At 42.5% G+C, this 72,089-nt stretch overlaps 1 protein-coding gene across 4 annotated transcripts; it reads left to right on the forward strand.

The window, feature by feature from the left end:
• The first annotated feature begins 1,133 nt into the window (after positions 1-1,133).
• OCRL (OCRL inositol polyphosphate-5-phosphatase) lies at positions 1,134-48,741 on the forward strand. 4 transcript variants are annotated; one of them, XM_058536690.1, is made up of 24 exons: positions 1,135-1,311; positions 1,571-1,650; positions 6,702-6,781; positions 9,425-9,463; positions 17,237-17,347; positions 17,771-17,860; positions 18,561-18,681; positions 18,770-18,931; positions 20,137-20,238; positions 20,760-20,874; positions 22,009-22,125; positions 22,230-22,417; positions 24,426-24,537; positions 26,217-26,326; positions 27,846-27,981; positions 32,068-32,178; positions 32,826-32,991; positions 33,255-33,490; positions 40,545-40,568; positions 43,302-43,418; positions 44,331-44,415; positions 45,039-45,166; positions 45,952-46,063; positions 46,269-48,741. In XM_058536690.1, exons 1-24 carry the CDS (start codon positions 1,273-1,275, stop codon positions 46,391-46,393), a joined length of 2,706 nt encoding a protein of 901 aa, XP_058392673.1. In that variant the 5' UTR covers positions 1,135-1,272; the 3' UTR covers positions 46,394-48,741. The 4 variants fall into 4 exon arrangements, with proteins under 4 accessions (XP_058392675.1, XP_058392676.1, XP_058392673.1 ...); XM_058536691.1 differs by lacking the exon at positions 40,545-40,568; XM_058536692.1 differs by lacking the exons at positions 44,331-44,415; positions 45,039-45,166; positions 45,952-46,063; positions 46,269-48,741 and adding an exon at positions 43,531-44,324 and having other exon boundaries at positions 1,134-1,311.
• The last annotated feature ends 23,348 nt before the right edge of the window (positions 48,742-72,089 follow it).

Consider the following 72,089-nt stretch of genomic DNA (forward strand, 5'->3'; position numbering starts at 1 on the left):
TTAACTTGTTTATGTTGTCTTGAATTTTAATATAGTTAAATGTATCAATCGATTCCTTTATTTTTGTGCTGTCTATTCATTTTCATTCCCTATTCCAAGTTCATAAAGATATTCTATTTACTTCTAAATGTTGTCAAGTTTTGCTTGTTACATTTGGATCTTGAATCCACCTGGAATTGAATTTTTCCTCTATGGTGTGAGGTAGGGATCTAATTTTATAATTTTCCATATGGATTATCAAGAGTCCCAGCACCATTTAGTGGATAATCCACTCTTTCCCCACTGATCTGAAATGTTGCATATGCTGCATATCAACTTTCCATATATGTGTGGGTCTGTTTTGCGGCTCTGTATTCTATTCCATTGGTCTGCCTAGCTCCATACCACACTGTCTTAATTACTATAGGTTTAAAATCAGTCTTGATAGCTAATCCATTGTAGATTCTTGAGCAAATGAAAAACACAATTGAAATGTTACTCTGGGAAGACTATTCTTATGACTTATGTCATAAATCATGTGCTTAAGTTCCACTGCCAAACTTATGTACATATTCTTATGTAAAATGGTCAAAGGGGATATCACAAAGGCTAACAAAATGATGGCGGTGTCAATGGAGAGAAAACAAGGAACCAAAAATTAATTCCAAAGAAAATATTAACAAGGTTTTTTGACTGATTGGATACAGAGAAATTAGGAGAGAGGAAGAAAGGTGACCTAGAGGGGGCGCAAAAGAAGGGTAAAGGTCTGAGATTTGAGGACTTTTCTGATTTAGCGGGTGAAAGGAAGAGGAAGGGGAGAACATCTGAGAGGTAGGATAACCAGCACGGTGCATTATAACCATAATAAGGATTTTTTGAATGGATGATGTGGGTCTTATTGGCCCAACACCTTTGAGTTCCCTCATAGGTATGACTGTGTTTTGTTTCTGTGGCAATCTTCAAAGTCCCCAGAAGAATTTTGGTGTCACAGGCAGCATTTGAAACATATTCCTTGCTGGACATGGTTGAGACGCCCCCGTTCCGTCGGGTCTCTCGCTGCAGTTCCGCAAGTTGGCCGCAGGGGGCGGAATCCGCGGCGGCCTGGAAAACTGGCGGGGGCGCGAGGCGCCGCTCTCTCTCGGGTCAGGCTCTCGGCTCCCGGCTCCCGGCTCCCGGCGCGGAGCCGTTCCTCACACGACGCGCAGCCGAGGCGGGTGGCTGTGAGGACGGGGGACGCAGAGTCGTCGGATCCGGCCGCAGTCCGCAGTCCGGCTGAGCCCGGAGGCCGCCCGGATGGAGCCGCCGCTCCCGGTCGGAGCCCAGCCCCTTGCCGTATCCGCCCGAGAGAAGGGGGAGGGGAGGCCGCGCAGGGTGGGGGGTGGGGGTCGGAGAGATTGCGGAACGCGGCGCAGGGATCGGGGGCGGTCAGGCCCAGAGGCCGAGCCGAGCGGGGGAGGGAGGCGGGCGTGGGAGGCAGTGCCTCGGGACCGGGACCGGGGCGGGCAGCGGGGCGAAAGCCTCCCTGCACACCACACCGCGCCACCCCTCCCTGGCTGAGCTTCTAGAAGAGACCCTTGACTAGCGTCCGCATACTGTCGAGGGTATGGAGATGAAGGGTCCTCTCCGGGAGCCCTGCGCTCTCACCCTAGCCCAGAGGAACGGGCAATATGAGTAAGTAACCACCTGATTCCCACAGAGGAGGGGAGCCTGCCATTACCTCGCAACCGCAAACCGCGACAAGCCACCCACCCTCCTCCCACTGAGGCCGCGCGGGCAACAGGTTCAGGCCAAGGTGTGAAGTGCAAGTGGTTTAACCACGGGTCTTTGTCCCCAACTTCCACGCTGCTAGATTTCTCCTGGCAGTGTTGCTCAGTGGAAAGACTCAATGGACGGGGAAGCAGGAAGCCTGGGTTCTTTGTTCCTGCCCCTGCAACTGACACATGTTGTGTAACCTTGGGCAAGTCAATAAAGCTTTCTGGGCCTTAGTGTCCTCATCAGTTAAATGAAAACATTAACTAACTGCCTTACCTTATAGCCTTTGGAGTTTTAACTGGGAGAATAATAAATGTGAAAGTGGTTTACAAAAAGTAAAAGTGCTATGGAAACGCTTCATTAACCTTATGTTAGTGCCTTTTCTTAACCCCATTCAACTGGTTCCTCCACTCTCCCAACCCCTTTATTCCACTTGCTTGAAGGCATATTCATTAATTCAGTAATGGTTTAGTGTAGGCTAGTAACTGCTCACTTATTGACTTGACTGTTAGAAAAAGTAATGAAATATGTAGAAATATAAACGACATTTGCCATTTTATCAGTGTGTGTTAACTTCCACTCTGCCTTGCATGCACATAGGAGCTCAGTAAATACTGTTGGCTGATGGATCAAAAGATTATTTTGATAAGCTATCACTATAGTTACTGATCTCACTCCCTTGCAACTAATGCCTCATCTTAAAAGTATCCATGGTGACCACTATATATCATAGGCCCCTATCCTTGTGTGCCCAAGCCACCTCCTTTGGTTGTTCACTGGTTTCTTGACATCAGAGTTTAAAAATTGTTGATCACTTAAATCCTGTCATCTTCCAACATTGGATTCTGCCTAAAAACAATTTTTCTCGGTTCCCGCTTTTAGTTTGTCCAGACTGAGTCTGTGTCTATGCTGTCTAATTTACACAGAAGAAATTCCCACTGGCCTATCCTGCCCTTTTCTAAGACTCTTGGTGCCTCTAACTGGATGTCAACTGATTCTGTGAAGTCGCTCTTCCCTAGGTCCTGCTTGGTCAGTTCTGTTGATGTGGGAAACTCATATTATGTTTCCCAGATTTCATCAAACCTTGAAAGACCCATTTAATATAAGTGAATTTAACAGAAAAGTGAATTGAAAAGCGGAACACCGCTGCGGCTTCCAAAGGCTAGAATGGGATAGAGAGATGGGACCCTTGGGCAAATCAGTAAACTTTTGTGCCTCAGTTTCCTCTTCTGTTAAAATCAAAATTATGAGGATTAAATAAAATAGCTACATTGTTGATATGACCATAGCTTGGGATCTGGTCCCTTGGCTCAGTATATTTGGAACTCTGTTTAGCTAATAAGGGAGTGAGCAATTGGCCTTGAGATAAATACCTCATTCTATCTGGACTCTTGTACTAGAACTTTTAAAGGGTGGTAGCTCTCCTGACTATTTGTGTCCTCCTCACAGAGAAATCAAATTCTTTTGTTCCAACTCTTTGTAAGTTATGGGAGTACAGCAACATCTAACACTTAATGGCTTGATGTGTGCCAGGTATTCTTCTCACCACTTTTCATGAGTTAGTTCATTTAACCCTCATGTGAGGGTTATTGTGAAATAGTAATATCATCGTCAACTTCCTTTTCTAGATATAGACATTGAGGCACAGAGAGGTTGTCACTTGTTCACAGTTAGGAAGTAGCGTAGCTGAGATTTGAACCCATGTAACGTATCTCAGGATTACATTGTCTGAGAAGTTTCTTTTGAAATCATCGGAGTCACCTAATACTGTCGTACCATCTATAATCCTGAAATTCTTGTCTCTTGGGTGCCTTCTCTGACTTGAGTGTCCAGAACATTTTTACTTTGGGCCTTTTTTTTTTTGTGAGGAAGATCAGCCCTGAGCTAACATCCGTCCCAATCCTCCACTGTATATGGGACGCCACCACAGCATGGCCTGACAAGTGGTGCATAGGTGTGCTCCTGGGATCCGAACCCGGGCTGCCAGCAGTGGAATGCGTGCACTTAACTGCTAAGCCACGGGTCGGGCCCTACTTTTGGCTTTTTTATCCTAGAACTTGAAGCCTATTTTAATCTTTACTTCTGTGGTTCCTGCTATCAACCATAGGAGAAATTTACTTGAGAGACCACCGTTACATTTAAAAATTGGTTTTTTGGAAACAGGGAATCAAACACTAACATTCATTTTTTTCAAGGAAAATGGATTATGATGCAACCTATTGTTTCATCTTTAACCTTCCTTGAACAAATCAAAGTATTTCCTAAGGATAATGCTGAGTCTGCATTCACAATTTGTCACTCGTTTCTGTTTGACAGCTACCAAATTCTGATTTCCATTGTTTTGCCATATACCTATTATTTTTCATCTTTCTGTTCTGAAAGGGATGATTACATTTAGGTAGAATTTGCATACTTAGTCTTAGCCCTACTCTCTTGCTACAGTTTATTTAGTGACTAAGACATAGTAGATATTCAATAAATACTTGTAGAATTGACTTAAATTCACATTTTATCTTTGTTTTGTGATGGTTTTTTTGGGGGGAAGGGTGCATTTCTTTTTTTTACTGAGATATAATTGACATATAATATTAGTTTAAGATGTACAGCATAATGATTCAATATTTGCATAGATTGCAAAATGATCACCACAGTAAGTCTGTTTAATATCTATCACCACATGTAGTTGCATTTTTTTTTCTCATGATGAGAACTTTTAAGATTTACTCGCTTAGCAACTTTCAAGTATACAATACAGTATTATTAACTATAGTCATGTTGTACGTTACATCCGCATGACTTATTTATCTTATAACTGGAAGTTTGTACCTTGTGACCTCCTTCACCCATTTTGCCCACCCCCATCCCCCACCTCTGACAACCACCAATCTGTATCTGTAAGTTTGGTTGTTTGTTTTTATATTCCACATATAAGTGAGATCATACAATATTTGTTTTTCTCTGTCTGACTTACCCCACTTAGCATAATGCCCTCAAGGTCCATCCATGTTGTCTGTTTTGTAATGGTTTTTAACAATACAATCCATTTGAAGCTTTACTACTAATGGTTAGCACCATTGTTAGTCTACATTACTTTGAGATTATACTGGTTTTGTGTTCACTTTCTTCAAAGTAAATTCTTCCTCCTTGACCCTTGCTTTATCAGCCTTTTATCTAGTTTCTGGTCTCCATCTGAGTTTATAAGACTGCTCGATTAAGGAACTTTGCAGGATGGAGGGGTCTGCCCCATATTCCTCTAGTCACCTTAAAATATAAACCCAGCAGATTAGGCAAGCTGGATCAGAGCAGAAAGACAGCATTAATACTCTTATTTCACTTAGTTCTGTCTAAGCAATTCCTTTCCCCAGGTTATCTCCTTCAAAGTTAACACATTTGAAAAAAAATTCAAAAAGCTAAAACAATAAACCACCCAAAAGACAACAAAATAGAAATCAAATGATTCAAAACAATGACATTTTTAATGTCAGAAGTTGAACTGTTGTATTTAGAAATTCGTCTCTGTTTATAGCTTGATTAACCTAGTTTGTTTATTCAACCTGTATTTTGAGCAGCTGTTAGGCAGGAGACAAAACTGAATATTATAGGGTCCTTGATTTCAAGGAGCTCAAATCTGTGAGGGAAATAAATATAACTATAATGGAGTGTGTAAGTACTCTATTAGAGGGGCAAGCAAAGAGGATGAGGCCCACTGGTTCTGCTTGGGGTGTTGGGGGAAGCTTCACAGAGGAGGTGATATTTGAGTTGGGTCTCAGGAAGTAAAAAAGAGTGTTCCTGGCAAAAAGAACCACCTGAAGAGTGCTTGATTTGGGGGAAGCTAGGAGATGTTCAGAAAGGCTATTTACCCGTAGGTTATATCTTGATTCCTGGCCACTAAGGATAAGAAGTAAATGAAAATTAATATTTCAGGAGTACATAGGAATTTAGAAGCCTCACATTTCGTACTGAGGGGCCAAGTTCTTCAGTCATGTTTACCTAATAATACCAGCATGAAGTTGGAAACCAGAGTAAAAGCACAAGGGCTATAAAGGCAATCTGGTGATATCTGCTACTTTGTTGGTCACTGGGGTTGTTTTGACCAATGCAGCTGGCTGGGAACCTCCCCTTACTCCTCCATGACTTGTATACTTGTTTGAAGAGATAGGACCATTCTTTGTTAAAAGCCAGGGAAATATAATGGGAAAGCTAATTTATGAAATTTCTAATTCGTTTATTCAACAAACTTGAGGGACTGCTATGTGCCAGGCACTGTGCTAGGTGCTAAAAATCCTGTGGTGAAAAGACAGCCATAGTCCCTGCCCTCGTGGACTTCACAACTAGCTATTAGTTCTTCGCTCTGGTATGCATGCTCTGAAGGTGTATGCACTGTTAATTCATGCTCTTAAGATTGTAAGCTGTTTTTATGTCATAGACTATTATATGTTCTTTATGCTATAGAACAGTGTGGGTATTCAGATACTGATCACTACTAATATCCTTTTTTTTTTTTTTTGTGAGGAAGATCAGCCCTGAGCTAACATCCATGCTAATCCTCCTCTTTTTGCTGAGGAAGACCCGCTCTGAGCTAACATCTATTGCCAATCCTCCTTTTTTTTTTTTCCCCAAAGCCCCAGTAGATAGTTGTATGTTGTAGTTGCACATCCTTCTAGTTGCTGTATGTGGGACACGGCCTCAGCATGGCCAGAGAAGCGGTGCGTCAGTGCATGCCCGGGATCCGAACCCGGGCCGCCAGTAGCGGAGCACGTGCACTTAACCGCCAAGCTGTGGGCCCGGCCCCTAATATCCTTTTAGACCTAGAGCAATGTCTACCTCTCATGAGGCTCAGACCCAGGGATCGAGATACAACAAGTCTAATAAATACAGACTAGATTTGTGTAAAACAATATAGCAATGTATTTTGTTAAATGTTTGGGTTTTTCAGTAGCTATTCGTTGATGCATTCTTCTGTTTCCTAGGTTAATAATCCAGTTGCACGAGAAGGAACAGCATGTTCAAGATATCATTCCTATAAATAGCCACTTTAGATGTGTTCAAGGTACTAGCTTTAATTGCTTAGCTAGTTTTATAATGTTTTTCCGTGGTCATTATTGCGTTGTGTAATACCATACATATTTTAAATTTGTCACTGCACGTAAAATGAAATGTAGTACTCTTTGCATAAAAAGATAACATTACTAACCTACCATTGAGAAGGTGATAAATGCTTTGTCTAAGAGTGCTGAAACATTATATTGAAATATATTTATATTTTTTCACAGACTTATATGTGGATTTAAATGACATTCTTGTATTTAACTGACACACTGCTCATTGTAGAGTATCAAGGTCGCTTGGATTCACACACATTCAGCACTTTCTCCCCACAGTATTTGAAATTAAAACGTTTGGCAACATGCCTTGCCAAATTATAATACCTTATATTCCATTGTGCTGATTCTCAAACGTTGACATTGGTGAATCATAAGAAAATCAACTCCGGGGAGGAAATATTTGGCTTCCTGCCCTCAAATTTGGAGACTGAGAACAGAATATCTGTTGTTTCATCTGCCACAATGAAACTCAAAAATTGGGAGGTTTGTGTAGGAGGTATTGCTTCTGTCATCTCACGTTGCTCTAGAAAGGAAATTGATTACTAGAGAACAAATGCCTTATGTTTCCAGTGGGTCCACTGGCTTCATCAGACAGATGCATTCTGTATCAGCTGTAGCTTCTTGAAAAACTTGAATCCTACCTTGCATGGATTTCTTTCTTAAACTACATTGAACTTTTTTGATCACAAAAGTTATATATGTATTTATATGTATGTATAAAAAGTTTGGAAAAAAACAGAAAAGTATAAAGAAAATAAGTAAATTCCCATCCTTCAGAGATAAACACCTAACATCTTCCTTTTTTCTACACATGTAACTTTTAGGGTGAGTGGGACTCATACTATATGTAGTGTTTTGTTCCACATGCCATCATGTTATGAGTGCTTTTCCATGCTGTTAATAGCTATATACTATTCCATTTTATGAATGGCCCATGGTGTAATTATTCTCCTGTGTTTGACATTTGGGTTATTTTTTGCTAATATAAATAGTAATGTGGTGAACATCTCTGTACAGAAATCTTATTGCACATCTCTTATTTCCTTAGGATTTATTCCTATAAATAGAAATACTAAGTAGGTATGGCTTTTTAAGACTGCATGTATTAAGAATTAAAAATATCCACAATGAATAGTATCCACATTGTATAGAATGAAGTCATAGCCATTTAGCCTGCCTTGTGTGAGAGAGACATATTGGCCAAGGCTCCTGCATGCCATAGTAAGTTGCTGTGGTCAGCTCACTTTTCATGTTATAGCACCCTTTGTTACATTCCCAGCCCTTTAAGGAGGAGAAAAGCCAAAGAACATGACTTTAGATTAGTTTTCTGTTAACTCTATACCTTTTTGTACTACTTCTAGAGTCACATTTACCCTGTTTCTCTTAGTATTATTTTTAATAAGAAATAGATGGCAGATTGTTAGATTGGAATCTAGGAAAATATGTGCATGCACACACAGTAGTTCCCTATAACAAAAGGAACAGTTACCTGCTTGAGTTTTACCTCCATTTTGTTTCCCACTCTGTGCATCTATATTGAAAAGTCTATAAATACTCAGGTTTAAAGAATTAAAGTTACTGAAGAACAGTGGTGAACATATAATACCTTTGTCTGATGCCCTGTTGTTCCTTGCTTCATCATGCTAGTAAGAGTAGTGAGACTGTTCTCTAATATTAGACAATGTAGTTCCTTACCAGTTGCTTCTGTTGTTCCTGAATAATGGAGCCAAATATACAATCCAGGCTTGTAAGAGAGCTAGAAAAGGCTGAGAATACTTCTGGCCAAGGTAGATCCAGGCTAATCCCAAGGAGTCAGTACCCAGAGTTCAACTAGCCAGGAGAGTCTGGCAGGTGCTGTCGGCCAAATCCAGGGAAGTCAGAGAGGAAGAAATAGGTTGAGTCTAGACACTAGAGGTAAGAAAGGAAGTCCAGGAGAGCTATTGAGGGAAAGAGAACTCTGAACTCAAAGACTGTGCTTTGCTCCATTTTATATGTTTTATACTTCCTTATTGGGTGTGGTAGGCCTTGGACCCACAGGTATTAATTGTAGCCCGAAGGTAAAGAACTTGAGGTATTCTCTGCTCCTATAAGGGGCAGGAGCCGAGATAATAAGATTACTGGGAAATTTTCAGAGACTAGATCTGTGTTGAGAAAGGAATTCACCTCTGGGTCTTTGGGGTCACTTCCTTGGCTTTTTATAAGAATTATCTAAATCACATGATTAGATTATATTAAATCAGTATGTTATATTTGAGGGGAATTAAACTCACCTTCAAAACTTGAATTACCATGTTGTTATATTCCATACTATTAATTTGTCATTCCTTGATTTGCTTTGAGGTGTTTCATTCAGTTACTTGTTCAGATCATTTTTCTTTTAGTTGAATTGCTCATAATCTTTAGAACCTAGTGTTATTAAAATCCTTTGTTAAAAATGCTAAACAAAAAAGCAAAAGATTTTTTAAGTGTGTTCTAAGACCTAGGAGTGGTGATTGAGAGAAGCAGTGATTTAGTTAGGCGTGTACTTCTTTTGGTTGTAATGAATGGTTTTCTCTTCCTTGATCCTGTTCTTTCTTCTTTTCCTTCAGAAGCGGAAGAAACTCTTTTGATTGATATAGCTTCAAACAGTGAGTATCTTTCTGAATGGAGTTGATTTTCATTCAACAAATATTTACTTGAATACCCACAAGTATGTTTAAGACAGCTTTTTTGACATATCTTTTATCTTACCATCTTATCCTGTATTCTCCATTTTCTTAAGGCAGCCATACAAATTAGCTTTGCTTCCCAAAAACATTTAGGCTAAGCATAAGAAAAACCAGGTGGCTGGCAAGAATCTTTAAAAAGTTGAAAATATCTGCTTTTCTAATGCTGAGCTTCTTTGAGCTACCAATATTGTTGCTGTCAGTTAATTCATTGTTGTGGAATTGGTAGGAAGGGCCAGAAAATATTTAAAGCACATGAGGTTTATGAGTGTTTTTTTTTTAACTGCTGTTATGTTTTAAGCTTTTTTTCCCCACCTGCTTTTTATTTTTGCATGTTAAATCATAATGTTTTCCTTTATTTGTTATATTTTTGAGGAGGCTACAGAGTCCCTCTTGTACCAGGGGTACCTTGCTTGTACCAGGCATACCTTTTTTTCTTAAAAAAATTTGGTCTTTTATTTAAGCATCATCCCCTCAAGGCATCCCTTTATCGGAGGGAACATGGTCTTCTTTCTTACCGTTTCTGTTCTTTCATTTTTATCTGTTTGAAGCAAATGATCATGGACTTTCTGTGCAAGCTGTTCTTTGTTTATCATCTAATTGTACTTGTTATGGGGAGGAGAAAACGGGCGCTTGAATGCTACTGTGACTATTCTGTAGTTGCTGTGGAAAAAGAGTATGTGACCACATGAATCTAATCAAAATGGTTACTTTATCTCTTGGTTGAGTCCTTGGATAAGTGGGGCTTGGCCCTTAAGCTTGGGGCTATGAGTTATGCACAATTTTGTTTAGACACAATCCCTGTTCTTAGCACCGTTAATTTGTATTGAACAGTTTAGGTGGGCTTCTTCTGGTTTGGGTTTTATTCTCTTCTTTGGTCATGGATTTTGGAAGTCTTAAGGGCTGATCCTGAAAAGCTAAGTAAACCCAGCTGCTGACTTCTACTGCAGTTATCCAAGAGAGCAAATAACTTAATATCTATGTCTTATTGTGCTTAGAAAGAAGGCAAAAACAACACTGAAAAAGCAAACTTTGAGCAAAGGCAGTTCAGCAGTGACTGACATTGCTGCTGAAATAAGATACCCAAGTGTTCTGTTCTTGGTGTGGAAATAGGTATTTGATCCAAAGCTGAAAGGTTAAGCTGAGCTGTGCCTTCTCTTTTATAAATACCTAATTTATGGCATTAGTTTTGTTGGTCTCTCCTACATAGAAATTAGCCATGTGTTGCTCTGTCCAGAGTTCAAGTTACTAGATCATAGAGGGGGAATAGTTAAGTAACCACTTGAATAAAATCCTTTGTTATTTCTGCCCATTTAATAATATTTGCACTCAAACTAGATTTTATCTTGATCCTGGGGCTTCATACATAAACCTTTAGAGTGCACAGTATGTTGCAGGAGAAGTTCCTGGGTTTGTTAGGCAGGCCTGATTTTAGTGTAAATATGTCTTTTCCCATTGTCTGGATGTTGGTATTAAACGTTTTTAAATACTTCTTTTCTGATTATAGAGGTAATATATCTTCATTATATACAATTTGGAAAATTCAGAAGTTTCAAGTATCAAATTAAAATTGTGCTCCTGCAGTCTATAGATCACCACTGCAGTTAACATTTTTATGTATCTCCTTCCAGTCTTTTATTTGTATTTTTACATAATTGGAATCCTTGTATGTCGGTTTTGTTTTTGTGTGTGTGTGTGTGAGGAAGATTAGCCCTGAGCTAACATCCAATGCCAATCCTCCTCTTTTTTTGCCGAGGAAGATTGGCCCTGGGCTAACATCTGTGCCCATCTTCCTCTACTTTATACGGGACGCCACCACAGCATGGCTTGACAAGTGGTACATCAGTGCACACCTAGGATCCAAACCTGCGAACCCCGGGCTGCCGAAGCAGAGCACACACATTTAACCACTGCGCCACTGGGCCAGCCCCCCTTGTATGTAGTTTTTATCCTGCATTTTCATTTCACATTGTATTGTGACCTTTTTCCATGTCATTTAAAATTATTTAAAAACATGATTTTTATTGACTAGTATTTCACCATAGATATGTGCTAAATTTTATTAAATTAACTCCTTTATAAAATTAAGTCAGTGTCAAGGAACATGGTATATCTCTCTACTTATTCAGGTTCTCTTGATATCTCTCAGTAACATTTTGTAGTTTCTTCATATGTATCATTTATTTGTAAGTTAAGTATTTTATGGTGGATTTTATTTGTTTGCTGCTATAGTCAGTGGAACATTTTTTTCTCTTCTGATTGCTTATTACTAGTATACAGAGCAACTATTGAGTTTTAGATATTTATCTTTTATCCAGCCACTTCACAGAAATTTATTTTTAATTTTTTTGGCTATTTTGTGTTTTTTGGTTTTGATAGACAACCTAGTCATCTGCAAATAATAATTTTGTCTCCTTTCTAGTAGCTGTAACTATTAGTTTTGCTTCATGTCTTATTACCGCAACAAGAATTTTGAGACCAATGTTAAATAATGATGATGATCCTTGGTTAGCTTCTGATTTTAGTGAGAATGCCTCAAGTGGTGCTTCACTGTTGAGGACATTATTTCCTATTGATTTGACACGGTTTTTAAAAAACCATATTAAGAAACTGCATTTATTTCAAGTTTGTGTGGTTTTCAAAATCGTGAATGTATGTTGAATTTTATCAAATGTTTTTTCAGTATTTATAGAGATGGTTATATTGTTCTTCGTTATTTGACCTCTTGATGGACTATGTTATACTAATTTCCTAATATTAAACCCTTGCTGATTTATTCATTATTCAGCACATATTTGTCGAGTGCCTTCTATTTGCCAGGCAGTGTTCTAAGTGCTGCAGAATCAGTAGAGAACAACATAGATAGAGTTGCTGCTCCTGCCTTGGTGCTTGCTTCTGTGCTGTTTCCTACTAGTGTCACATAGATGCCTGTGATCCATCAATTCATTCTATAAAAATATGAATACCTTTTATGTGCCAGGCTCTGTGCTAGGCTCTAGGGATATAGCAGAAAGCAGCGTAGTCATGGTACTTCTTGAAACTTAGTTCGGGAAACAGACTTTAAACTGATAAGGTATAGATACTAACATACTTGCAGTTTTGATAAATGCTATCAAGGGGAGATACAAAGGTTTTTTTTTTTTTTTTTTTTTAAGAGAACTGACTAAATTAGGCAGGGTGATGAGGGAAGGCCTCTTTGAAGAAGTGACGTTTAAATTGAGACAAGAGGGGTTAAGGAAGAGACAGGTGAAAATGGGGGAGAGATGAGTGTTCCAGGTAAAGGGAACCACACATGTAAAGGCCCCAACTTGGGAAGTAGCTTGGCATTTTCTTTGAAATGAAAGGAGGCCAGGGTGCCTGGAACAAGGCTTAGGCACCAATCTAGAATGGGCTAGGGCCAGATCTAGTAGGATCTTGTAAGCTATGCTAAGGAATCTGGATTTTTAGCTTTAAAAAATGGGAAGAACATGAAAGATTTTGTGCTGGGGTGTCATCATTTGCGTGGAAGCCAGTTAAGAGGCTATTTCAGTAGTTTAAGCTGGAGAGTATGGTGGCAGTAGAAATGGAGAGACGTGGACAGATTTGATAAATGTTTTTGGAGGTTAAATCAACAGAGCTTGGTTTGGGTGTAGAAGGTGAGAGGAAGAGAAATGTCAAGGATGAATCCCAGGTTTCTGACATGAATGTGGATGATGGTACTATTTGCAGAAATAAGAACATTGCAGGAGGAGTGAGTTTCCTTTGGGGGATTATGAATTCAATTTTAGCTACGTTTAGTTTGAGATTTCTTTGAGACATTTGAGTGTAGATGATAAATTGGCAGTTGAATGTATGCATCTAAAGCTCAGAAGAAAGGTCTGGGTCACTAGCACATGGATGTTGTTTGAAACCATGAGAGATGATGTGATTGCATATAGAGCTCTGCTGTCAGATACAATAGCCACTAGTTACGTGTGCCTCTTTAAATTAATTAGAAATTCAGTTCCTCAGTTGTACTAGTCACATTTCAAGTGCTCATTACACACGTGGTCATTGGTTACCATATTGGACAGCACAGTTATAGAACACACCCATCATCACAGAAAGTCCTGTTGGACAATGCTGATATAGAGTTAGAAAAAGGTTTAGGGTTGAACTCTAAGGAACTCTATTCTTTAAAGATTAGATAGAGGAGATACCTTGAAGGGCACTAAAAGTTAGTGACCAAAGAGAGAGAGACAAGCTAGATGAGTATGGTGTCATAGAATCCTTTGGAAGAGATTATTTCAGGGAGTGGCCAACTGTTGATTTCTGCTGATAGGTCTAATAAGATGACTGAAGAGTATCCATTGGATTTAGCAATATGGAGGTTATTGGTGACCTTAACAAAGCAATATCAGAGGAGTGGTGAAAACCAGAGTCATATTGGAGTGGATTAAAGAGAGAAATGGGAGATGAGCAAGTAGCAACTGTGTGTTTTTTAAAGAAACTTGACTGCAGAGGGGAATATAGAGATGGACTGGAGTCGGAGGGAAATATGGGGTCCAGGAGGTTTTTTGTGGGGATGATTTAAAACACGATTAAATGTAATACTGATGGGAAGGAGCCTATGCAAGGGAGAGGTTAAAGATATTGGGAGGAGGTATCTAGGGAATGATTGTGAGTGTGAGATTCCTAAGAGAATGAGAGGAGTTGTAATTCAAAGAGAAGGTGGCCTGTAATAGGAGTACTTGTCTTTCTTGTGTCAGAAGGGAAAGGATGAGTATAAATACAGGTAAGTTTCCATGTGATGGCTTCCATTTCCTCTGAAGTATGAGGTGAAGCAATGTGCTTGGAATGAGAGGGTTTGAGAAGAGGGGGATTCAAAGTTTGAGGATAAATGAGAAGATGTGAAATAGTTGTTCCAGATAGTAGTAGGAGACTAGCTGACTATAGAAACTTAGATTGCTTCGTATCATAGAGAGCCCAGTTGAGGTTGAGGTTAGCAATCAGTTTATAATGATGGGTGTGTATGTGTGTTTTTTTACTCCCTCTGGTTGCTCAGATATAAGTACAGAGAAGGCAGTTAGTTGGATTTTTGAGGGTTGGAAGTTAGCAAGGTAGGTGCTGTGGAAGAATAGAGTGGTTAAGGCAGTTCTGGGCTTTTACAACAGAGTGTGTTGATGGCATCTGTTTGATAAAAAGGGAAGTGAAAGCAGGAGGGAGTGAATGGATATTGAGAAAATGGAGGAATCAAGGGGCCGGAGGTTCCAATATGAACAAGTAAGCTGGAAGGAGTAATAGGTCTGAGTGGGAGATTTGAATGGGGGATTTATGAGGTGATATTGTTTCTGTGATGAAATGTTTGGGTGTAACTGAGGAAGTCCCAATAGGGACTGAGGGAGTAGGTGGCTGAGATGGAGGGGCAAGGTCATTGGATGAGGAAGTTGAAGGTGTTGCCTGGGTTTACTGTGCTAATTTTGAAGGGACCCAAAATTAAGGTAGGTTTGAGTGGAGAGGAAGGTTTGAGTGGAGAGGAAGTCTTATGAGTCAAGTATTGAATCTGGGATTCAGAAGTTTCTGAGAGGATGGTAGATGATCTCATGGAGAAGGGAAGGGAAGAAGTTGGTATAGCCCAATGGGTGACCCACAAAGGAGACAGGATTTTTCCTGAGGGAGGAGTAGAGGGAATGGTCTGGAGATGGCATTAGGACAAATAAGACCAATCTTAAATTAATAGGGCATGAGAGATTATAAACAGCCTCCACTTCAGAGGGCTGCAGGGGGAGTGCTACTCTCAGGGATCAGTCAGTTTGCAGGTGACTGATTTTCAATCTAGATGCACATTAGAATCACTTGGGGAGTATTTTAAAAACTACCAGTGCCTGGGCTTCACTTCCAGAGATTCTGTTTTATTGGCCTGGGGTGGGGCCCAAGTGTCAGTGTTTTTAAAAATGCCTTTGGTGATTCTAATGCACCCATAGTTGAGAATTACTGAGAGATGCAGGGAATGTTTACAGGAAAAGATGAGGATATAGGAGTGTTTACTGATCACAAAGAGGTCAGAGGGTTTTGGAAGGGAGAAGAGTAGAAGGTTGGGTCATAGAATAATTTGTCCTCTTTCCCATGCAACATGGTGAGAGAACATCTAGTGTTATTTTCTAAGCAGTTTCTGGAATCTTCTGCTCTAGTTAAATGGGTCAGTCTCTGTTTTATATTTGCTAAAATGTATCTTTCAAGGATTGTGGGAAAGAGAGAATATGTGTTCTTGTTTTAAGTTTCTATCAGATAGAAACTGCCCTTTTTATTTTTTTTCTGCTTTTAATATAAATTATCTGAGAAAGGGAGGACTGCTTGTGCCCTGAAGGAGTTTTTCCCTGTATCTTCAAGGCTGCTCTTGTCAGTCTTTATTCATACCCCTCTTTTTTTTCTCCTCCTTACAGTGGCACCCTCATTAATTTTCTTATCTCCAGTCCACTTGGGTGCCTTCTTTTTCATTTTTTCTCGATTTTTGTCTTTCTTCTGATCACTGAATCTATGAAGATAGAAACTTAAGGAAATGCAAAGGAAAAAAGAGCGTTCAAGTTTCAGAAGTGGAAGAAGAGGAAACTAGGATTCTCATTTCATTTTCTCACCTCTGTTATTTACAAGTGTGAAAGAGTCTGGTTCAACAGTCATTTATTAAATGCCTTCTGTCTGGGAAGTCTGACATCATTGTCACCAGTAAAGTGACCAACCATCCCACTTTGCTTGGGACTTGCCTGGTCTTAGCTTTGAAAGTCCTGAATCCTGACAGGCCCCTCAGTCCCAGACAACCCTGGGAAACCATCCAGAGTGTTGTGTTGGATAACCTGTATATGCAGCCTGCCTCTTGCTCTCAGGTAGCTTATGGTTTCCAGGGGCGTGAGAAAGCAATATATGTAATAAATCAGTTAAAATAAGAATATAAACAAGTATGTAGGTTTCCTAGATCACCATATCCAGACAGTTGATACAGATGATAACTATAAGGCATCAGAAAAAGGAAGACTATGTTATATATGAAAGAAACTAAAGTCTTAGATAACTTTGCTTCTAATTATACTGTTTTCCAATTGGCTGTACTTGAACCAGACCACTCCTGAACATAGGTTATTATATTGCTTTTGTAAGTTTATTCAAGACATACATCTTTCACTTGAGGTGATGAGGTATAGAAGCTTCTTTTCAGAATAATTCAAACCAATCCCACTATTCTTTTCTTTTCTAATTAGTTTGTAAATTCAATTGCATAGGTACAATGTGAACCTAGGAACAAGCCATCCTATTTCCTTTATTCCTTTCATGCTTCAGATGCTCTTACTATATGATCTGGATTTGAAATGGTAGGAATTTCCAGCTAGGAGGTAGGAGGAGGGTGGTTGGGGGATTGATCTTTTGCTAGAATTTGGAGTACCATGCATTGATATCTGAGAGATATATCAGAACATAGGAAATTCTGACTTCTTTAGTATGTATCATATCACTGTATTGGGATGCTCCTTCACACAGTTCATCAGCCCCTTAGATTGCCCTGTCTGCATCGCCCCTTCCACTACCACACCGAATCCCTTGATCTTGTAGACATGCTTCCTACGTTAGAGGTCTGGAATATTTGTAATCTGGACCTTCTCCTGTTAAACTGATCAGGTGAGAATATGATCCCAAGAAAACATTGTATTCCACAGCTATATGTGTATGGATTTCAATTCTTTTTAGGTGGCTGCAAAATTCGAGTTCAGGGGGAGTGGACCAGAGAGCGCCACTTTGAAATCCCTGATGAGGAACACTGTTTGAAGTTCCTCTCAGAGGTCCTTGCTGCTCAGGAAGGTAACTCAAGACTCCACAGTTTTCTTTCTATTATTTGAATGAGAGTGAAATTCTGACATGCTCGTACAGAGGCAAGCAGCCATTAGCAAAGTACCTTACCCGTTGAGCCTTGATAGCTGATTTTTTTTTCCTTCAGAAATGAACCTAGGGATAGGTTAGGGAACAAGTCTATTCAGCTTTAAGGACACTGAGCCAGTTTCCAGAATCTTCAGTGTCATGGTATGGACAGCTTACTGTAAACTGTAATCCTCCTCCTGCCCGTAAATGATCCCAGAGCTGCCTTCATTTTCTTAGTCTCTTCCTTTACATTCAAGAATGCTGCTGGCCCCTGCGTTTGAGTGCTGAGTGAATGGCTTTTGGTTATGGTAAATTCCACTCAATGGAGGGCTCCCCAGTTTCTGACCATGACCCTTATCTCTCCAGCTCAGTCACAACTTCTTGTTCCAGAGCAAAAGGACTCATCCAGCTGGTACCAGAAATTAGACACTAAGGACAAACCTTCTGTATTTTCAGGTACTGAAAAGATTCTTTTTTCCCTGGTTGCTATGATCACTGCCTAGTCAATAGATTTTATCTGGATGGATAAGATAATGTGGATTAATGTGAATGTCAGACACCTTCTTCTATGGAGTGGCTTTATCAAGTCCATGCCAACTGACTGATGTTCATTTCTGATCCTTTCTGTGGCATGTCAGCTCTTCAGGAGCCAGCTTAGCAGAGTGGTAAAAAGTGCAGGCTCCAGGGCCAGACTGCCTGGGTTTGAATCCCAGTTTTACTACTTACTAGTTATAGGACCTTGGTCAAGTTACTCAACAGCTCTGAGCTTTTGTTTCTTTTTCTATAACATGGGAACAGTTTTATTAGTACTGACTTCACGAGTCTTTGTGACAATTAACTGAGATAATGATACAATCCCTTACTATCAACCAGGCATTGTGCTAAGTCTTCAGTAAATGTTAGCTCTTATTATTCAGGTTCCAAATTAACGTAAATTAAAATTGTTCTAGTTAATATGTCAGTCTTTCAGGGACATATGTGCTTCTTTCCCCAATCTGAGTTATCACTACCCTTATGATCAAACTTTCTGTTTGGTGATGCCACTGAGCAAATAGTAATCAAATCAAAACCGCTGATCGAAGTGAAGCCCTATATATCCTGGATAAGTTGGATGTTACCTTTTTCTCCCTCTGACTCTTGGTTCTGTGTCCTTCAGGGCTTCTTGGATTTGAGGATAATTTTTCATCTATGAATTTGGACAAGAAAATAAATTCACAAAATCAGCCTATGGGGATTCATCGGGAACCCCCACCCCCGCCCCCTTCGGTGAATAGAATGTAAGTCGTATGTCAAAACATATTTCCCATGTAGGAGACTTTCCTATTTTAGGCAATTTCACTTTTGAATTTCTCATTTATTTGCTAGGCTTCCACGTGACAAAGAAGCTTCTAACAAGGAACAGCCCAAAGTGACCAACACCATGCGGAAGCTCTTTGTACCAAATACCCAATCTGGACAGCGCGAGGGTCTCATCAAACATATCCTGGCAAAGCGAGAGAAAGAGTATGTGAACATTCAGACTTTCAGGTTAGTCTCTCTTCTACCTACTGAGGTATAGCAGAAAATGGCCTTTTGATATGTAAGGCATTTGTTTAATTAGCTTAATTAAAAATCAAAGCATAATAAAAAGGAACGGTCAACTGATTCAAGCCCTTGTCTCTATGCTGGTCTATAACATACATATCCAAAACAATGCAAATGTTGTAATTTCCCTTGGATTTTCTAACTACTGATGATACCACGTCTACTAATGTTTCTGTCCACTCTTAGAGAACCAGGTCAAGCTTACATGTACTAGAGAAATATCCCCTGGCACATTGCATAAACAAGTGTGTCTATCTATATGGCCTGCTGAAGTTTTTCCTGCGAGTATTGGAAAATTAAAGGCCACCATTACTTTTCTAGATGTTAACTTACTTTGGTAGGTTAACTAAAGAAAGTTTCACTCAGTCCTCTTGATTGGGAGATCTGTCTTGGATTCTTTCCTCTATATTATATTTTTCATTTCACCTTTACTTGTTGATATCTTCTTTTCTGGATCCAGTCTGTGTGGTGGGTGCTGTGGTGTGGCGTGTATCCCAATGTGCAAAGCAGCAACGCTTTTCTTTATTTGTGAACAGCATGTACCCTTATAGTCCAAGATTCCACTCCCATCTGCTATCCCATTATGCCTCATTTATTCTAATTCAATCATAACTATATTCCAATGCTAAAACCTCCAGTTCCTCATATTCTCCGTGATGCTTATATTTGTATGTAAACAGTTAAGACAGTCATGAGTTTTCCCTTCTGCTTTCCCCCTTGATACTATATCTGCCTCAACAGAATTTCCTACACAGATGTCCTTGTAATCCTTTGGGAAGTGAGTTTTTGGATTCAACTACCGCTCCCTGTGGAGCAGTTATCCGTATTAGATGCGCTTACCTCTTTCCCATCCACAAGCTCTCCCTTCAAGTCTGAGTTTAGATGGAGTCTGACTGAAAGGAAATGTGGTGTTTTTTAAATAGAGACTTGGTTCTTTTGTGTAGGTTCACCTAGTGTAAAATTTAGAGAGAATAAGCCCACTGCCTTTGTGTTCTACGTGAAAGGTTTTTCTTATGTGTGTGGCAAAACATTTTGAGAAATTATGTTGGCTTATTTTGAACATACCCTTGTATAGAAGTGATGAGAGAACTTCTGTTGGTTCATACTTGACCTTTGTTTTCAAATTATTTTTTGGTATTATGTATTAGATTTTTTGTTGGAACTTGGAACGTGAACGGCCAGTCTCCAGATAGTGGGTTAGAACCTTGGCTGAACTGTGATCCGAACCCTCCTGATGTCTACTGCATTGGGTAAAGAACACGTCTGCAATTTCCTTTTGGCTCTATATTTGGTGTTAGTTTACATGACACTTTGCCCTCCTTTTTTCTTTAAACTATTTGGTAAAACCTACTGTAGACTATATATGAGAGTTAACTTATAGGTCAAACTTGTGCGATCAGAAAGGAACGCTATCTAAAATGGTGTAAGGAAGCATCTAGTCCTCTCGAAACCCATAGAAAACTATATTCTTCCTAGAAACTGAGACTTGAGGTCAGTTCTAACAGTGACTATTTCTATATATAAGCAAAACTCTACTGTTATCCCTTGTGGAGGTTTTTTATGTTTTACATAGCCTGTGCATATACTTGTGGAGAGTCTTGCAAAAAGAAAGCTACTTGTCTTTACTGATCACCTGGGTCAACAGAGCAGTTCTATAAAATTTCTCTCTCTCCCATTCCTTTTTTCAACTAATGTCTCAGAAAATGGGACAAGAGGTAGTCAGAGATAATTATGGGATATGTATAGATCTCACATCCTCTTGTTTTCTCAGATTCCAAGAGCTGGACTTGAGCACAGAAGCCTTTTTCTACTTTGAATCTGTGAAGGAACAAGAGTGGTCCATGGCTGTGGAGAGGGCTTTGCATGTCAAAGCCAAGTATAAGAAAGTAAGCTGCAATTATTTATCTTTTTTAGTATAAAACTAAATAGAACTCGCTAGGAGTTTTTCTGTTATCTGTAACTTGTTCCAAAAGAACGGTTTAATTGAATTCTTCCCCGTGTGTAATACTGGAATAGGGCAAACTAATCCTATATACCTGTTTCCTAGAAAAAAATTTCCCTAAGCTTTCCAATCCTATATTTTCTTTGCTCAGGTAGCTTTTAAGAGAAAAAAAGAACTTTATTGTTCTCATAACAATAATTAACTCAAAATAACTACATATAAAGTAACTGATTTGTGCAGTAAGAGTTTAAGATTAAAATTGTTCACTGAAATGGTCAGAACTGGATGTTCAAACAGAAAAGCAATTTGCAGCATGTGGATGCATCGGGTATGCTTTGGAATCAGAGCAAGAACAGAAGTGTTGTGGAATTGAAATGAGTTCTAAACTTGGTTGTAAGTCACGAGGAAAGTTGACTTTAGCAAGGTGGGCCAATTTGTTGGTCTTTAGAAGGCACATAGTAGAGGCTACCAGAAGAGTTATTTTAATTACAGGGCTACCATACTAAGCCCTTTAAAAGGAGTCATCTGTCTGAGTAGTTTTTGTCCACATCTTCTAGCAGTTGATATAAGTAATAAAACTCCTGAAGATGCTATTCCTCTCATATAGGTCCCTGACTAATGTGTTTTTCAGAAATGTTTCTAGCTCTAGTTCACAGACCTTAAAATAATAAAAGTAAAAAGGATTGCTATTTTATAAATTTTAATTTCTTAGGAAATTGGAAATAAGAAACTAGGAAGGAGAGGCAAAAGGAACAAACTGGGATAGAGGCTTTATATTTATTAATTGAGTTTTTAATGCTGCCTACTCCTGGTAGGCTAAAAAGTGATTAAAATAATGGATCTAGAGCTGAGTGTACTTGTTGTCCCTAAAGACTTTTAAGTCTCACTGGTCAGAGCCAGATTAAAGCTTCCCCAGAGAAATTTTGTTTCCTCTTTATGGAGTCCACTGGGAAATTAGAGGATTTGGATTCAGATTTGGACATTGTTATGTCTTATTGGTGGAAAATCAGTTGTGGGACGTTAGATATGTGACAAAGAGTAGTAACATGAACCTTTTCTAACTCCCTGGAACTCATAGGTTCAACTAGTCCGCCTTGTTGGGATGATGCTCCTGATATTTGCCAGAAAGGATCAGTGTCGATATATCCGTGATGTTGCTACAGAAACAGTTGGAACTGGAATCATGGGGAAAATGGTGAGTTACTTTGGAAATGAGCCTGATTATTATTTGTGTCGGCGTGAAGTTCAATTGCTAGTTGTGTCTTCGTACTAACTGTGAATAATTACTCTTGCTAACAGGGAAACAAAGGTGGGGTAGCTGTGAGATTTGTATTTCACAACACTACCTTTTGCATTGTCAATTCCCACCTGGCTGCCCATGTGGAGGACTTTGAGAGAAGGAATCAAGATTATAAGGACATCTGTGCACGAATGAGTTTCGTGGTCCCAAATCAGACCCTCCCACAGCTGAACATCATGAAACATGAGTGAGTGGTTAAGTCTCCTTTAGCCTTTGAGTAGGGGGGCTGAGAAGAGATTAAACGTGATGAGAGACTGTAGAGCTGTGAAGAGTGAGGGATTATCATTTAGGGGTTGGGGTCACGAAGAAGAGCGAGTTTTTGAGGAATAGCAGATTCACTGAGGCAGAGAAATCAGGTTTGCCATCATTGGAAAGGTTAGCTCTATTAGTGGGCATCTAAGAGTAACACTAGCTGGGGTCTGTCATTTGGAGTCAGTTTTTATTGTTTTTTACTATAAAATAGAAATATTCATTGTAATTGTAATAAAATATAAAATTAAAAGTAAAAATCTCTCATTTCTTATCCTCTACTCTCCCCAGCCAGCCCCATCTCCAAAGGAAACCATCGTTAACAATTTGGTGTGTATTCTTCTAGAGTTGTGCTGTCCACTGTGACAGCCAGTAGCCATAGGTGGCTATTGGACACTTGAAAGTAGCTAGTCCAAATTGAGATGTGCTGTAAGCATAAACTGTACACCTGGATTTCAGAGACTACTTAGTGGGGAAAAATTGTAAAATATCTCAATTTTTTAATATTGATTACATGTTGAAATGATAATAATTTGGATATGATGAGTTAAATGAAATTTATTGTTATTTTAACTTGTTTCTTTTACTTTTTAAAGGCAGCTACTAGAAAATTTAAAATTACATCTGTGATATGCATTACATTTCTTTTGAATAGTGTTGTTCTAGACTTTTCTCCATGCACATACAAGCACACACATACTCGTTATATAGGACTATATTATTCTATTTATTGTGGATCTCTTTCTAAGCCAGTATATTTATGTATAGTCACCTTATTTTAATGTCTGTGAATCATTAAGAATAGGGGTGGTGGAGATTTAAAGACACTAATGGATCAGCAGGATAATATAAAGAGAAAGGTTAGTAAAGAATGGGACATAATAAGGATATGAAGCAGAAATCAATTGAGGGATGGATTGGGTGGTAGAAAATGATTAGTTATAAAGAAATTAATACTGGTAATTAAAATTCTGAGAGGGTGATGTGATTTGGAATAAGTGGTTTGAAATGGGAATTAGTAGGAAAACAAAAGATAATTTAGGGGTAGTAGAATCAGTACAGAGTAGGGTAACTGAGGAGAGAGTAGGGAAGGGTAGTGATATCGGCCTGTTTCCATATTGTCACAACAATTAAGATCATATGGAATTCTGTTTCACGGTAGTAAAATCAAGGCCTTGACATTAATGGTCATAAAGTTGCCCTGAAATTCCTTAAATTTATTTCCCTAGGATTCCAGAAATTTCCTGTTGCATTTAAGATTGGCAAAGAGACCCATTTGCGACTTGAGATAGCTCACAGGAGAATCCATTTTGGTGTGGTGATTTCAAGGTTTCCCCTGTGGGGCTCTCAGCACACCTAGGGGCCTGTTGCTGTGATAGGGAGCCTGAGGAGCCCGTGGCATGCCAGTCTCCTTTCTGCCTGGGACTTGGACTTCAGATCTGGGGCAGGGCTAGACAGATTGGCTATAGCCGAGAGCCGTAGACATACTTTTACTGGTGGGCCCTGCTTGGGAGAGCTGTCATTCAGACCACGCAGACCTTAGTGGAGAGCCTGCAGAACGTCAGGGCTCAGAGAGGCAGAAAACGTTCAGATTCTCTTCCCCTAGAGACCTGGCAAGCAGCCAGGCAAAATTTTGAAGCTAGTCCAGCAAATAAACTCCATGCTTCTCTCCGGCTGTTAACTCCTTGTCTTCTGAATCCCATACATATACTATGTTTCCCCATCTGTGTTCTTCCTATGTGGAGTGCCTTTCCTCCCACCTATTTTGTAATCCCTATTCCCTCTCAAGTGTTGATAATACTTGCCCCCAAAGGATAGTTACCCCTTGTCAGATAGTGATAAATGAATCCTTATCAACCATCTATCCATTTTGCTTCTCTCCATTCTTCACTGATTTTTTTTTCCTGCTAATTGCTACTTTTGTTCATATATTTCCTGATCCTCAGTGTTGTCATCTGGTTGGGAGATTTGAACTATAGACTTTGCATGCCTGATGCCAATGAAGTGAAGAGTCTTATTAACAAGAATGACCTTCAGAGACTCTTGAAATTTGACCAGGTAAGTAAGTTTTCATTTTATAGATACTTTCCTAGATGGCTGATAAAATTGTTAGGTTTATGAGATAGATGCATGGGAGGTGTGTCTTACTCTAGAAATAGATGGAAAGGTCTCATTGTCTTGCGAAAACAGTGTGACTAGTGATGCAATGAATACACACAAGGTTTGTAGCACTTATATTAAGTACTTGGATGGGAGGAGGGGAGATAATGTTAGTGATAAAAGTAAACATAACATTTATTCATTAAGTCTGTATCAAGAAGAGATTTCAGAGATTTGTATAAATGAGTTGGAGAATGGGTGGGGTTAATTGGAGAACACTTCCTGGAGGAAGTGAGCCTTCAGCTATGTTGATGTGGTTTGGCAGATGAAACAGGGAAAGCTGCTCTATGATTACTTGGCAGGCTTAGCAACAGCTTGGAGGTAAAAGAGGGAGGCCCTGTGAGGGGATTGGGAAGCACAGAAGAGAAGTTTATCTGGGATAAATAGCGCAGGTTGGGATCTGATGGGAACTGATTGAGAAGTTGGGGCAAGCGGGTTTATAGATGTTAAAACCTGTGGGAAGGGGCCGGCCCCGTGGCTTAGCGGTTAAGTGTGCCTGCTCCGCTACTGGCGGCCCAGGTTCGGATCCCGGGCGCGCACCGATGCACTGCTTGTCCGGCCACACTGACGCGGCGTCCCACATACAGCAACTAGAAGGATGTGCAACTATGACGTACAGCTATCTACTGGGGCTTTGGGGAAAAAAAAAAAGGGAGGATTGGCAATAGATGTTAGCTCAGAGCCGGTCTTCCTCAGCAAAAAGAGGAGGATTAGCACGGATGTTAGCTCAGGGCTGATCTTCCTCACACACACAAAAAAACAACCTGTGGGAAAAGCATTGATTCGGTAACATTTATATAAAACTTGATGTTCAGGAACCTAGTTTTCCATAAATTTGCCTCTGAACCTGGCAAATGACTTACTTGAATTCTTACTTCAGTTTATGGATACTGACTACCAAAAGTGAATGCTTCTTATTGAGGGAAGAAAATGTTTCAACTGATTTGGGTGTCTTTAAATCTTTACGTGAACCTTTTTGACCTTCAGACATAGTCAAAATTCAGGTGTTTTGCAGTAGAATGGTCTTTGCAGTGAGCCTTTCTTGGCTGTGCCTTCCTTCACATTGAGATTGGCTGGCTAATTTCTTTGCATTTCTTCCTCTATCTTGCCTCCAAAGGGGGTATAGTTGGAATAAATTCTGAGTCTTGTGTAATTCTGGTAAAATATTAGAGTGAGGATAACTTTCAAAACGATCTGTCACTATTGACTGAATTTGGCTTTTGGAATTAGCCATTCAACATTTGTGTGCGTTTTTTTAAAATTAAAATTGTGCTAAATGGTTCCTGTCCAACTTCAGGGAACTTGTGATTATTCAGATTTCATTTTTCCATTTTACCCGACCACTATTAGCAATAAAAAATAAACGATGCACTCATAATGAGAAGCCTATCTGTGGGTGAGTTTAGATGCTATAGAAATGGCAAGATTTAATTCATAAGGTATAGAAATTTTATGTACGTACTTGGACATTTGCAAAGGCTGTGGAACTAGATACTTAGTAATGGCTGATCAACCTGATTATTACTTATATTAAGATGGTGTTACCCTGCTTATGTAGTGCTTCTTTCTATCTCTAGCTAAATATTCAGCGCACACAGAAAAAAGCTTTTGCTGACTTCATTGAAGGGGAAATCAAGTTTACCCCCACTTATAAGTATGACTCTAAAACAGACCGATGGGATTCCAGGTAAAATAATAAGAACCTCCTCATGGAATAGGTTAAGGCCTGAACTTATTTCTATTTCTCCATATTGGTGAAGGGCTAGGAATTTTTTAGGTCATGGCAGAAGCAGATATAAAAACTTAATGGCTCGGTGCGATTACAAAAGAGTTTTTAATTCACGTGTACTCAAAAGTGAGCTTATCCTAAGAAAGTTTACTTCTATGTCAGGACTGTTGAAGTTTTGTGGGCTGCCTGCAGTGCCTCATTTCTGTCACCTCAGCAAACTTGCGTAGATTTTTACCTTCCTGATCTCACCCCTATTTCCTTTTCCTTACCTATTGCCCTGTTCTGTTTTTTTCCAAACTGTTTCTCAACAATTTAACTGAGGACACCCAAAGCTGAAAATAAAGAGCCATGAAAGGTTCTTCCAGCAGAGTGGGTCTCAATCCTGAATACACATTAGAATCGCTTGGGGGACTTTTGAAAATACTGATGCCTGGGCCCGACCTCTGCAACTGCCAGAGAAAGCTGAGAACCACTGTCTAGGGGGCCCTCTGATTTCCTAATATCCCCCAGTAAAGTGCCCCTCTCAGTACGTTCCTGGTATGTATTTGTCTTCTACATACTATTTATTTCTTTGTTTCTCGTGGTTTCCTAGCTGGCTGAGCCCAGAAGCCTAAAAGAGAAAGAATCCCTGGGCATATTCAGCTTCTTTAGACTCAGAGAGCACTATGGTGGGATGGGGAGGAGTCTGTATCCCTGTGCTCTGAGGGAGCTAGTCAGCAAGTGAAAAGTGACACCTGACAGATCTTGTACACTTTGCCTTGTTTCTTCCACTCACCTGACTGGGGAGTCAACTGAAGAGCTACTGATAAGAACTTATTTGTGTCACCTTCTGGATCAGGTGTACAGGGTATTGCTTATTTTAATAGAATGATGAATAGGCTTTTTCTCTACCCTTGGTATTCTATGGGCTCTTATATGTTCAAACTTGAATACTTAGATGTTAGTTCATCCCTATTAGAAGAAGCTAGACTTATACATAAAAGTCCAGGTTTAAAGGAGAAATCTCTGCTGTTACTCATCTCCAGAGACTAAGCCCATTCTAGAAATAGAAGATTGGATTTTTTAGATTTTATTGTCTATCTGTTGTAAAGTGTCATTGCAGTTCATAAGCAAAGGAAGGGGAAGGGTTCTGGATATAATCCTGACCTGAGGATATTTTAAGAAGGTATTATATTATACCACCGGGGGAACATTGTTGAAAATGTAATCCTAATCTTAGAAGCACCATCTATTCGTTCATTAGATAACTATTCATTGAACACCTACTTTGCACCAGATCCTGTGCTAGGGACTGGGAATTCAGTGGCAAAACAAACAGTCCCTTCACAGAGTTTGCAATATAGTAGGGAAGATAATAGTTGGAGTCATTAGAGAAGAAGCATATAACAAGAGGGCCTAACCCAGGTCTGAACTAGTGTGGTAGGTATTACATTCTTGTGTGGTATGTTCTCTTTATAATTCCTTTCTTTATTTACAGTGGGAAATGTCGGGTTCCAGCCTGGTGTGACCGAATTCTTTGGAGAGGAACAAATGTTAATCAACTTCATTACCGGAGTCACATGGAACTGAAAACCAGTGACCACAAGCCTGTTAGCTCCCTCTTCCATATTGGGGTAAACACTTGTTTGTTCATTCATTTGTTTGTGTATTAAGTATCTATTCTTAGAGCATTATTTAGACTCAGAGCAGATCAGTAATTCAGTGAGCCATAAATGTTTCCATAACCAAATAATCATTTGCAGCGTTGAGAAGTTAGTGCCCTCGACCCTCCTAAATGCTGTCCATATGGCTCTTAATGCTCCAAGCCAGTTAGTGACACAGATGTTTCTCCTGCTGCATAATGGCTGGGTAGTAACCTTAGCCTCCTAAAGTCGTTATACATAAAGAAGAGTTCAAAGCTAGGTTTTAAAGGATGAGTAGCTTTTCATCAGCTAGATAGTAAGGAGGGGAAGCACCGGGAGAGAGGTTCCAGATGGAGGGGTGGGGACAGCAGGAGCAAAGGCACAGACTGGTCAGGATACAACCAACTCACCAACTCTGTGTATTATCTTAAGAGGTATATTATCAGCCCTACTATAGTGAAGTTTTCCTGTCCAGGAGCACAGGTTTTAAATTTTTCTTTAACTTTAATGTATCCTGGGCTGGATTAGTGGCCAATTATTTATTTTTTTTGTCTCTGTTGTAAGTAAAGTTTTTGTTTTCACATTGTATGTTCTAGCTGTGTGTTATTAGTGCGTAGGTTATATCTTGGGATCTCATTGGTTTAATTTATTAAAGCTAGTACATTTAGATTATTTCTTGTAGATTTTCCAGACCTGCGGTTACATAATCTGTCAGAATCTATATAGTGCAGTGCTTGATAGGATCGGCTTTATAGCTAGACTGCTTAGATTTGCATCCCAGCTCAACCGCTTTATGTGTATCCATGGAAAATTTATGTAACATCCCTATGCCTCACTTTCCTCCTCTGTAAAATGGGGATAACAATGGTACCTCCTTAAGATTAATGAGGTAAGATATGGGAAGAGCATAGCAGGGTAGATTTCTTTCCTCTATATATGTCGATTTTTTGGGTTTCTGAGATAGGTTATCACCAACATGTCTTATCCTACTCCTGTCTTAAAGGGGAATGACTTTGAGGCTTTTCCTTTATGTACAAAATTACTTCTTGGTCTTAGAAAAGATTCTAAATTTTATTGAGGCAATCGTGACTTGACTTTTGTCCATCTTGGTATTTTAAAATAATAATAATAGTAAATATTCCTCAGAAAGTAGCTAGTATGTGCCAGAGACTGTGCTAGGAAATTTACACACATCTCATTTACTCCTCACAGCAATGCTTTGAGTTAAATATTTCTCATTTAACAGATGAACAAATGGAGAACCAACGAGTTTAAATAACTTCTTTATGAGCATTCAGCTAGAAGGAGAGCTGAAATTCAAATCTTAAGTCTAACTCCCAGGCCTATAGATGCTCTTTCCACTACCCCACAATGCCTCTATAGTTCCAAAGACCTTACTGACTAGATATACCCTCAGCTACTACTTTCAGGCTACCTAATTTCTAGTTGTGTACTTGTGGGCTGCCCTGTTTTCTTCGTTTGAGTTTTCTTAAACCATTTTTAAAAAGATGTCTTTCCCCAGACAGACACTAACCTTTTTGGTTTAATCAGCTGTGTTTCAGTTTTTGTTTGTATTTCTTTTCAGAATCTTGGAATATTTGTAATACTCCATACATATTAATCCAGAGCTCCCAGCAAGATATTTAAAATTTTTCCATGATTCCTGTTTATTTTTGTGTATCTTCAATAAAGGTCTCCCTTTCTAGTTTTTAATACTTTAGAATTACACAGGAATTCAAAAGTGCTTTCTCTTTAAAATAAAAAAAATTTAAACAAAATTTACAGATAAAGCTGAAGTTCTTCAATCCCTGTTCTATTCTCCACTCCCACCTTTGCCTAAACCCCCACTCCCCAGACCAGCTATCCTTAGGAATTTATATCTTTCTGGACCAGTACTGTCTAATAAGTCTTTCTGTGATGATGGGAATGTTCTAGATCTATCCTGTCCAGTACAGTATCTACTAGCTGCAGGCAGCTGTTGATCACTTGAAGTGTGGCTGGTGCAACTGAGAGAACTGAATTTTCAATTTTGTTTAATTTGAAGTAATTTAAATGTCCATATGTGGCTACTGGCTGTTATATTGGATAGCACAGTTTTAGACCTTTGCATATGCTTTTCTGTTTACCCATACATAATATAGTATTGTTTTGTATGTTGGTGTGTAGATATCATAAATGGTCTCATACTATATGATTTGGTCTGCAACTGCTCTTTTTTTAATTCAATAGTGTGTCTTGGAGAGCTATCCATGTTATTACATAAAGATCTAGCTCATTGTATTTTTTCTTAATTCCTAATTTTGTCAATAAATTTCCTTTTCTAAAATGGGTGTATCAGGTGGTGACATTCTATGGTGTTTTTCCCCTTCATTATCCTTGTTGTGCCATTAAGGGCTATGATCATGATATCCCAGTGAGAAAAGCTTTGATTTTATTGAGTAACCACCCCATATTTTGGACTCTTGGACATGCTGTGATTAGAGGCCTTAAAAACCACATTATTTTTTTTTTACCACCATTGGCATCAATGACTTTTAACAAAGGGGCCAAATGCTCAGTGGCCAGTTAACTTCAGAAGACTTGCTGTGGGCTAGCTGAGGTTAAGCTGAGATAGGGTTCCCACCCCTGCTTTTGGTGAATGGGATCTGTTGCATTGGTTCTCACATTTTGGTGGACATAAGAATTGCCTAGAGAGCTTTAAAAAACGCAGATGCATGGACCCCATCCCTGGAGTTGTGATCGGTAGGCCAAGGCATCTGCATTTTTAAGACCTATCCGAGTTGATCCTGTTGCTTACCTCATATTTCAGAAAGGGTCTTACACTAGAGGTCCAGATATCACCTCTGGTATTAACTGTGGCAGTGAGCAACTTAGTTGATCTTTTTGTATCTCAGTATTCTCAACTATCAGGAGAAGAAGAATCCTTGGCTTTGGTAGCCTCACAGGTTGTTGTGAAAATAAGATGACATATGTAAAATACTTTTTGAAATAAAAAGTTGTAAAATTTTGTAAAAGTAGTGAAAAAGTATAAAATTCCTCTTAACCTAACACTATAGTATGAACCCTGGTGACACTAGTGATTGCTTGCTCCTCAGTTCTCTCATCGTTATGGTTCAGATATGTAAAAACCTTCCCAGTCTTTGAGATATTTGGCTCGGCCTCAATGTTCTTATTGTCCACATTTGCATTACAACCTCTACGTGTGCCTCAATCTTTTTCTTTTTTTTTTGACATTGAATTTGTGAAGTTCTCTATTCTAAAAAGAAACTGGGATCTCAATAAGTTAAAATGCTATGTTAATTGTGTTCATTTTTGGCATCAATATGTATGAAATTTTAACAAAACACAGCTATATTAGGAAGCTGAAAGTGCTGTGTCAGGTGGGAGATTTTTGATCTATTGGTCAAGATGATTTGTTTCTCTGTTGTCACACTTGCTCTAATCCAGGGCATTTTGGGTCAGCCATTTTCTAAAATGGCCATAGGTTCCATTTACTAACGTACCTTTATCATATAACCTGAGCTTGCTTTAATCATTTTTCTGCTGTTTCAACACTTTCTGATCATTGTTAGAAATAGTAATAGGTATGTTTTGACACTGTCATTTTGTGCAGCACAGGAAATCATTTTTACCACAATCGTCACATTTTCTCCACCACCAAATAACTTATCAATGGAATGAGAAAATATTCTTCCCAAATATTTATTATTGCCAGGCTTCTTAGCACAGAGGTTTAAACTTTTTCAGGAAGTTATCCAATTAACCTTACCTTTACCTTAAAGGGTGTGATTCTGTAATGCTTAGTGTAATTTATGTTTGTTTTAGTGACCTTTTAAAAATTGTTAGCCTCTTAGAGATATATAAGTTGAGAGCACATAAGACTGAAACAAGGATCTCTTTTCTTTCAGGTAAAGGTTGTGGATGGAGTGAGATATCAGAAAGTGTATGAGGATGTTATTTGCACCACAGTTTATTTTAAATGATTGCTGTAATGACTAGTTTTAAATTGTTAGGTAATCTCAAAGGAAGATGAGCTAAGAGTATGTAAGACTGAAAAGAGGGTTCATTTTCTTTCAGGTGAAGGTTGTGGATGAACGGAGGTATCGAAAAGTGTTTGAAGATAGTGTACGCATCATGGACAGGATGGAAAATGACTTCCTTCCTTCCTTAGAACTCAGCAGGAGGGAGGTGAGCAAAAATACACGGCTGCCCCATTTACTGCCCATCGTGGTTAGCCCAGGCGAAATCATGTTACTTAGAGAAGGCAACATAGCAAAGTGGTGAAGACCATCTATGCTTAAGTCAAACTGCCTCCATTCCAGTCCTAGCACTGCCATTTAGTAGATGGATGACCGCAGGCAAGTGCCTTACCCTCTCAGCCACAGTTTCCTTTTCTGGATAAAGGAGTGGCTGCAAGAGTTACACGAGTTAATACATGCAAAGCTCTTAAAACAATGCCTGACACAAAGTGAGCCCTCAGATGTTAGCTGCTCTAATTTAATATTTCAGAGTTGCTGGTTAATTCGTATCGCAGGAACCAGGTCTTGGTCATGGGATGAACACCCTGACCCAAAGTTGGGTTATCCACTTAGGATCCCAGGAACAATCAGAGTAGCCTAGAGAAGTAGCAAGAGCTACCTAAGTCCTCCTCTGTCGGTGTGAGTATAATAATATTTGAGAGAGGATGGTGTACAGCTGGCTCAGTTGGTGAATGCATACGGCAGTTGCACACCTGGTTAATAATTACCTTATTCTTTATTCATATTCTCTATGGAATAATCCAACTGACTTCCCCTACTAGTGATGCATGTTTGTGTCTGTCTGTTATTCCCCAGTTTGTGTTTGAGAATGTGAAGTTTCGGCAACTACAAAAGGAGAAGTTCCAGATCAGCAACAATGGACAGGTTCCCTGCCATTTTTCTTTCATCCCTAAACTTAATGACAGCCAGTACTGCAAGCCGTGGCTTCGGGCTGAACCTTTTGAGGGCTACTTGGAGCCAAGTGAGTTTTCCCTTTACCATTGTCTTGCTTGCGATGTACCATCTCCTTATGACTCTCATCCCCTCCCTTTGTTTAACTTCCTGTTTTCTAACCACACGTCTCTTACCTTCACTGTCATTATATTGGGGTACCTCTTTTGTTTGTCCAATCTTTTCTTCGTCACTTGATGATTTTTTAGAGGACACTTCTTCTGTTGGTTCTCATCCCCTTTTTGCTTTTCCACTAGAAGTTTCTGTTACCATGTGTCCTCTCTTACATTTCAGATGAGACAGTAGACATTTCCCTTGATGTGTATGTCAGCAAAGACTCTGTGACCATCCTGAACTCAGGGGAAGATAAGATTGAAGATATTCTTGTCCTTCACCTGGATCGTGGCAAAGATTACTTCTTGACCATCAGTGGAAATTACCTCCCAAGTTGTTTTGGTACATCCTTAGAGGCTTTGTGCCGAATGAAAAGACCAATCCGAGAAGTTCCTGTTACCAAACTCATAGACTTGGTAAGAAACATCCTAAGACGTGAACCTCCTTTAGGTATACTTTTCACAGTATTTAAGTGATGTCCTCATTGTCTCTGTGCTTTCTGTTTTGGCAGAGGGTGGGGGTGTGGGGGACTGTCAAGTGATAAATAAGAATAAGAATGTCACTTTACTCTAGACTACTTTCATTAGATTAAGCCTAAAAGGAAAGAGGAGAGGGTAGTCGGCAATTAGCTCTTGTCAGGAATATGATAGATAATACTAAGTTCACCAAATTAGATTGAAGGCTCCCTTCTCAAAGATATAGTGCTTATTTGTTATGCTCTTCATACTGTCAAGTTACTTTGGCATAAATTAGCATGTATGTGAGGTATAGTAAGTGGGGGAGGCTGTATTCTCTTCATGAAACATATGGGAAAATTGAGGCACAGAGACGATAACTTGTCCAAAGTGGAATAAGTTAGTATCAAATCTGTCACCCAGATTTTCTGACTCCTAGTCTAGTACTCCTCACTCTATTAACGTATCTAATCGAAGTCAAACTTGGCTGCTTGTTGCAGCCCAGATACCTGTAAGTGACCCTGCCTCAGAACCCCCAAGGGTCCTTACACAATTACAGGTCCCTCCCCCGGCTCACCTCTGGCAACAGAATCAGAATCTCAGGGTGTGGGGCCTAGGAATATGCATTTTGTCAGCATCCCAGATGATTATAGTGTGCATTGAAGGTTGTCATATGTTTAATGTGACTCACTAAAGAAAGGAAAGGAGTAGGATTTCCCTTCCTTGACCCCAAGCTATAATATCAGTGTTCTTATGGAAGAAATGCTTATTATCTTCAGTAACATGAATTGATTTAGGAACAAGTTCATCCTATTAAGAACTTTTCTTCTAAATGAAAATATTGTTGGATTTATGTGTAGACCTTTTTGGGCTATAAAAGGATATTCTTGGTCTTTTACCAAAGAAAATTAGGTGACATGACAGCCATATGTTATCATTGCCATTAGTATTCACATTGATCCTTTCAGCCTGCCAGAGCAGTGATTGTATCATCTAGCAGGGAGGGCTAGACCGGCAGGCAGGCTGCTGGCTTGTCTGAGTATGATCTGTTCTGTTGCCATAGAATTGTTTTAGCTATGACTCAGATGGCAGATTAAAACACTCAGTCCAGTCCCAGCATTCTTTCTTGGAATTATGCTTGTTTCCCTAGAGCCCTCATGACTAAATATATTACCTCTGAGAGAGAACCATTTTCTTCAGAAATTCATATCCTGACATTCTGTTGTTTTTCATGATTCTTGTTTTTTATTCTACCATCATATTCCTGTCTTTCAAATTTAGTATTTTACCTTTTAGAATATATTCTAAACAAAATTGTTTCCCTTTTTTCCCTGCCCCCTTTCCTCTATACCAACAACTATTTCCCAGTTTTCTTTTTCCCAATTTTTTTGTTATGAAAATGGCAAATGTGCAGAAAAATTGAAAGAACAGTACAATGAATACACACATACCTTACATACATATAAAGACTATACATTTTTTTGCTGTACCATTTGAAATTAAATGGTGATGTCACTTCACCAGTGAACACTTCAGCCTGCTTCTCTTAAGAAAAAGGACAACTTCTATATATAAATACAGTATCATTCTTACACCTAAGAAAACTAGCCAGTCCATATTCAGATTTCTCCAGTTGTCCTAAGAATTTCTTTTATAGCTTTTTTAAAGCCAAAATCTGATCTGGATTCATGCAGTACATTTGGTGAGGTCTCTGCAGTCTCTTTTAGAGTAAAACAGTTCTCCCTTTTTTTCCTTTAATGATGGTGACTTTTTAAGAGTCCAAGACAGTTGTCCATTTCCTAAATTTGTCTGATTGTTTTCTCTCAGTAATTTTTTAAACTGATCCTTTCATACTCCCTCTTCCCACCTTATTTCCTATAACCTGGAACCTAGCTTTATTTTTGGCCAGAGTTGGTAGAGGTATTGTAATACCTTTTACCCTAATTGTCCTGTGTTCAAGTGACTGAAAGGAAGCTCAACCAGGATAAAAATATTTTATTTTATTTAAAATATTGTCAGATAATTCAACCACGTTTGACCATAAATATGAAGTAGCCAAAATATTTAATGGAGTTAATGGCTCTGTAGGAAGCCGTTTTCCTTATTTTTGTGTACAAATGATTCAACGTTTAAAAAAACAGAACCCTAATCATTTTTACATTAAAAAATTGCTGAGTTCTTATTAAATTATATGTGTGTGGTCATCATTTATTCTTTTAAAGCTTTTATTTTGTAGCTTTTAGGATTCTGATTCTTTTCACAGCCTTTTGCATTTCAGTGTTATTTAATTCCTGTGTCTCATTGTTGAGGAAATTATCCATATTAGTGTGGGGCAGCAAAGGAGAAATCGAAGATTAGCTTGTACCCCATTCGTAATACCTTCCCACTCTGTTTTGACTTGATTTTGACCTTCTGAAATGCTTGCTTAGGTTTGTTCATGTTTGTTCCAAGACCCAAGATGATATTTCAAATCCCATGAGACGATGCTATTAATAATGGTACTTGTTGTCTTCTATTGTATTATTTACTCTAAAATTTTGATGAAAACAGAAATGAGTTCAGTGCCTGCATTGACTCTCCATGTCCTGTTTCAGAAAGATTCTTGTGCCACACCCTCTTCCCACCAAATGCCGAATGAAGTAACTGCATAAGTCCTTTTCATTCTTCCTGCCCATATAGCTAAATTCTAAACCCAGGTTAATAGGGAGTTTGGTTAGAGATAATCTAAACATTAACTGCCTTTACTGGCTAATGTCCAGTGTGTTTGGTAAGTCAATATTTTGGAAGGTCATTTAGAAAATCCATAAGAGTTATGGAGCTTGTAATGTGTATTAACAATAGAGTCCTGTTCTGTTTACTCAAGCCCTTATATGCCATAAAAGCTTATTGATTGACCAGCTTATCTCCGGAAAAATAAGTCTCAGAATCAGCCTATTTTGGCCTTAATGAATATTTGATACATGTAACATTAACATGACTAGAAATAAGTTCACCACATAAGAATAAAGTGGACTAGAAAAGTGACTTGGGTTTCACCATAGAAGTATTTTGAATCAAGTCCAAGTATTTAAGAAACATGTATTAATATATTGAGTGAGCAATCTCTTCCAGGCGTAAGGGACATTATGAATAAAGGTTAGAAGGTGAAAGTGAAAAGACTGTGTATGAAAAATTATAAGATTTCCCTTGGAAGAGTGAAGATTAAGGATAAGAGTGTGTAAAGCTGCTTAGGTAGGGTGAGGGCAGGGGATAGCGAGTCTCAAACTCAATGGATGGGTTTATGCTGGAGGGCATCTAGAACCATCAGAAGGCTTTGATGAGTAGTATGTGGTTGTAAAGTGACACATTTGGAGGAACATTCTGGTGTTACTTGTAGACTGGACTAATGGAGAGGAGACCAGGCTTGAACTCGCCAGATCTGGTTTGGCTTGTAAATACAGAGATGAAAAAAGTTGAGGGATGAGTGGGCAAACTATGTTTGCTTGGGGACATGTCTATTAGAAGCATTATCAAAAATCTGAAATAACAAGAATAACAACTTGGTGACTAATTCATCCTCAGTGCTCTCTCTGCTGGGTACTTACTTTGTCTTACTGATCTAACCACTCATTTCTTATCCTGTTAGATGTATGGTATTTGTGTTTCTTCTCTTTATATTTCACATGAACTAATTTTTTCTGGAACTTCAGTAGCCGGTCAGTTTTCCGCTTTTTATTTTTAAATTTGAATCTGCTTCTAAATGACTCTTTCACGTTATTTTAGCTGCATTTACCACCAGGAAAATTCCCCTAAGGGTGAATATTGGGGTGAAGAGTGATTTGCAATGCATTTGTAGTGTGCCAGTGTTGCCCCACTTGGGGAATCCTGAACTAGGTGCCCTTTTTTAATGCGATCGATGTGTAGCCTTTTGCAGAGAGTGGGCAGGTCAGTTGAACTAAGTGACTAGCAGCAACCTTAGGACTACCTTAGGAGTATGCTGTTTATTAGTGAGAGCTAAGTGGTGTCTCTATTTTCAGAGTGGAGCCTAATGTTGAAATAAATGCAATTTAGATCTACTTTATGCCCTAGCCAGAGAAGTAAACTCTCAATGTAAATCTGCTGCCCCTCCACTGGCCTCTAATCAAAGTCCTTTTGAATCTTCTTTCACAGTTTTCTCTTGTATCGATTCATTTTTTAAAAATATTATTTTCCCATTATTAGTTAAGGTGTTTACTCTCTCCTTGACCTACCTTGATAGCCTTTTAACGATTCCCTTTGCCTCTATCTCCCTACCCTTCCATTTTTCTTCTTCAGGGCTGTGGGACTGATCTTTCTGTAATATAGTTCTGGGGCCTATCACTTCCTTGCTTAAAGGTAGTCAGTGGCTCCCTCATGCCTGCTGAATGCAATCCAGATTGCTTTACCTATCATTCAAGGTCCTTCAAAGTCTGACTTCAACATAGCTTTTCAGATTTATTTCCTGCTCTTTTGTCAACATCCCTCCATGCTCCCCACAAATCAGATGACTAACTTTTCCCTAATCTCACCTTGTGATTTACCTACCTTCCCGCACCTTTGTTTATTTCTGCCCCTTCCACCTATAATGTCCCCTCTCCATTTCTACCCTTTAAAATGCTGTGAATCTTTTAAGAGCTAGTTAGGTCTCATTTGTGAAAAGTCCTCTGAGAGCCCCAGCTGAAAGTCATCTTTCCTTCCTTTGAACTCCTGTTTTGTTTGTTTGTTTGTTGTTTTAACCATTTATTGAGAACTCATATTTGTGAGTTATAACAATGTCAGGCCATAAATTCTGAGACTCCTTACCCCAACTCAGTTGCAAACTCAAGCCAGGGACCCTGTCTTTCTCCTCTATGTAGTCTCATTTCTCATCCCCGCCCCCGCAAAGGCATTTTGTACCATGCCTTGCACTGGTAGATGGTCACTGCTCAAAGAAAACTTCTTTGAGGGCCTGGTTTGACAGGTTTAGTATGTAAAAACTCTGCCTAGTTTTGCTCATCGTATCATGTGGCATGTATTCATGGGAGGGAAAATAGAGAAGTCTCTCAGACAGGCGGATTCTCTATTTGTTAATAAATAGTCCTAAATTTTAGAAAAACTTGTGCTCCAAAATGGTGTTAAGTTACATGTTTGGCACTCTGAATTAACTTTCACATTAAAAAGCATTGTAATTACAATACTGTAAATACTGTATACTTTATGAGGCACTATTACTCTGGTTATTTTTATTTCATTTTATATGTGGTATTTAAAAGTTTAGGTAAACCCACAAAAGCATATTTAATTCATAATGTATCTAATAATACTAAAAAACCTACCCAGCATATATAACAGTTGTTCGGGGGAAATGCATTCAGTGTTACCACTTGGAGTGTCAGGAAACACGTACTCCCTCACTCCCTCAGCCCCCAGCACATCTCTGACAGGAAGATGGAGATTTTGCCTTTTTCTCTCAGACCTGAGATGTGTGATTTGTACTCAGGTTCTTGGTGGCCCATGGCGGGATTGGGAGGATTCCAGTTGGGAGTTTTTGGGGAGGTGTGAGGAGCTTTGAGAGACCCAGGCCTTCTGCTGGCATACTGCACCACCACTGCCCCACCACCTCGGGTTTTAGGCTGCTTCCCTGTCCCTATGAGGTAAATATTATTATCCTTGTTTTAGAGATGAAGAAACTGAGGCTTTACAAAGTTTAGCAACTTGCCCGAGGCCTGTACAAAATTAATATCAGGCAGAACGAAGATTTGTACCCAGAACTGTGTAACACCAGCGCCTGTGCTCTTTCCACTAACCATGGTGCCTTATAACTGGAGTTTCTCACTGTCTTTAGCTTGCTATTGAGTGGTACGTTCTCACAGCTTTCCCCTGCCTCTCTGTCCGGGAAGCAGTCAGATTGGCCTTTTTGAGTTGTCTAAGGAAGCATAGTGGTAATGACTGTGGAGTCAGACATGAGTTCTAATCCTGATTCTGCCCCTTACTACCTAATAGCATGACGTTGGGCAAATAATTTAACCTCTCAGAGCCTCAGTTTCCTCATCTGTAAAATAGGAATAATATCTACTTTGCACATGTGTCCAGACTAACTGACATCGTATATGAGCACTTTGCACAGTTCCCACTCATGGCAGGTGCTCTCTTAGTGGTGCTGTAGTTATTGTTGTTGTTATTGGATTGTAATAATAGCACAAAAGGCAGAGATGATTAAAAAGGTACCTTCTTATCATTTCACCACATATGTAAATTAAACCATCATGCTCTATACCTTAAACTTATACAGTGATGTATGTCAGTTATTTCTCAATAAAACTGGGGGAAAAACTTAAAAAAAAAAAAAGTACTTTCTTCCCTGCTTCTCTTATTTCTGTTAGACCCTATAGGAAAACACAGTAGGGGAGAATGATGGATATTCTGGTCCACAAAGGTCTGAAATGACATTAATTTACATTTCAGAAGGACCTCCAAATTGGGGACTCTGGGGACCTTTGAGAAGGGGAGTGGGTGTGTGGAGATGGAGAGGAGTGTGGGGTAATGCTTAGGAGGCTAGCTAGAGTGAGAGGAATGGCAGTGGAGGGGAGGCAAGCTTACCATCTCCTTCCGAATGGCCATTGGCTCACAACCAAATCCTTCCACCGATGTGCAGTTAGGGTGAGGTGAGAAACCGCACAGTGCAGCAGCAGGGCCTGCCTCCAAGCAGCACGTGAAAAGAAGACATCAGTGGGCGTGTGGGCGGGTCAGCTGGCAGCTGCCAAAGAAAACAAAAGTTTAAGACTGCACATGTGTATTTCTTAAGTGATAGTCTCAATAAACTGCGCAAAAATTTGGTATGCATAATAGAGAACTTTGCATATGAGAATGTGTTCCTTTTTCAATAATCATGATTTATCTGAAGAATTTAAAGCTGTTTAAAGCATATGTATGTAGTAAGCTAGTGAGTTCTAATAATACTGATCTGTTTCTAATTCTGTAAATTAATTCTAATCATTTTCTGTCTATCAATGACCTTCTTTTCCTGCTCTGCTCTCAGGAAGAAGACAGCTTCCTAGAAAAGGTAATGCAATCCGCTGGTGGTTGTGCGTTTCCCTGTGCTTGATTAACACTTAACTGTGGTCCCTGGAATTTGTCCCTTGGGCTTTCCCATATCAGAGACCTTTAACTCCATGAGAATCCCCCAAATTCCCACCAGCTGTCTTAAAGTGTGTCTGAAGTACAGGAAAGATATTTACTGCGCTGGTCAAGTCATTGAGACCCAGTAGATAAAAGCAATAGTACTCAAGATTCCAGACTTATACTTTTGAAATGAGAAGTAACTAAAGAGCTGTCTTGATGTATCTGAAAGCTCATGAGGTAGAGGAGGGTACCACTTAACTGTCTTCCATTTCCAATGATAGTAAAAACCAGAAGTGGATTTCTGTTGCAGTAAGAGTGATTTGGGGTTAGTGATAATAATGATTAATTACTGAAAGAATACACAGATATGGTCAAGAAATAGAGCATAGAATGGAATCATAGAGCTGAACAAGATCACAAGGGATCATCTGTCCAGCTCTCTGCCTTCAGACAGTGTAAGGTGTTTTCTCCATTCTAATCGATGACACAGCCAAGGCCCAGGAATGTTGCAACACTCGCTAAAGTCATAGTGCTCCTGACATTAAGGGTGTGAGGCGGAGGGGACTAGCACCTGGGTGTCTGAATGCCTAGTGAAGGAACCTAGTGAAGCACTCCTACAGTGCTTTGCTGCCTCTCCATCTTCAAGCTGGCGAGTGCCTGGCTCCACACAGGGCTATCAAGTAGAGAAACATGGGCTTGAAAAGCATTCTTAAAGCACTTCCACACGGTATCTAACGTGCCCTCCTCATTTGATGGAGTTTAATGTGTTTTGATGGTGGGGCTGGCATACTGTTTTTGTGCTTTAGTTTTTAGACAAAGTGGGCCTGGTTTCTCTTTGAAAATTAGAGTTCAGGATAATTTGTAGACTTTTTAAAAAGTATTGTTTCTTGTGCATGATCTTTCTCTAGACTTCACAGGCGTTAAGTATGACATTTCATATTATCACACATGAATTTGAAAGTGGATAGTGGATGATGTGTATAACCTACTGACATTTTATTAACCTTTTTAAACCACAAAGGATTGTGACAACTCTGCTTCCCTGCCCTTCCCTGGTAATAGCAGGCTGTGTTCTGCCTTTTCATCTTGGACAGTGCCTTGTGTTGCCTTAATGCCTTAGTACAGGAAAAGTGCCAACTGGATGTCAGATTTTTTAAAAAGTCCATGAATCAGTGCTGAATAATTTATACATGTAAGTTTGGAGGCATCTGCTAAAGAAGCTGTCCATGTGTTGCATTTGGTGCAGAAAGTGAGCAGAGTGCATTGTGGACAGTGTTTTGCCTCAGATATCACGTGGATGCCTGGATTTAATACTTGCAACCGGAAAGAAGTTAGTGGTGGAGCCATTGACAGAAGTTCTGCCAGCTATAGGGAACATGAATATCAAGTGATAGAATCCCAGGGAAAGAAAGGAAGGAAGCAAAATTAATGTGAAGAAAATAGATTTTAAATGGTAACTAACTGTCATGCTCCCCTCTCTTCCTCATTCCCTTAGAAAGGCACAGCGGCTTTAAAGGTCACCGATGCTTACTGAAGAACATGTTAAGAAGAGCCATCAGCTCTGCTCTAGTGTACACAGTCTCTGAAAGTAGTAGTGAAATGCTTCTTTTCTTTCCCTTAGCATGACATGACTGGGGGTTGTGGATGGAATTTACAGAATTTCCTAAAGTTGAACGTACATAATATATGACCTTTAGCTGGAGGTGGAGGAGGGGGAAAGATGCAAAAAATTAGTCACCATTTTCTCCACTACGATTTTTCTGAAGGCTGCCTTCAGATGCCTTTTAACCTATTTCAGACATCTTTTTGACATAATTTAATTTATAGTTGACTATATAAACATAAGATAATTGAGTTTATTCCCCAGCCATTTTCAAATTCAGATTAATTGTTGATCTAATTTATGTCACTTCTGGGTTTTTCTCTTAGATTCTTTCAGGAGAATCTAACAGAAAGTAGAAAGATAGGTGAAAGGCATCAAAGCCCTGAGAAATCCTTGCTGAGCTGTTAATACAAAGAATAATTTCTGGACTCAGACCCTGGACAGTTTCATAGTATTTCCAGCTCTTGGTATGATGGGATCTTAAGGCTTATGAGTTTTAGTGCCTTAAGATTAGATCTTCTATCAAGCTTGAAATATTCACGTATGTATGTCTAATGTGGAGAATTGTCTAATTCCTGAGGACCAGAGAACCTCATTTAAATCAACAATGAGAAGTATAGTGTTTGTGGTGAGACCTGAAGGAAGAATAAGTTCAAGTCAACAAAAACCGAAGTAGATGCTGCTCTCTCAAAGTACTATATTAACAATTGTAATTTAATGGTCCACAAGTTTCCGGTGGTGTGTGGACTCTACCGTGACTGTATTGCTGGAGCACTGGTTCTCAGTGTCACCCTTGAAAGGATTTACAACATCTGATGCATCCATGTGATAAACATAATAAACCCAAGTGAAATGCTTAACGGTTAAGTGAAGCATCTAGAAAAGGAGATCCTTTAACTGTGGGAATCAGTATTGAGTGCCCTCTGACCAGGGCTGTCCCCAGTGAGAAAAGAACGAAAAATCATGAGATGAAGATCAAATTATACCCACATAAGCAAGATTTGAAGATTAAATTACACACAGAAGTTTTTATTGAGATGCCTTTGATTCTCATCCCTTTTCATCTATTAGGAGAAATCCCTTCTGCAGATGGTTCCCTTGGATGAAGGTGCCAGTGAGAGACCCCTTAAGGTCCCCAAGGAGATCTGGCTTCTGGTGGATCACTTATTCAAATACGCCTGTCACCAGGTAGGTGAGAGTGGGCCTGCCCTGCAGCTTTGAAAGGTATGTGAGTCCAGTGGGAAATGATAATACCTCGTGTCAGTATAGTGCTTTTAACTTTCCCAAGCTCCCTCCACAGAGCAGCACTGTCAGATCGCCTGGGCAGATGGAGGTATCCCTATTTACAGACGTGAGAGCTGAAGCATGCCAGCTAAGTGATTTACCTAAGACGACGGCATAAGCATAGTGGCGGAGCTGGGGCCTGAACTGAGCACGCCTGTCTCCTGGCTACACACGCTTTCCCCTGGACTGCTGTGGACCTGAGTCTATAATGCCTGCTTTAGCTGTCACCTAGGCGTTGCAGATTTTAAAGTCCAAAGCAAACTTCAAGCCCATTTCTTTAATTTGGTCCTCATTTTTCTTTTAAATCCTATCTAAAATACTAGCCACCCCCCACTCATTCCCCCCAAAAAGAGAAATTTCTTGGGACTAAATTGAAGGATAATGCTTTCTTATCTACTGAAGAATAATAGAACTTGAAAGCAGGGTTTGGTATGGACATATCATTTACTCCTGCCGTAGCATTCCATAGAATCAGTATTTGAATGCAGTTCTACTGTTTGCACTCTGCCTTCTTCTTGTCAAGAGTCTAGAAGTGGGAACACCTGGTATCCCGATCTAGCCATCCGGTCCCCTGCCATATCAGGTATAGGCTAAAACTTTTGAAGGTAATTTTCTGGTTTGAAATAAAATTTCACATGGATTATAGAGATGATAAAGGGAAAAGGTGCCATTGTCACACCTCCATTCCTAATCATGAATACATATGCATACCACCCTTCCCTTTGCTTCCTGCTGCTCTCCTCATTCTTGGGTGGTCTTCAGAACCTTAGGGCTGATTATCTTGCCTTGTTCCATTCATTGTGACCTCTTTGGTAGGAGGATCTGTTCCAAACCCCTGGAATGCAGGAGGAGTTACAGCAGATCATTGATTGTCTGGATACCAGCATTCCCGAGACAATCCGTATCCTTTTCAACAAAAGCTTAGGAAGCTGGATGAGTACTTGCCAAACTCTTCTTCCTACCTACATTTGAATTTTGTGTTTTCATCTTTATTTTCTTCACAATTGTGTTTTATTATAAGGTAATCATTGACGATACAGTTGTTTCTCAATTCCTTTCAGGAACTTTTGACCTCTCTCTGCATCAGACTGTTACTAAAAGGAATCAAGGAGTAGGTAACAGCAACTTTTAATAGGCACGGAACATAGGACCCACAGCACTGGAGTGTTCTGCTTCAGGCCTTTAATCACTCCAGCCACCACGTGTACTGTCACTAGAACAGGGAGGAGGATGGGAAACATTGATGACTAGTTTCAAGGACTGATCCAGCGTGAACTGTCATTCTGCAGGCTATATTCCCCTGACTCTCAAGTTGGGCCAAACCTCCCAAGAGTCTTTGATCAGTTCTATAAAAACTCACCTGCAGCGTACCTGGACCAATAAAATGTCAAACCCCAATTAGGATCAGTGTGCCCTGAATAAGAAGAAGGAAATTGTCCCTGAGGGAGCTTGAGGAAGGGAGCAACTGGGTCTCGGTGTAGTCTTTTTCCTGGAGCCCCTTTCCCTTGACTTAAGTCAATCCAGCTGGCAGTAATCACTCTGTGGCTGAAGCCCTGCTCATTTTCCTGGAAGCCCTGCCAGAGCCCGTCATCTGTTATGAGCTTTATCAGCGATGCCTTGACTCGGCTCAGGATCCCCAGATCTGCCGGCAGGTGAGTTTTATTGCTCTGAAGATGTGTTTGGGGCAGCTTCCCCCATAGAGAAATCACCAGTTTTACAAAGCCAGATGGGAAGACAGCTATGTGGTAGGATGGGTCTGGATCTGTTATTCATGGCAGGACACCAACATTGAGAGTTGGGACCCTTAAATTTTAGGTTGTGTTATTTCCTATTGTATTTGCCACCCCTTTCCAGTTGGCCTATTGAGTAGAGTGGATAGCTCTACTCTGGGGTAAGATTGGTGAAGCTGATCATACACGGGATTCTAGCTGGCATGACCTGGAAGGGTGGGTGACACTTGTGAGCCTTTCTTCTTTTTGTCTTCTTGATGTTTTTTTTTAATCTTGAAATGATTTTGATGCGCAATAGCTGAGAATACCTCTGAATCAGACTAGTGAATATTGGGAGGAGCTCCCCTCCATGCTAAATAACATTGCAGAGAAAACCATTCAGCTTGGCAGATGCCATGGCTACCTGTGTGGGGAGATCGGAAAAGACCTGCTTGTGAGGCAGAGTGTGCATGTGAATGTTTGATAACCACGTGGCCTGGTTATTGAGTGGACAGGGGCCAAACAGCATGACCATTCTGACTTGGAAGTTATCTTTTGACAGGTAATGTGTTGGTCATGAGTAAATAAAGGAAGGTTGTGATAGATGAATGGTGTCCTGTCCTTACAAGACCTGTCCTTGGATTATAAACTCCTTTTTGGCAGCTGTAAGCTCTTCTTACTCCCTTCTTCCACCTCTTCTCACTGTCCGCCCCCTTTTCTTAAAACAGGTGATTTCCCAGCTTCCAAGATGCCATAGAAATGTTTTCCGTTACTTGATGGCATTCCTTCGAGAACTCTTAAAATTCTCTGACTACAACAACGTCAGCACCAACATGATCGGTAAGAGTACTTCATAAGAATGGCCGCACAGGGGTGTTGGCCGGGACAGTCTGTGTACAGTGTATTCCTTCCTTCATGTCCAGGCATCTGCCAGTCACTCCCCTCCCACTGCTCTCATTTCCTGGCCCCCATCCCCCATCCCTGAGGCTTTGCTTAGGTTGTGTCTGACGAAGGGTTTTCCCCTTTTCTTTCTCTCGCCCTCTAGCTACTCTCTTCACTAGTCTTCTCCTAAGGCCTCCACCCAACCTTATGGCAAGACAGACTCAAAGTGACCGCCAGCGTGCTATCCAGTTCCTTCTGGGTTTTCTGCTTGGAAGTGATGAAGACTAATAAGACTTTTCCTTTTACTACTCTCCGAGATTCTAGAGACAGAAGATCTCGGGCACCAAGTATTTCAGAATGATTTGGAAGTCATGCCACAGAAAGGGTCTATTGCAGACTTTCTAGGCTGTTGGCGTGAAAAAGTTGTTTCTAGTGCAAAAGGAAAAAGAGTTTCCTAATCCCTCCCCTACAATATCCTACACTGCAGAATACTTTTAGACTTATATTGCCAAGCCAAAGTTACCATATTTTGGTGTTTTTGTGTTCTCTTTATAAGGCAAAGAGATCTGTATTTATACTCCTTTACCTGGGGATGTGTTTGTTGCCCTCCTGCCCAGCTGTCATTATTGTCCTTAGAATCCTAGGCCTACATTCTGAGTTGTTCCCATTCTAGGCCTACAAGCACTACTTGCTGTAGCTCACACTTGTCCGTAGTCCTTTGTCTAAAGCACTTTTGCCCCACCCCCTCCCCATATCACCCCTTTGCACTCCACTCCACTAGTACTATCATGTCAAAGGAAGTCTGGGTGAGGCTAGTGACTCCTTGGGTGTCCCCAGTAGTGAGTTAACCATATACATGTGGTTGTTACATGCATTTGTGCATTTCTACTACAATGCACCTGTATGTCTCTGTAGCATTGGCCTTTTCATGGATCTGCACTGGGTGGAACCATATTCTCTTGCCTCAGACCATATTTAGTAGCAGAACTTTAGGGACTACTAGAGATGACCTCCCATTGATGTGAGAGAATCACAATCAGAGTGGAAGCACTTTGAGTATTTCAAGAGTGAGAACATTCATGTTTGACAAGTCCTGCTTCCTACCATCCCTTTCTGTTCCTATTTAAATTTTACATTAGATCTAATCCTGGGTGTCTATGGGACCCGTCCCCCACTGTGAAATCCACCTCTGGATCAACACTTGCACCACAGTCAAAAAGGGAGTCTGCACCTCAATTGAGCCTCTCTAGAGATACTGCTCCTTTCCCCAGCAAGGGTATTGAAGATTACCTTTAGGACCCCCTTCTCCAGTCTCCAAAAGTACCAAGGGCCAGATGTTGCCCCCTCCCTCATCAGGGCTGACTCTGGGCTCTACATCTAGCTCCCCTGGCTCTCAGTCACCTTATCTAGTGCTGTGTAAAAGAGACTGTACAGTGGGACCAACCAAGCAACTTTCTCTCCCACCCTAGACAACCCTTGAGCTTTTCATTTACTCAAGCTCTGTGGGGCAGCCTTTTTTTTTTAATTAATCTATGTTGGTTGGCAAACCAGCCACCAGCCACTGACTGTAGAACTGCCGGATGCAATTGACTTCCTCCTGGTTTTCTTTCATTAAAACCACCCTGAGTTGACTCATTCTTGCCTGTTAACATTAAATCCAAGGAGCCTAACATACAGGCTCTGTGTCCAGTCTTTGGCGTTGACTCCTGACTCTTCTAACACATCAAAGGAGAGAGCCAGGGGAAACACCACCACTGAAGGTTCTCCAATTCCCCCATCTCCTAAGTTGAGTTCTTTGGGGGAAGCAAAGGTACGTATCCTGTGATATACTGGTTAAACCCTTTCCTGATTGGGAGTTACAGAACTAGGAGTCAAGTTACTGGTGCCAAATAGCTGCATATGTGATAGGTTGGGGGCTGGGTGTTGAACTTAGTTAACGGAAGACTGCAAGCAGAACACTTTTGTCATCTCCACTAGGCTAGCGAGTGATCACCGGAGAGGCAGATTATAGAAGCTGGGGCAAGGTTGTAACGCAAAGAGAGGGAAATGCCTGTCCTGGGCACATTTTCTGGTATATTGCCAACCTGGGACCTCTGGGTGATCAAAGATGCAGCTGGGTACATCCTAGCTCTTTCTTCATAAGGCAAATGTGCTAAGTTGGTTTACTGCCTCAACCTTTTTTCTAGCTCTGGTCCTGGGATGTACGCAGGGTTGAAGGTTTCAGACAATCTCTAGGTAGGGGAGACAAGAAATAGAGCAGACATAGCAATCTGCTTCCCTACTGTGCCTACTCCAGCACCCCAACCTTGAATTCCTAAGTACCTCTAATGTACTATCTCATAGCTCCTCTGAAGTAAGGAGTTCAGATCCAACTGGTATGGAAGGACTTTGCATCTGTTGTTTTTGGGAAGAAATGGTTCAAACCCATGTGGTGACGTTGCATTAGTCTCCCTCTTACTGTTTTCTGATTCTTATTCTGTAATTGTTTGTTGTATTTCCCAAAAATGTCTTGGTCACTAAGCAAAGCTGCTAGTGGGATTCTGTATTTCGTGTCTTTTTTATTATAATTTATTGCAAATTTTTTTCTGAATAAATATATGTTGTGTGAAAAATCAAAGTGTGATCTTGATGAGGAAGAAGTGAGAAGGGAGGCTTATGTCACTGGGTCTCACTTGACTGCTGCAGTCTTCACAGCTACGCCTGTCCTGTCATTTCCTGTCTTACAGGGAAATAGCCTAAGAATTCTCAGTGTATCTGCCTGTGGAGAGGACAAGCAGCCACGTATTTTCAGAGGCTAGTAAAGAAGTTACAGTGCTTTCACAGGCCAGCCAGGGATCCTTATTTTAACCCTAGGGATTCGGACAACAAAACAGCACTGTTAGGAGAAAGGATGCTGATTCTTAATGTGCGTAAATGTCACATTGGGTCAGATCCATGATCGCTCCAGCCACAGAAATCTGACCAACTCCGGCATACACATTTTGGGAGAACCCAGCTGTACTTGCCAAGATAGCCTCAATAGTTTAGACATGCCCCGCAAGGAGACTGTTGTCACATAATTCATCCTGCAACTTTTGAAAACCAGTTTTAAACTTATATTACGTTTTGGGGAGACAGACTCCGTAAATTTAGTGGGTTTTTTTGGCTCTAATCCGAACTCTAACACTTTAAGAGGAAACCCCTAATTTGAGCATGCTGCCTTTATTCGCTTGCTGATCTCTATTATGAATTTGCATGTTCTGATTCCATGCCCTTTGAGACTGAAGAGGCCTCAGCTGGAGGTTTCTTCTCAGCCAGGGCCCTCTTCCAGTTCCCTCTGACTGTGAGCTTGACCCTCATGAATGTGCTGATTCAGTGTTGTCGTGAACAGTTTTTCTAGCCCCACCCGAAGCCTTGGCAGAAGAAAGTGTTTCCTTCTGAGTGATTCCCCCCAGCAGATGGAGACTGACACCCAGCAGTTTTGACACAGCAGCAGGCAATGTGGTGGAGCAGGACAACTGTTAGGGCCTTCCTAACTGAAGGGCAAGTTGAAGTCCTGGCTCTTGGTGTAGCCTAATAATCTGAAGCCACACACCGCTGCAGTGGCGTCACAAAATTAGGAAGAGAACCTTAGTGATGGACTGATCCAATCTCATTATTCTGATGGGCAAAGTCGGGCTCAGAGGGGACGATGAGGGACTTAAGGTCACTTAGGCATAGTGGGGAAAAAACGAGCTTAAGCTTTGGAGTTAGACCTCGTTCTTTTTTCCAACTTTTTTTCTTTTTTTTTGTGAGGAAGATCAGCCCTGAGCCAACATCTATGCCAATCCTCCCCTTGTTTTGCTGAGGAAGACTGGCCCTGGACTAACATCCATGCCCATCTTCCTCCACTTTATATGGAACGCCGCCACAACGTGACCTGACAAGCAGTGCATCGGTGCGCGCCCGGGATCCGAACCCAGGCCACCAGCAGCAGAGTGCGTGCACTAAACTGCTATGCCATGGGGCCAGCCCCTTTTTTCCAACTTTTTATTACAAAATATTTCAAGCATACGGAAAAGTCGAAAAGAGGGACACAGTGAACATCCTATACCCTTAACCTGTACTCACCAACTGTTAACATTTTGCCACAATTGCTTTTATCTCGGAGAGCTCTGGTTTTCAATCTAGGTTCTTCCCCTTCCTCGTTATGTGTGACCCTGGACTAGCTAACCTCTAGTTTCCTGGCTTATAAAATGGAATGGGCATAGTACTGATCTTATATGACTTAATTACATCAGTCTCATCACTTCCCTCTTAAAAACCCTTCACTGATTTCCCAGTGCATTTAGAAAAAAATCCAAACTTCCTCATGGCCCACCAGGCTTTGCATTATTAAATGAGAAAGAAACGAAGTGGCAAGCATCCTACCTGGCACATAGTGGATGCTGTGTAGGTGTTAACCTATCCCCTGCTCCCCCCAGCTCTCCACTATGTTACGCTGACTCTACCACGCTGACTCTACCACACTGCGAAGACTCTCTGGCTCTCATTTGATGTTAACAACCTCATCAGCTAGATAAGATCAGACCCCGTGCTCAGCCTCCTCTACTGCCCTCCTTCCCCTAGCACAGACACACCATCGTGCCACCCTCCATACTTCTGTATTTCAGCGTTTGGCCGCAAATCTTTTTGGGAGTGGGGGTGAGGTGTAAATTAAAGGATGAATAATGAGCTCCATCACCAGCATGTGACACCTGGCTGCTGTTGAGCCTCAGGAACCACACCCGCCGCTCTGCCCATTCCCCTGGCGGCCTCCCTTTGCCATTCCCTACGCTGCTCTGCCCTGCCCTGAGTGCCTGCTCCTGGCCCTTCTTTCTCTGCTTCGTGGAAAAATTCCCCGTTTTCACTTTTTGCTGCTCCTCACCTGAATTCTTAGCTTCTCCATCGCCTCTGTCCTGTGGAAGCTACTCCCATCCCCTGGCTCCCTGGGAGGAGAAGACGGGTTTGTCTGTCCCTCAATCACACTTTGAGGCCGTGGTTCTGTGCTGTTCCCTTTCACCATCTTCAATTTAGACGAGTGGTTCTAAACCCAGGCTACTCATGAGAATTATCGAGTGCATGTTTCTCAAAGGGTGGTCACCAAACCAGCATCACCTGGAAACTGGTCTAAATCAGGGGTTCTCAACCCTGGCCGAGTAACCTGGGCCACTTAAAAAATACCAGTGCCTAGGCCCCACCTTAGACTGAATGCCTACCAGTAACTCTCCCCCTCCTGCCGCTGTATTCTGACACTGTCCTTTCACTCCTCCCAATGAGCTAAGCTCTTTCCCACCTCAGGGCCTTTGCACATGCTGTTTTCTCTACCCAGAAACCCTCTCTCATACACTTCAGAATGCCTCAGCCTCCATCTTTGCTGTGCCTAATCCTAAGTCACTCTCAACCGCATCCCATTCACTTTCTCTGCTCCCATACCTGGACTTTCTGGCACAGCATGCTGACTGGCTGACTGCCCCTGGGCCTGCCATATACCATTCATTCCACGATTCTCTTCTTCATCTCTTGCTGACCCTTCACAGATCTGCGCCTCGGGGACCAGGGAGGCAGGAAATTGTAGTGGTTGTTCACATAGGCTCCAACGGCCAGACTTCCTGGGTTCAAATCCAGCTCTCCTACTTCCTCGGTGTCTGACCTTGGGTAAAAGTTAACTGACCTCTTTGGGACTCAATTTCCACATTTTAAAATGTAAGTAATAATAGTCGTGAAATGAAATCAGCTCATACGTTTAAAGGGCTTCGAACAGTGCTTGGGGCATAAGTGCTAAATAAATGGCAGCTAGTATATTTATTCCAAAACCCTGCACTGGCTTCACGGCCCAGACCCCTGTGCCGTGGCCTTTCAGCTTTCAGCAGGTGACCGTACCTTTACTTTGTGAAAATGTCACAGCGGTCAGCCAAAGCAGCCCTCTCAAAGCCCTGGCCTGCCTATCAAAATGCTCCAGCTTCACCTCCTGCCTCCCCTTTCCCACCTGTCTCACAAATAAGAGGCCCTCCTTCTTGCTAAAGCCAGCTCTTCCACTGCACTTTCAGCGCTTCTCCAGCCCTCACTGGACTTGTTCCCATCAACTATCACCCCTCCCCTTGCATCTTCAATATCAGCCATTCATTCAACAAGTATCTATTGTGCACCTGCTGTGTGCCGGGCTCTGTTCAAGGTGCTGAGGATATAGATGCCAACGTGATTAAGTGACTGCCCTCACGGTGCTCTGTCACTAGGAAGGTGGGGTGGGATGGGGTAAGTAGACGTGGAAATAAACAGTGCACAAGGCAGCTAGAGATCATGACAAGTGCTCTGGAGAGAATAAAGCAGGGTTATATACCAGCACGCATCGAAAGGGGACTTGGTCAGGGAAGGTTACTTTGAGGAGGTGATTTCTGAGCTAAGACCTAAATCTCACGAAGCCAAAAGATCCCTTATCTTGATTTGAATGATGGTTACACAGTATATACAAAAAAAAAAAAAAAAAAAAAAGCCAGCCATGCGAGATCTGGCAAAGAACATTCCAAGCAAAAGAAAGAGCAAATGCAAAGGCCCTAAGGCAGCAAAGCAGCTTGCTGAGTTCTCGGGACAGCCACGCACAGTGGGGGTGCTGGATGAGAAGTGGGAGGGACCTCATCACGTAGGCCTGCAGTGCCAAGGGAAGGAGGCTGCCTTTTATTCGACATGCAGCAGGAAGCCATGGATGGGTTTACTCGGGACTGATGTGATGCATGCTCCTTCTCCTAACCTTAGTAATAATAACTAATAACTGTCGCTATCTTTTATCCCAGGTGCTGTACTAACGCATTTAGCCTCACCTTTAGCCTTGACAACCACCTTATAAGTACTACTTTATCCCACTTTCACAGGTGAAAAAAGCTGAGGCTCAGAAAGACTACCTAACTTGGTACTTGGCTAGTGGCAGACCAGAATATGACCCCAGACCAAAATTTATGCCCTTAAATACAGCCACTGTCTCCCCAGCTGGAGTCGGGGTGAAGGTGGGGATGCGTCTTAAAATCCCTCTCTCTCTAGCTACATCCAAGATTTCAAGTCAGCTGGATAACCTGCCAGCAGCTCAAATTCAACCTGATTTCGACCCTGATCAGCTTCTCCTGGCATCCTCTTCTCTCCCATCACCCAGGCTTGAACCCTTGGTTATTTTTGGCCCCTGCCACACTTCAGATGAGTCACTAAATGCAATTCAACACATATTTATCAGGTATCTGCTAAGTGTAGGCCATTATGCCAGATTCTGAAGGAAAACAAAATGAGTGAGACTGGTCATCATAAGATAAGACATATATGATATCTTTTTTAAAGAAGGAGGAAGGAAGGAAAGGGAGAGAGAAACAGAGGGAGAGACAAAGGAAGGAGGGAAGGGGAGGGGAAAGGAGGGGAGAAAAGGTGTGATAGGATATCCATGGAAAATGGGCCAAGGTCAGGTCGTTCATAGTGTCGTCCATCTGCGGCCTCCTTTCCACTTCCCACGGCCCGCTGCTGATTTCAAACCTCATTACCTCAGGCCTGGGGTATCTTTTTTTTTTTTTTTTGTGAGGAAGATCCGCCCTGAGCTAACATCTGCCAATCCTCCTCTTTTTGCTGAGGAAGACTGGCCCTGGGCTAACATCTGAGCCCAACTTCCTCCACTTTATATGGGACGCCACCACAGCATGGCCTGACAAGCGGTGCGTGGGTGCACGCCCGGGATCTGAACCAGCAAATCCCGGGCCGCTGCAGGGGAACACGCGCGCTTAACCACTTGCGCCACTGGGCCAGCCCCTGGGGTATCCTTTTTAATCCCTTTCTAACTAATTTCCGGTGGCTTCTCGGAATTCCTAGCTCTTCCTTTCAGTCCTGCATGCATCCTTGCCAGACTAATCTTCCCAGTGCACTGCTTTGATGTCACTCCCCTAATCAAAACCCTTCTGGGCCCCTCACCCGCACTTACCACAGAAGTTCTAATTCTTCAGACTGGCATTAAAGCTCTCCTTAGTCTCTGCTGCCCGCCTCTCCAGCCGAATCTCCCACTCTTGACCTTCTCATGCCCTCCTCTTCCGTAAACTCACCCACACTCTCCGCTTTGGCTCAATCTGTGCCTGCTACCTGGAGTCCTCTAGCCCCTACCCCTCCACCTGTCCAAACCCTATGAAACCCAAATGTCACCTCCTCCAGGAAGCCTTTCCCCATGACTCCTGCCTCCCCTGAACTCTCAGAATCTCCCTTTGTACCACTATTTAAACATAACACACACCAAAGGGTGTTGTTGCCCCTCTGGGACTAGAAGCTTCCTGAGAGTGGGAACCAAGCATGGCATATTTTGGGTTTCCCCATGATGCCTTGCAGAGAGCAAGTGCTCAATGATATTTGGTTAATAAATGAAGATTGTCCCTCAAAGCACTTCAAGACACAAGTCTGCATACAATAGGTGTCCCTGAAATGTGTATACGTTTAATATTTTCTATTGTTTTGTAGGCAACAAAATCAGCCTTGCTGATTTTGCTTTTTAAAAGTGATTCTCCAGGTTCCTAAAAACATTAAAAATAAAACTACCACATAATCCAGCAATCCCACTTCAGAGTATAGATCCAAAAAAATTGAAAACATGGACTCGAACACATGTTTGCACACCCATGTTCATAGCAGCATGATTCACAATAGCTAAAATGTGGAAGCAACCCAAGTATCCATCGATGGATGAATAGAGAAACAAAATGTAGTATATCCATATGATGGAATATTATTCAGCCTTAAAAATGAAGAAAATTCTAACATATGCTGCAATCTGAATGTACCTTGAGGACGTTATGCTAAGTGAAGTAAGCCAGTCACAAAAAGACAAATACTGTATGATCCCACTTATATGAGGTACCCAGAATAGTCAAACTCGTGGACACAGAAAGTAGAAGGGTGGTTGAGAGGGGCTTCGGGAAGAAGGAAATGGGGAGTTGTTGTTCAATGGGTGTAGAGTTTCAGTTTTGTAAGATGAAAACGTTTGGGGGATGTGTTGCACAACAATGTGAATATACTTCACACTACTGAACCATGCACTTAAAAATGGTTACAATGGTAAATTTTGTTATATGTCTTTTACCACGATTTAAAATTTTTCAATTTTTTTTTTAAAAAGTGATTCTCAAAAGGCAAATCTAATCACATCACCCCTCTGTTTAAAAGCATTCGGTGGCTTCCCGGAATTCTTACCAGGACCCACAGGGCCCAGCAGGTCTCAGTGTCACTGACTCCAGCCTCCTCCCACATCCTGCCACCCCCATTCTCTTGGCTTCAGCCACGCGGGACTGCTGTCCTTGACTGCTCTCTGCTCCCTCTTCCCGCAGAGCCAGCTCCTCCCTTGCTCCGCTCTGCTCACACGATTTCCTCTCCTCCAGAGCGCTCATCACAGTTTGTAATGATGCATCCATTATCTGATCAAGGTCACTCTCTCCCACCAGGTCAGGAACTCTGCGCAGGCAGAGACCACGTTCTTTTTTTAATTTCCTTACTATGATGTCCCCAGCACCTAGCCTAAGGCCTGGCGCCCTGTAATCTGTGTCATCTGTAGCTAATGTTGGCAAAGACGAGGGAAAACACGCGTGTCTGCTGCTTGTCAAAGGTAAATGAGTGTCACCTTTCTAGAAGCAATATGGCAATATGTATCAAGAGCCTGGAAACATTCATAGTAGTAATTCCACGTCTAGGAAATGATCCTAGAGGAGCACAAGGCATAAGTTGATGGAGGTTCATCCCAGAATTATTCATTAGAGCAAAAAACTGGAAACAATCCACATAGCCTTCAGAACCAGAAGGTGGTAAACACACTGTAGATTTTTATGGATAAAATATTATGCAACCTGTACAGATAATGTTGCTGAGGAATGGTGACGTGGGAAAATGCTAAGATGTAACATTGAGTGGAAGAGTAGGATGTAAGTAGGTATGTACAGAATGTTCCCAGATTTAAAAAATCCGATATAAAGATAATACATAAAGATAAGACATGTAATGTACAGCATGGTGACTGCAGTAACTAGTTAATAATACTGTACTGTATATTTGGAAGTTGCTAAGAGAGTAGATCTTAAAACTTCTCATCACAAGAAAAAAATATGTAACTATGTATGGTGATGAATGTTAACTAGACTTATTGTGGTGATCATTTTGCAATATATACAAATATCAAATCATGTTGTACACCTAAAACTAATATAATGTTATATGTCAATTATATATCAAACAATAAATTTAAAAAAAGAGATAATGGGGCCAGCCCGCTGTCGTAGTGGTTAAGTTCACACAGTCTGCTTCAGCGACCCGGGGTTTGCGGGTTTGGATCCCTGGTGCGGACCTACACACCTTTCATGAAACCATGCTGTGGCAGTGTCCCACATACAAGGTGGAAGAAGATTGGCACAGATGTTAGCTCAGGGACCGTCTTTCTCAAGCAAGGAGAGGAGGATTGGCAACAGATGTTAGCTCAGGGCCAATCTTCCTCACCAAAAAAAAAAAGAGAGAGAGATAATACATAGGCATACAAATCGTGGAAGTCGATACTCCATTCTGTAAATAGCAGTCACCCCTAGGTGGTGGTGTTGTGGGCAGTGGTGGTGGTGTGGGCAGTGGTGGCTCCGGAATGTCTATAAGGGAAGGTTTAGAAGCCATTCAAAGGGAGGCCAGGGACTTTGTCTTGAAACTGTAAGCTGCTTTTGCAGAGCGGGTAGAGTTTTTCCTTAAATTGCATGTGTATTTGGAGTGACTTTGGGGGTGCTGATGGAGATTATGGTAAAGCCCCCCAAGCAACCCTCTGGTGCCAACTCAAATGATTTTTTTTTTACGTTTATATTTGTCTGGTTTTCTAAATATTTTACAATGAGCATGCATTACTTTTTGTATCAGAAACAGATTAAAGAAAACATCATTTCATAAAAGAAAGGAACATCTGTGTGTTGGAATGAACGGACACGGTGTCCTGCTGAGGGACGTAGGTGGCTGGAGAGGGCCTCGCAGGCAGGGAGCCAGGCCCACTCCATCCCAGGCCTGCTCTGTCCCTCGCATCTGCAGGCTTCTCTCCTCTAGCTTCTGGCATGCCAGACCCGCACACCACCAGGCAGACTCAGGGCTCCTCAGCCGGCCAAGGTCCCGTCTTGACTGTGGGCCTCGGGGCTCTGCAGGACATGGCGCTCTAAGCCACGTCTACGCACACAGCACACTTGCAGGAGCCATTTGGCAATCATGGGCCACTCCTCTACCTGGCTCCTAAGAGCAAGGATCATTTGCTGATTGTAGCTGTAGCCAGTAGCTGGCAGAGGAGAACTCTTCCCAGTTGTGAAACTTGGATTTAAAGCTGCAGTTACCTTTCTGGTTTTACGATTATTTCTTTCTATTTTGAGGAATTTGATTGACTATTCTCCTTACAATCTGTTACGTATGGCCTGAAAAGTCAACAAAAACAGAAACATTTTTTCAGGACTAGATCGAAATTATCTCAAGGCCGTGGAGGTTTCAGTCCTATCTTTTGCTGAAAACCAGGCAGAATTAAATAATATTTTCTTCTCTTGCTTCCTTCACCGTCCCTCACTGTTTCAAGTTATTTAGAAAGTTTCAGTGAGGGTAAGGAGGTAATTTTGCCACTAAAAGTTGATGAGTTAGATATTCTTTGGAGAGGGATCAGCTGAGAAGGAGGGATGGAGGCAATGAGGCAGCTGGAGGAGGGGGAGGCACAGATGTGAATGGGAAGGAACAGAATGATTTTTGGCCAGACGATTGGAGAGGAAGTAGAAAGAAAGGAGACCAAAAGGTTTGTTATGGGTTGAATTGTATACCCCGCCAAATTCATACATTAGAGTCTTGACTCTCAGTACCTGTGAATGTGACATTATTTGGAAATAGAGTCATTGCAGATGTAATTAGTTAAGTAAGATGAGGTCATATTGGAATAGGGTGGGCCTTAATCCCATATGCCTGGTGTCCTTTAAAAAGGGGAAATTTGGACACAGAGACACACACGCCAGGAGATCGCCATGTGAAGGTGAAGGTAGAGATTGGGGTGATGCATCTGTAAGTCAAGGAATGCCTAAGGTTGCCAGCAAACCACCAGAAGCTAGGGGAGAAGCCTGGAACAGAGACCCCTCACAGTCCTCAGAGGAAGCCAGCCCTGCCAATCTTGATCTTGAACTTCTTGCCTCCGGAATGTGAGAGAATAAATTTTTGTTGTTTAAGCCATCCAGTGTGTGGTACAGACGGTCCTCGACTTATTAGAATGGTTCGACTTATGATTTTTCAACATTACGATGGTGCAAAAGCAATACACATTCAGTAGAAACCACACTTCAAATTTTGAATTTTGATGTTTTCCCAGGCTAGTAATATGCAGTAGATACTGTCTCGTGATGCTGGGCAGTGGCAGTGAGCCGCAGCTCCCAGTCAGCCACACGATCACGAACAATCGATGGTGAACAATTGATGTGCTGACAACCATTCTGAACTCATGCTACCATTCTGTTTTTCACTTTCAGTACAGTATTCAATAAATTACATGAGATATTCCACACTTTATTATAAAATAGGCTATGTGTTAGATGATTTTGCCCAACTGTATGCTAATGTAAGTGTTCTGAGCACGTTTAAGGTAGGCTAGGCTAAGCTATGATGTTCTGTAGGTTAGGTCTATTACATGCATTTTCGACTTACGATATTTTCAGTTTACAGTGGGTGTATCAGATGTAACCCCATCATAAGTCGAGGAAGATTTGTACTTGGTTACAGCAGCCCTTGAAAACTAGGCTCTTTGGGGCTAGGCTCTCAGGGGCAAATGAGATGATGGCAGAAAATGGATGGAATTCCTTCATTCACACCCAGGACCGTATGACCTGACACAAAGGAGTGATGGCTGAAGGATAGACACCTTCCTGCTCTACCAATCTGTTCCCCCTCTCCCACAGCTACACTTCTTGAAAGAGTCATCTCCACTTGCTGTCCTTGCTTTCTTGCCTCCACTTATCTCTCGACCCTCTCTGGCCCGTCCCTCTGACACTGCTTTCACCAAGGTCACCAGAAACCTCCATGTTGCCATAGCCAAAGGTAATTTCTCCGACCTTTCAGCAGCTTTCCACCCCTTCTTCTGGAGCACTCCCTTCCACCAGGCTGTCAGGACCCAAACTCCTCCTGGTTTTCCTCCCACCTCACCCACCCCTCTGTCTCAGGCTCCATCGCAGGCAGGCTCATCTTCCTCCCTGGCCCTACCGCTACATGACAGCACGTCCTAGGTCCTAGGCCTTGGGCTTGTGCCACTTCTCTTCTTACTCTATATTCTCACTCCGTAAACTCCACTCACTCCTCTGTCTGCCATTGCCACCTACGTGCTTGTGAATCCCAAAATTCTCTCAGTGTCCTTCCCCACTATCTTCTGCTTCAGACACATTTACAGTGGCATCACATCTCATTCAGGTTTGCATTCTAAAGTCAATTACTTCAGGCAAAAGTTGAATATACCCTATATATAATGGAATACTACTCAGCCATAAAAAAGACAAAATTGTCCCATTTGCAACAACATGAATGGACCTGGAGGGTATTATGTTAAGCAAAATAAGCCAGAGAGAGAAAGACAAACACCACATGATTTCACTCATACATGGAAGATAAACTAACATACGGACAGAAAGAACTATTTGGTGGTTACCAGGGGCAAAAGGGTTAAGGGGTGGGCACAAAGGGTGAAGGGACGCATTTATATGGTGACTGACAAACAATAATGTACAATTAAAATTTCACAATGTTATAAACCATTAAGACATCAATAAAAAAATTGAATATACCCAGAAGAATCCCTTAAATACACCAAAAGTGAAATAATGCTCCCAGGAAGCATGTCATACACACACGCATGCACACACGCACACACACACAACAGACAATGGCATCTTTGAATACATGACCCGTAGTCAGCTCAGGGAGATGGTCATACCATGACAGGCGTGGAAAAACTGAGACCCACTGAAGGAACAGGAGGCCCACTTCCTCATGTCACATTCACTCCAGAGCACATGCTTGCTTGGCCAAAGCACAAATGGAATTGCTGGAATACTTTTCATTGTCATTTTCTCTCTTCCTTTGGCGGTGTGAGTCGAGTTGAATTCAGGTAAATCGAATGCTTGTGTGAAACTACCTGCTGGGTGTCTCCACTTGGATGTCCCACAGCCATCTTAAACTCAACATATCCCAAACCAAACTCATTGTGCCCCCACAAACCTCCTCTTTCTGTGTTCTCAGTGAATGGCAGCACCATCCCACCCTGGCAATCCTCACGTCCCTTCTCTCCTTTGACAGGCAGGGCGAGGGTGGCCCAGAGTTGGCTGGTGGTGTGCTTGGCATCAGCCAGTGAGCTAACACAAACGGTTTGGCGCAGGCAAGGGGCAAATACCTATGTGCAATGGTCCTGGTTGAGATTTAGACTTAATCCAGCAACAGTCTAGGAGACCCAGAATGCCAGATGGCCTGCTCTGTGAGGGTGGGCACAGGACATTCTATTCAGGGACCTAAGCCAGATGCCCTGCCCACCTAGCCAGCCACAAAGGCCCATTTAAGATGTCCATAAAGACTCTCAATGACCCTGTATTTGATATGGCACTCTCTTATGTGACTGATATGTAATTCACCTCTGGACCACTCTTGTAGAATTATGTCTCAGTTGCTGTCAGGGGTTGACAAACTATGGCCCGTGGGCCAAATCCAGCCTGCCATCTGTTTTTGTAAATAAAATTTTATTGGGATACAGCCATGCTCATTTCTTTACATGTTTTCTATGGCTGCTTTCGTGCAGCAAAAGCAGCATTGAGTGGTTGCAACAGAGACAGTCTGGCCTGCAAAGTCTAAAATATTTGCTGTCTGGCCCTTGACAGAAAACGTTTGCTAACCCCTGCTCTAGACTGTGGTGGTCTGAGCCCTCCACCACTGCAGGCTGGAGCCCCTTAACAGAGCACCCACAAACCTGGAAGTTGGCCTTGATAATGAGTACATATCACATAGCATTTAACTTGTTGGACTTCACATATGAGTGCTCAGAACAAAAAAAGAGATAAAAATAATGATTTAGTGCAGTGATTTCACTCCCTACCACTCAATGAGCACATCCCTAGAATGAGCATGAGATACAGGGGAATTGTGAATTTGCCGTCCCCTCAATCTCAGCCCCCATGTGCTACTGCCTGCGTGAGCATCTCACCATGCTGAGCGTGATTCTAGTGTTTACTCTTCAATAAGCCATGTTGGGACCACTGGGTAACCATCTGGAAGAAAAAACAGCTGGATCCATACCTCACACCTAAACCAAGGCAAATGCCCCTCATCAGGGACTGAGAAACTCTTCCCCTGCCTGAGGAGGTCATTGGCAGGGTAGTCAGGTAGGAGACATGAAAGATGACTGATGCCTTGTAGGGCCCAGCGACTGCAAGGAATTGGGGTTTGATGGAGCTGGTCTGTAGAAGGTGGACCCCTTGGCTGGACAGAAGGTGGCTACCGTGGGCCTCTCAAATGTGTATCTCTCAGAGCCAGCCAGGAATTGGGACTAAAGCAGACAGTCTAGGATGGCGCAGGCCAGTGGTTTACATAAGGTGAAGCCTCTGGAGCATATCTTGATGTCACAAGCAGACCGCAGACCCTCAGCCCAGGAGGTCAGGCAAAGTGTCGTCTATTAGTCAGTAGAAAATAGCTGGGGCGCTGCACAACTGGATGACCATGACCATGGTCTCCCCCACCACCACCTGCCCCGAACCACAGAACCTCCAGAGTTCCTCATCCTGGAAGACTCACAGCCCATGGAAAAGATGGAGTGATTCCTATTTCATTTTTCAAGTAAACAACTGGAGACCCTGAGGGGAAAGGGAGGGGAGAGAGCTCGAGGACTCAGACGCAAGCTAGTGTCTAGATCCTCGGAGAGGCTCAAGCTCAGACTCTGAGAAGTATTAATGATAACAACAACAAAGCACTTTACATGTATTGACTCATGTAGCCTGGGTAACCACCCTATGAAATATTATTATTCTTCTCATTTTACAGATGAGGCACATGATAAGTTGCATATTTCTCCAAAGTCCTGGGCCCAGGGGAATAGGAGCTAGGGCCCCCAGGGGCCATGGCAAAGGCTGATGGCCAAGATCTGCTAGAAAACAGAGAGCATGCCATTCCTAGGGTATGGCTCACCGTCTCCAGCCAGATGGCGCTGGAGACACAAGCAGTGGGTCACAGCCTCCCCGCCACAGCCTGGGGTGTCCCCAGGCACCCATGTCAGGTGTCTGGAGTGAGAGGTTAAGGGAGGGAGCTGTGTTTCCTGAGCGAGTCTCCTTAGAAGACTTTTCAGTTACTCCAGACGGGCCTTGCGCTCCAGCCTACCAGGTCATCTGAGGCCTGATATCTCAGCTCCCCTGCTTGGGGCATAGGCCCTTGGCTCTGGCCACATATGCACAAGCTCTTGTATGGAGGGGAGAGGGGTGAGACATTTGGTAGGTTCTTTCTGACTGGCTGTGACCCCAGAGAGGGTAGTGGCATACTGGACAGTTGGGCAGCCACCCTCTATTGTGGCCAGGCCCACTGCCTGGTTGGCAACATGCCTACCATGGCGAACCCAATTGTGAAAGCCACCCTCCCCCTCCAGTTGTCTGGGTGGGGATGTCCACAAGCAGATGTGTGTGGGGGGCAGGGGGAGTGGTGCGGGGTGTCCTCAAACACAGCTACTTTTATTTGTAAGCTGGTATCTATCAAATATGGAAAGCTGGAGATTTCGGAGACTCTGACCAGTTCAACTTGGAGCATTTTCCTGAGTCTCGCCAAGAAGAGAGATGTCAGGGCCTAGTTTGATACTTCGAATGTCATCTCTACTGGCAAGTCCACCGAACAGATATGTTGTTCAGATCCATAAGAGCTGAGGAGTGCCAACAGCACTCCTGATGGTTGGCCACCAGGCAGGGCAGGACCCCTGCGCCCTGCCAGGGGAGAGATGAGGAATGTAAAGCTCTCCCAGTGGTTTACAAAACAGTCTGCCATCTCACCTCGGCCTGCTGTGTGCTGTGTTGCCACTGGGAGGCACTGTTGGGTCACAAGAATCTCTGAGAAGCCAGGCCGCTATTCCAGTCCCAGCCTTCTCGGCTTGAGAAAGCCCCTAGGGAAACCTGTGACGTTCTGGGAATGTTTGAGATTTTCCTCTCCAGCAGGAAGGATCTGTCCTAGTCAGCCACGGAGGCCTGGGCTCGGTGCCTCATGCTAGCCATTGCAAAGAGTGGTGCGGAGAGGCCAGAGCCCTAAAGGGGCCTTAGCTCGATTCCAGGCACCAAACCCTGGCTGATTAGCTGGACCAAACAAGGGTTGAGACCAAAATGCAGAACCAAGCAGGTGTGGAACTCAGAGGAGCCAGACAGGAGGCAGGCCAGAGCAGGGGCAGATGGGGGTCTGGAGGATGTCTTGGCTCCTGGGTTCAGGGGTTCTCTGGGATGTTTTAGGAAAGACCCTTGATCTCCATGTGTGCAGTGGTTGGGGTAGGGTGCAGAGAGAGGATCCAACACAGAGCAAGCAGCCCAAACGAGACCGGGCGTTATGTCTGACACCTGCTTCTCACTTTCCCTCATCCACGTCAGCCCCGAGTTCTTTCATTTCTAGCTTCTGAATACTTCTTGAATTTTTCAACTTCTATCCAACTCTACTGCCTCCACCCTAGTCCAAGCCTCCATCAACTCTCCTTGACGACTCTAACTAGGGTTGCCACATAAGATGCAGGACACCCAGTTCAATTTGAATTTCAGATATACAAGGAATAGTTTTTAGTACGTTCCATACAATATTTGGGATAGATTTATACTAAAAATTGTTCTCTATCTGAAATGCCGATTTCAGTGGGCATCCTGGGCTTTTTTCTTTTGTTTTGTTTCTAAATCTGGCAACCCTCCTTAGAGCCTCCCCAGCCTTACGCCTCTACAACCTATTGTCTGCAAAGCAGCCAGTATGGACTGACAGAAATTCAAATCTAACCATGTCCCTGCCCTGCTCAAAGCCCTTCAAGGATTCCCAATCACCCAGGAAACAGCTCTGCGCCCTCCTCGTGGCACCTCCTCGTGGCACGTGAGGCCCTTTGCGCCCTGACCACCAGCCAGCTCTCAACTTCATCTCCCACTGTCTCCCAAACCCACACTATGGCCCCAGCATACAAAACGTTCTGTAGTCCCTCACATGTGCCCCCATGCCTTCACACACACCCACCTCTGTCCAGAAGGCCCTTCCCCCAGCCACCTAAAGAACTCGAAGTCAGTCATCAAACTCAGCCACCACTTCTTCTTGCGAGGATCTTCCCGACATGTCCCCTGCCTCCCCCACGCCAAGCACGCCCTCTTTGCACCACATAATGACCTTTAACAGAGCACTTATTTAACTGTATCAAAATGATGTCTTTGTGTGTCTGTCTGCCCCGCTAGACTGCGGCCCCCTTCAAGGAGGGGTCCTAGTGTTATTCATCTTTGTACCCACAGTGTACAGCACAGCACCTGGCCCAGAGTGCGGCACTCAATAAATGTATGAGGCGTGAATGAATGGGTGAATGAATGAATGAACAGAAGTAATTCTAAATCTCCTGTAACCTAGATTGGCCACTGGCAGCTACTGCAGTTACAGAAGGGGACACCAGGGGGCAGAATAACCTCAGTTTTGTTTGGCTTGTTGGCAGAGTGGTGCAGAAAGCTGCCTCCCTAGCGCTTGGCTCCCCTCTCCAGTTCCAAGTATTTGTTGGTGTTTGTTTTGTTTTTAAATCATGGAAACACAAAACAGGAAGGGAACGTAAGAGACCATACGGACCAGCCCTCTGCTTTCAGTTAGTTAAAAAATTCTTTCCGTTTCCGTTTAATGCCTGCATTCAGTTAAAAACATTCCGTTATATTGAGTTAAAAACATTCTTTGGTTTGTTACAGAACAATCACAGAGGTTGGAGACTTGCTCCAAGTTATACAGTGAGTGAATGGTTCAAAGCGGCCTGGGACTGACTTGGCGGACAGGATCCCATTTCGTTGGCATGTAGCCCTGTGAGGGAGGCGCCATCATTACCTTACACCTGAGGAACATGCACAGCGAGGTTGCCACTTAGCCGGATCACACACAGTGGGAAAGCTGGGACTTGGACACAGGTCTCCAATATTCCTTTCTAGTGCCCTTACCTCCCTCCCTCACCAAGCTTGGCTTGGCTTTTGTGCGTGTTGCTGGGGGGATGCTATTTCCCGACAACTTTGCTGCAGGCATCATCTGGGCTCCCCCTGTGGGAAAGCCTGTCGGTGCTGGGCTTGCCCTATCTGAGTCAAGGTCGGCTGCTGTGCTAGCCTCAGATCCCTAGATCCTCAGCACCCGAGCCTAGACTGTCCTTGTGGACATGAAAGGTTTCTGTGAATCCCAGAGGAACCACTGGGCTCTGGCCCACACCCTATGACAGTTACAAACAGGACTGGGACAAGGATGAGGCAGGTGAGGCACCTAGGGTGCAAAATTTAGGGAGATGCTGACCCACTTGCAGGGTCGGCACCTGACAATGAGCACCTTTTGCCTCACCCTCTCCCTGGGCCTGAGCACAGCACTGCAAACAGACCTGTTCTCCCTTCCACCAGCTAGGCCGGCCTAACCCCAGAGGGTCCACAAGGAAGCCACAAGGAGGCAGGGGCCACGGGAGCTCTTCGAAAGAAGGTCAGCTGAATGGTGGGTATTCAGGGACAGTGTTTCACACTGTGTAACTGGTTCATCGTAAAGTCTCGACTCAATGACATACAGACATGCAATGATTTTCTTTTTCTTAAGACACTACCCCCAACTTGGGAGGGGTCTGTAGGCCTCCCCACTTGAGAGTTCCCTGATGTGGGAGAAGCTATTAGGCCACTACTTCTTCCAACCAACCTCCCCTGCATCCACACTTACACACACCTGCCGCCAGCAGTCTCCCCAAAGGCCTTTGCTCCTGGGGTCCCCTCGCCCAGCAGCCAGCCCTCTTGTGTGGAATAAGGTAAGACAGCTCACACCTCATTACCTTCTGGGGCAACCACTTGACCCGAGGAAAACGCACACTGCCTGGTCACACCGCTGCTGCCCCTGCTTGCTGCCCTGTCCTCTCTCTCCACTCCCCCCTTCAATTGGCTCTTGTAGGCTGGGGGCAGAGCCACAAGTCAGCTACCCAAGTGGATGTCTAACCAGCAATGAGATGCCACTCTCCTCTCCTCACAGGGCCCCTAACCTTGATGGCATTCTCTTGCAATCCCCTTACCTGGCTACGGGTCTGGGGTAAGGAGAAGCCCCAGCACTAGTCCAAAGCCTCCTGATCCCAGTGAGAACCCCCCTTCTGCTTGTATAGACGAGGTGGGACGGGGTTGGGCACAGGAGAGCTTGTTTGGTAGGCTCTTAATGATCCCTAAGGGAAGCGTTGGCCCTGTGCTGTTGGAAGTTCCTTGGCAGTTCTCTCCTGATACTGTCGCCAGTTCTAGGGCTACAGGAAAAGTTCCACTCACATCCTGTTGAATGTCAAGTGCATAACTCTGTGTGCCTCTGCTCCAACTCCCAAGGATCAGAGGTAAAATGAGTGCCCTTTCTTAACCTCAGCTGTTTTCAATTGCGCAGAAATGAGGCTTAGAAGACTATGGTGCCAGGAGAGGAGGAAGGGATTTGCTGGGGCCCAGTTCTCAAGTGAGAGGCACCTTGGGGTAGCAAACGAAGCAACTCATCACTAATCAGATGCGTGCCTTGTGCAACTCATGGAACTCTCTGAGCCTCAGTTTCCTCATCTGGAATAGGTAGAAGCCCTATATAAACCGTAAAGTGCTGATCCAAGGGGAGAGGCTAACTATTAACCACTTAGAAGAAGCCATCCCTGCCCTCAAGGAGCTTGCAGGGATTGAGGAGCAATTCTAAACAGATGATAACGGACACTGTTCAGGGAGAGGCAGGAGAGGCTGGTGAAGAGCAGGGGTCTTGGAATCTGATAGGCCTGGTTTCCAGCTCCACCACATACTAGCTGTGAGACTTTGGGTAAGTCCCTTCCCCTCTCTGAACCTCAGTTTCCTCAGATGTAAAGTAGGAATGATTACATCTCCCTCGGGATCCAGGAGGATCAGATCAGATAACACACCAGAAATATGAGCTATCGGAGGGCTTGTACATAGTGGTATATGATAAGTGTTGCTCATAGCTATTGTTATTAGGAGATCAGCAGGCATTACAAAGGGAAGGGGCAGTCAGGGAAGGTTTCTTAGGGGACATTAGGCTTGAGCTTGGCTTTGAAAGAGGAGAAGAATTTGGAAGGTCAGATGGAATAAGATGCTTGTGGTTAAGTATTGCCAAGCATTAAAAAAAAGCAAGGCCCCAGGGGCCGGCTCGGTGGCGCAAGCGGTTAAGTGCGTGCACTCTGCTGCCGCGGCCCCGGGGTTTGCTGGTTCGGATCCCAGGCGTGCACTGATGCACCGCTTGTCAAGCCATGCTGTGGCGGCATCCCATATAAAGTAGAGGAAAGTGGGCATGGATGTTAGCCCAGGGCCAGTCTCCCTCAGCAAAAAGAGGAGGATTGGCAGATGTTAGCTCAGGGCCGATCTTCCTCACCAAAAAAAAAAAAAAAACAAGGCCCCAAAGTTCACTGCCATCCTTTCTCGTGGGTGGTCTAAAGAGATGGTTGTACAGGTGGCCTGGCCCAAGACAGGCATACCAGTGAGAAGTCACAGGAAAACTCAAGTAGTGAAATGGCCCTCCTGCTCCCGATGAAATTCAAAACTCTTCACAGGCAGAGGAGGGATAACCCTGGACCAAGCTGTGTGGTCTGCCTCCAATTTGTGACCCAGGGTGTCCCTGAGACCCTAGGCCTGTCCCTCCAGCCCTCCCCTGAGAAATCAGTCCTTAAGAAAGGGCCTCCTGGTTGTCAGTGGATAAATGAGTGACCCCTTTCAGGGAACTGGTATGCATTTCAATGGGGGCTTTCTGGAGACAATGCCTTATCTTCCAGGGTTTCCCAACTTTTTAGCAGCTGGAGCTCTTGTTTTCTTACTTGAAACCTCAATGGATTCCTTGAGCAGTTCACATCTTCATTATTAGCTGAATCCCCGGACCCAGGACTTGGGAAGCACAATTTGCATCTGTCTGAATACCTAGGACTTCTGAATCCATACCCAGTCTTGGGGGCAAGCTGACCCAGGGGGAGAAAGGCTTGTTTCTTGTTCATACAAAGTCTAATGCAGGTTGGACAACAGATAGCTAGGCTGTCTGGTACATGTGGCCCCCAAGATCTTCATAGCAGGGGAAGCGAGAGATGGAGAAGCACGTGTCTTAGTCAGCTTAGGCTGCCATGACAAAATACCACAGATTGAGTGGCTTAAACAACAGAAATTTATTTTCTCACACTTCTGGAGCTGGCAAAGGCCAAGAATAAGGTGCTGGCCAATTCAGTTCCTGGTAAGAGCTCTCTTCCTGGCTTGTAGACAGCTACCTTCTCACTGCAAGCTCTCTGGTGTCTCCTCCTATAAGGGCACCAATCCTATCAGAGCAGGGTCCCACTCTCATGACCTCATTTAACCTTAATTATTTACTTAATCCAAATACAGCCACGCTGGGGATTAGGGCCTCAACAGAGGAATTTGGGGAGGATGGAATTCAGTCATAGCACATACCAATTCTTAACGGCCTCAGCCCAGAAATGACACACATTACTTTCCGTGACTCTCCCTTGGTTAGAATTAGTCACGTGGCCCAAACTTAACTGCAAGGAAGGCTGAGAAACGTAGGGGAGCAAATGGACGTCTATTAAGTGTGATCTTTGCCACACACTGTCTTCTGGGCTGAGCCTTGCTGAAGAAGGAAAGTCTTGAAGGTCAGAACAACAGTTCTGAGATATAAGGTAGGAAACACACACACCTCGGACTGTCTGCCAGGTGGGTTCAAGGAGCCAAGACCTGACACCTGATTCTGAATAGGATTCTTGGGGATGGGGGAGGAAGTGAGAAACATGTCCCTGTGTTTGGTATATTTTGAGGTTTACTATGGCTCCTGCCCCAGATGTGAACACAAATGTCTCATCACAGATATTGTCAGTAGACGCTCAGGAAATTCAGATGAATTGGGCAGAGACTGGGCTTTTGATTCAATTATTAAAAAATGGATATATTGATTATTTCCCCCCAAAGCTCTGTTTCTTATTTTTTTAAGAAATCATTTCCCAATACATATCAATAGGGAGAGAGCTAAAAAAGCGTTGCACAGTAAGAGTCTTCAGGAACCTGCTTTAATGACTAGATAAACCTGCTCGGGAGCTGCACAGCCGTGGGTGATTTCGAACTTGCTGGCAAGTCTGTTCTTTTAAACAGGTGAACTCTGCATCAGTTGGTGGCATTTGGGAGGCAGTATAGCAAACCCACCTTCTCACAGCCCAGCCTCTGTATGGACTAGTTCAAAGTGTGAATTGGTGAAGTCCGAAATAGAGAGGCATATGAAATGTCCATAACCACGATGGGAGAATGCGTGGCTAGGTGCCACATCTTTCCTCTTTTCTGATAGAACATAGATAATTGAGCAATATATTTTGACAGGATGTTTTAGGGAAAGGTCTCAGTCATCTGAGATTGTTCTTCAATGCCTTCTCCTCCTGTGGCTTATAGGGCTCTCCAACCTCATCCCTCTACCTAACGACCCAGGCACACTGGCCTCCATTCCCTTCCAAGAGACCCTAAGCCTTTTGCTGCCCTGGGGCATTTGCACTTGCTGTTCTCTCTGCCTGGAAAGTTCTTTTCCCAGATCTTTGCAGTCTGCTTCTTTTTCATCTTTCAGGTCTCAGCTCAAATGCCACCACCTCATAGCGAACTGACTACCCATATAAAGCTATAAAGTCTCCCCGCCTCTCCCCCAGCCACCACACACGCATATACTCTTCATCATCACGCAGTTTATTTCTTTGGTAACAATAATCACAATCCGAACCCACCTGTTCAATTGCTTGCTTACTTGTGAATGGCTTGTAAGTGATTTCTCAGGGTTGGAACTACTAGACAGTGAGTTTCCCCCGGGGAAAATGGGAATTGAGGTCTCTATATCCTTTGTCTCCCCTGCAGGAGGGAGGGCCATTGCTGACTCACGTTTAAGAATATTTGAGTCCCAAAGCAGCGGGAGAGTTACTACAGCCTTGGGTGAAATTCACACACGAGATTCAATTGAGCACCTACTGTGTAGAAGTTGAGCACTCACCGTGTTCCGAGGATCTGGGCAGACACGGTCCCTGCCTGCCTTCATGGAGCTTGCAGTTCCTATGGAAGACACAGGAATCACGTAATTACACTCCTCCTCCTAATCATCATCATCATTATACTTATACTGATAGCAGTAGTAATAGCTAACACTTATGTTGTGCTTATATATTTTGTTCTGGGCCTGGGGGGAGGGGGATCTAAACCCTCTCCTACAGACACTCACTGTCTAGAAATAACAATACAAATAATAAGTGACACATATAGTGATTATTATGTACCATGCATGGTTCCATCCACCTTACGTCTGTTAACTCATTTAAGCCTCACAGCGGCCCTATGAGGTAGGCACCATTATCATTCCCATTTGTACAAACAAGGATACTGAGGCTCAGAGAGGTCAAGTAAGTTTCCTAAAGTCACACAGCCAGTGAGTGTGAAATGAGCTATTATTAGTCACCTCCCCAGGGAATTCCCCGGTTTCTGTTGTGGTTGTTGTTGACCTAGGTTACTTAGGAAGTGCTACATCAACTCCTACTGCAGTTTAGATCCTGTCTGCTGATAGTTATGGTAAACAAACAATGCTGTAGGAGGCCTGTGTGTGCCCAGAGCGCTGCTGAATTTTCTCAGCGATTCTGTATGTAATTGAATAGCTTTGAACCTCGGTCCATGAGGCCCTTCCTCAAGAGTGACAATTGCAGTAACTGATCTTGGCAGGGAAGTCGTGTTTATAAGGATTTTTCTTTGTTCTAAGTTAGGATCTCACACTGGCCAGTTTAATGGCTGTTTTCCCGAACGCCATGCCTCCCCCTCAGGAATGACTGAGAAGACATGACAAGGTAAATATCATCATATTTTGTATAGTGCTCAAAAAGGGTAGGACTCAGTGAACGCATTCATTTGACAAATTCTTCTTGAGCACCAACTGTATGCAAGGTACTATTCTTGGTACTGGGGCTACAGCAGTGAGCAAAGCGTCCTAAATCCCCCTGCTCTCATGGGCCATATGATGTGGTAGAGACAGATAGACGATAAAGAAAATGAATAAGTAAAAAATGTCATTTGATGATAAATCCTATTGAAGACAAATAAAGCATAGAAGGGGAAGAGAGAGAGCCGGGGATGGGTGCAATGTTATATAGAGTGGCCGAGGTAGGCCTCACTGAGAAAGTGACTCATGAGCACAGATCTGAAGGAGTGAGGGCATCTCCTGTAGCCTAGCGGGAGGCCCTGATAGACACAAGACCTTGGGCACTGGCCTGGCTTGCCAATGCCTAGGAGGTGGATGTCCCCTTTGTGACTTTGTTCGTGTGTTCAGCAGCTGTTGAGCGGAGCTTGGCACAAGCAGCTGAGACCAAGGGCACCCACCCACCCAGGCACCCACCCACCCTGCCGGGGCTTGGGAAGCTGCTATGTTGGAATGATCCCACCTGCATGCCTTCCCTGCAGCCCAAGGGGCAGGTGGACAACCGCAAGAGGCTCCTCAAAGTCTCAAAGGGGCAACCCTCCTCCCCACTGCTGTATCAGTTCCCTGCTGAGAACCTCAGCTGATGTCTGTCCTCTGGCTTTGTATTTTTAGTGTGAAGGCAGCCCTGGCATAGGCCCTCCCTTCCCCTCCAACTCCCAGCAGCCCACTCTGCGGGGTCACTTCCCTCTGGGGGTTGCAACATTTGCACTAAAGAGATGTTTCCAAAGCCTGAGATGTGTGTGTGCAAGCGTGTGTGTGTGCATTGGAAGGGGGTGTGTGTCTCAGACCTGCACAC

The sequence above is a fragment of the Diceros bicornis genome, chromosome X, assembly GCF_020826845.1.
Source record: "Diceros bicornis minor isolate mBicDic1 chromosome X, mDicBic1.mat.cur, whole genome shotgun sequence".
NCBI classification, from domain to species: Eukaryota; Metazoa; Chordata; class Mammalia; order Perissodactyla; family Rhinocerotidae; genus Diceros; species Diceros bicornis.

What these genes read in the sequence shown, in the direction of transcription:
- OCRL (XM_058536690.1), top strand. Translation starts at nt 1,273, where the DNA reads ATGGAGCCGCCGCTCCCGGTCGGAGCCCAGCCCCTTGCC. An exon ending in CCACTTTAGATGTGTTCAAG is followed by an intron (nt 6,782 to 9,424) that starts GTACTAGCTTTA and finishes CTTTTCCTTCAG; the next exon opens with AAGCGGAAGAAACTCTTTTG. An exon ending in TTACCAAACTCATAGACTTG is followed by an intron (nt 33,491 to 40,544) that starts GTAAGAAACATC and finishes CTCTGCTCTCAG; the next exon opens with GAAGAAGACAGCTTCCTAGA.